At 41.3% G+C, this 72,089-nt stretch overlaps 1 protein-coding gene across 1 annotated transcript; it reads left to right on the top strand.

Moving 5' to 3' along the window:
* Positions 1-32,481: 32,481 nt before the first annotated feature.
* OPN5 (opsin 5) lies at positions 32,482-53,085 on the top strand. Its single transcript, XM_059835692.1, is given in 7 exon segments — positions 32,482-32,624; positions 32,626-32,792; positions 41,451-41,570; positions 45,316-45,486; positions 48,086-48,420; positions 51,482-51,726; positions 53,022-53,085. Coding segments are annotated over 7 exon segments (1,245 nt in total).
* Positions 53,086-72,089: the final 19,004 nt, after the last annotated feature.

Below are 72,089 nucleotides of genomic sequence, written 5' to 3'. Positions count from 1 at the left end.
AGAGTTAAAGAGTAATCTCTTTAGGTTTACAATCTGAAGTCAGAAATAAGCCTTATAGTGTTGTAATAAGTGATTCAGAAATAAATAATATTGCACATCTTGAGCACGTGTATTTGGCATCCTAAAGATTTTAGCCAGAAGACCTTTCCAAGCTTAAACAGACCCTCATTTTACTGGTACTTTAGAGGACTGTAATGTGGTAATGGATCAAAATAAAATTATTATACGAAATCTTCTCCATTGTGCATGTGAAGGCAGATGGACATGTTTCCAGTCATGCATTAGAGGCTACAGCTTTCAGTGCTGCCAGGCGGTGAGTAAAATGGTCTGCCCTGGTAGGGATGGTTTAATGGCTGAACTGTATTTGTGACAGTGCAAAAGTAAATCCGTTTTCTTTTCATGGCATAGAAGGACTGGGGACCTCATCAAAGTACAGATAAGAATAGTTCAGTGAAGTACCTGTAAATATTCATTCTTGTGTGAGTGCCTGCCTCCTAGATAATGAGTTTGTGAAGCAGAAATTCCATTTGTGTGACAAGAGCAAAATATTCCCGTATTTTGAATGGTTTGAATTCCTTGCAAGTTTGTCCAGAAGTCCTCTCTGTAATAGTACCTTATTTATGAACTTTAATGTTCTTGGGAAAAGCCCTCTCCATGGGGTAGCTCTGTGTACTTCCATGCTGAGTTGGGATTGAAGCTCAGTCTGGAGGAATACTGTGTCACCCTTGTCTATGGAGCTTAGGCACTTCTTGTGTACTGCTAGCACACAGAGGAGGTGTCAGATGTCCCTCCCCAGGAGCTGTTGTGTTTGATTGCTCTTGCACAAGGCTGGGCACCACAGTGCCCCAGGGTATTTTGTTGGCTGCCCAAAGTTGGCAGCTCAGGCTGAGGACCAAAGGGATGCGCAGAGGAAATGACAATTTTCTTTACAGTGCAATGGCCATTTCTTCTCTTTTCCAAAACATGGCAGCTAAGTTCCCCAAGAGCTAAAAAACATTAATGCTCCTACTGAATTTGAGATATGGAAGACACTGGGTCTCCCAGAGGACATCTGAATATCTCTGTCCCCTCCCTCTCAGCAGTATGGCATGAACACACGATCCTGCTCTTACATTTTTTGTGGGACACGCATGCTGCTTAGCTTTCTCCTTGGCCACATTGCTTTGCATTCCTCCTCCGAAACACAAAGTTGAGTTAATATTCTCCATCTCCGCTGCTCAGGAGTGAAGGAAAATACTCTGCCTCCTGAATGCTTCACTCAAACCTGTATTTGTACCTCTCTTCCCAGAGGTACTTTCCATAGTAGCTCTATGCTTCACTTTTGCTAGAAGCACTTGGAAAAAAAATCTTGCTGGATAGAAGTGGAAAACATTTCTGTTCTTGTTGCTAGAAGAAATTGCCAACGTGCCACTCCAGTCAGTTTGATCTGCATTTCCCATTTTTGGTGTGTTTGATATAACAGAGGGAATTTACTCATGGTTTCTTTCTTTTTCACTCCAAACATGAATGGCAAAACACTTTTTCCTAGAGAAAAACCGCACCAGCTCCTACCAGCATATTCATGTGCAGACATGCAGTGTATATATAATTTATGTTGATGCCCTTGAAATAATCTAAGCAAGTTCAGCAGTGGCTGGTTAGTGTGTGATTCCCTGTCATGATATGCCTGAGTCTTTCTTTAATCTCTCTACTTCAATATGAAGATGTTCGCCATTTATCGGTCCTCAAGGGATTGCTCTCAAAGCTGTGAAAACTCCAGCTAGCATTCCAGTAATTATCTTTTTTGTTTCTGTGCCTTCCAGAGAACGCTATGGTGAAATGTTGTGCTTACAATTATAAAGAGGTTTTTTGTTAAAGCGTTTTCTGCTTCTTGCATAGACTATATTTTCAAGTTCCAGTTCATGTTATAAGGTCCAGCCCTCTGGCTGGGAGCTCCCAGTACCCCAGCAGAGATTGTAACATTCATGTGTCGCCGTTTAGAGAGAGAGACTGTGAATGGCAAGGGATTTAAAAATAAATAAATAGACCTCTTCTGAACACTTGGAATGATTAAGATGAAGGCTTATCCACCATCATGGGTTTGTATGTTTTCAAATCTTTTATTCCTTTAGGAAGAAAATATTTTTAGAGGATAACACTTCGGGTTACACATTTTTACTGGAACTTTACTCAGTTGCTATGTGGGACATTAGGCTCTCATAGTGTGAAAACTGTAAAATTAAGCCACTGAGTGTAGAGGGCTGTCTTATTTACGCAGAAGTTTTCTCCATCCCTCTGGTAGTATGACTTATACTGCAGTAAGAACCTCATAGAAGAAGGGCTTAGAAAAAAGAAAATTGGGTCTGTTCTTGTTGACTTTTACAAGACTGAACTGGGCTTAGCTGCATACCATGGCTGTGAGTTCTGGGTACGTCTTCACCTCTCCATGCTCAGTCACTCAGTGCTCTACCTCTTCTTTGGTCTATGTCTCTTAGTGAATATAGTCTATTAGGAGTATCCTGAACAGTTGCAATGCCTCCCTTAATTTTATTCACCCTGTAATTCTTACTCTGTTCATTTTACCGTCTCCCAATTAATCTACTTTGGAGTCAGAACTTCAATCATCTTGTTAAATAAGTACAGATTATACTAAAATAATTCAGAAGCATGTTGAACTTTCTTATGCTAAAGATATGCTTAATACCTTAGATATAACATCAGAAAGTAGATTCTCTGCTTCTATGCATGTTGAAGTAATTAAATCCCCACTATGACCCATAGTTTGATTTATATAAAAGCTTTTTGGATTTAATGATAGTTCCCAGTTTGAGGACAGTAACAGCATTATCTTTGCAGTACTTGGCATAGCATGAACAAGAATTAGTCTTTAAAAGGTAATCCTTTTGTTTGTGGTGAAAAGGTACAATTAATACAATGGCTGTTTCAAGAATTGGGCAACTTTGTTGTTGTTATCAGGACATATCTTCTATAGGAGCAAATGTACAATTGTTTTCTATTCAGTTAATGATCAAAAAGTCCTTAAAATCCACTTTGTGCTTATCCGGAACACTTAGACTGCTTTTTTTTCAGACTGCAAAAGTTCTTGGTACTGCTTCCCTTAGTAAGAAGTGGAGGCCTAACTCTTTTATTAGAAATGCATTGATAGCATGATGACTAGTCAAAAAATGGGATTTTATTTATGGGAATTGATTCCTTCTACTACCTTTAAGCGTCTTGTGTAATAATGCTTTGGGATGACACGAAAATGCCTCTCAGGATTATTGGAGGATGTTATTTTAATTGCTATGTTAAAGAAAAAAAAAATTAAAAAAGGAAAAAAGAAAAAAGTAAAATCTCTTACAGTCTTTTGTATTTAAAAAGACAAAGTGCTCATTTTTACTAACACTATATGGTCTCCATTCTGCAAGCTTTATTCTTTCAAAGTTCATTTACATACTGTTTCTGGAATTCTGTGACAGTCTTACAGTTTCTCTGCTGTAGTTATTTGTAGCTAGACGTCACAGGTTGTCATTTTTTTCAGTAGCTTCTCAATGAAAATAAAAACCACTGCTTATCCTCGACAGTGCTGTGCTACAATACTTTGTATTCACTCATCTAGTGTTAAGTTGTATCTCGTAAACCCCATAGACTTGGAAATTAAAATGTCAATATTTTCTCAGAAACTGTCAGACTTCTATAACTGTAGTTCTTTACATCCATACCTAACTGTGACAGAGGCAAAAATCATCCTTAGCCCAAAGGCAGATATACTGCTTTTGACTGATTTAAACCATCAGCAATAAGCCAGGTCTATACTTATCCTCAATGATCTTGCTTAATTGGGAGGAGATTAGAACAGCACACGTTGGGTGCATTGGCGCTGGGAATGTTACCAGGATCCCAGCCAGCTCTTTGGCCCTGATGCCAGCCAGTATTCCAATGCTATGAGACTCCTTTGGCCTCCAAAATGGTGCGGCCACATCCAAGCTACCTTTTGGGAGTGGTTCCTGGCCCATGGTTGGGATTTGTTGGTAGGGTGGTGGTTTGTCTTGGCCAAAAATGTGGCCGAACATTCAGCTTAATAAGTGTAGGTGACTGAGATCCAGTGCAAGGGAATAAGTTCCCAGTAGGAATGTGGCTGATGAAAACAGAGTCACCCTGAAGTCTGAAATAAGTGGAAATGGGGTAGGGTAGGTAAGTACCAAGTACGAGGTATGCCCTTAGGAGATAGCAGCAGGAACTGCTATTACATTGTTTCCTGAGCTCAGCTTATCTTGATGTGAGGGAATGTCCCATCGATGGCTCAACATGGACCCTCATTCCACTGCTGTCAAAAAGCTGAATGGTCTCCTAAATCGTATCAGAAAAGTTTTTAAAAAAATACAGATAGAATGAATCCTCCAGGTATGTGATATATATATAAGACCTCATCAGGGATATAGTGTCTCACATTGAATAAAGATGGATAAACTAACGCAGATCCTGAGAGTGACTAACTGTGATCTGAGAAATGGAGAATCTCTCTTCATGAAGAAACTGAAGGTACTTCATTTATTTGGATGGCAAAATAAAGGTTGAAATAATACTGGTTCCTGTAACGCACCGGGGAAATAAATCCTGGAACAGGGAAAGAGTTAGCAGAGCTGCAGGAGAGTTTCAACATGATAACAAATAGGTGTATGTTCAGGCTGGACATCAGAGAAAGGTTTCTAACCATTACTGAATGAAAGTCAGGAATAGGCCTACAGTAAAACCAAAAGGAACAAATAGGCAACCTTGTCGCATTAAAGGGCAAGGCAATGTGGCAGAAGATAAACCCCCTTGCATTCCAGCTTGTCCTCAGATGTCAGAGGGGCTGTGGGTGGTTGGGCTTAGATTCTGAGTGATGCCCAATTCTCTGTGCTACAAGTCTGGTCGTGTGCAATATATTGAACTGTTACGATTACGGACACACTCATAACACCGTACACTTTCAGTCTAGTCACGTTCCATGAACTAGCACGGCCACACTTACGGAATTTGGTGGTGTTCAATGAGAACTCTCATGGCTAGATTAGTGAATAGTGCAGTTTATTGAAGCAACAGATACACGAGTTCTTTTGGACTGCTGGTGATAAAATTACTGCCTGCAAAGCATGTGCAAATACCAAGAATGTGAGTAATATAGCCTGGCTACAAAAGTGTTAAGTTATAAAGCAACTCTGTAGAGATTTCTGAGTTTCCCAGGGAAGCACTCGGTATAACCAAGTGTTTGAATCTTACCTAAAGGCATCCCCATGGGGGGAAGAGAGGCTCAGCCCGTCGACTGATCCCAGGTGTCAGAGGTGGTCTGTGATGGTATTTTCCTTGGCATCGCTCCTCTCTTTAGCCATTTTTATATTATTTGTCCTTACAGGTGGAGCTTGAGTGACTCTAGTCATACATATCTCTATTGCAATTGGTGTAAAAGTTTCTCGTTCTGCTTTTAAAGGTATAGACTAAGAAAAATCCAGAGCGCAAGCTCAGTGAGGAGTGGTCGCACCTCGGAGGTGGGTAGCTTTGGGATGGAGGTGTGTTTTCTGGTATTATAATGAGATTATAATGAGCAAAGTTCACCCAAAGGATAGTATTTTATCAAAAAATGGCATAGACTGTTGGCTCAGGGTGGTAAATATGCAGTTCAGGGTAGTAAATATGCAGCTTGTCAGTTCCATAGTACCTTCCAGTTCCCGTCTTATCACAGAGCATGGCCGCGGTGTCTCCCCTCCGCTCCACCCTCCGTGCAGTTTTTCTTGGAGTCAGCGCACCAAGCTCCCCTGGTCTTGCCAACATCTAAGGTTGCCTAGGGAGCTTCTGTGGGATGGATATCTTGCATAGTTGCCACACTCCACCCTGAAGATTTCTTCAATGCTGCACCTTTAATATAAATTTATTTTCCAAGTTACCTCCAGCAATTATTCTACAAAGCTGTAAAAAGAAACGAAAAAGGAGTATGATCAGCTTATATATGGGTTGCCTGCAGTGCTGGGTGATGAGATTTCATAGCTCCAAACATTCTTCCTAATGCCGTGTTCCCTCTTCATCTGGATATTTATATAGGTCTGTAAATCACGTATTAGCTACACTGAAATTAATTTCTTAATATGGTCTCTCTATATAAGTTTTTATATCTTATATAGATGTTTACATTATATATATATTTAGAAAGAAGTTACATTGTTTCAGCTGGGACTGGTAAGCACACGATGGGGCAAATTGCCTTTGGGAATTTGTGTGCCCGTAGGCAGAGCGCGATGACAAGCCACTTGAATTCTAGGTGAATAGGGGCTGTTCAGGCAAACTCTTCCATGGACAACTCATTCGTACCAGCCAGAAACAAGTTTATCACAGAGTCCTTTGTAGACAGTGAGTATAGTTTATTCAATAGCAACTTGTTAAACACTTTGAATAATCCATCCACACAGTATGAATGACTTAAAGGAAGAACAAGCATTTAGGATGAAGGGAATTATAAACTTGCAGTAGCAGGGGAAAACAACGAATTTACATTCTTGAGCTGGTTTAGGACAGTAGCACTGTTTTTGTGGTAAACAAAAATATAGGTGGAATAGTAGAAAAACTATCTGAAAAGTCTTTGTCGGTATTTTCTGTTTGGTAGTTTTGCAGTGGTTGACACATGGGTGCAGAAATGCCATTACCAGGCTGGACCTCTGTTTCATGCTTGCTGCTGGTGATGGCATCTCTTGGGTAGTCATCTAGCAAAGATGACAATGTTGTCTTCACCTTTTTCAGTGGCATGCCTAGACATGGCAGATGCTGTTGGAGTTTGGGGCAACGCGCTTGTCTATAGGGCTGACTCCCATTTTGTACACTTTTTGGCACCGCTTTTGTAACTGCAGAACCAGTCAGAAAGTCCTGGCACCCTGGAGACAGTCACCGTGACAGAGGTGTCATCGAAGTGGGATCACCTCAGCGAGCCACTATTGCCATTGCATGTCACACATTTTGAAAAGGTGTAAAACGGCAAGAGAAAAAGTGGGTTTGTTTTTGAGGAAGGTGTTTCCAGCCTGCTGTCTGTGCTGGGCCACGTACATGGAGAGACTTCTAACATCCACCCATATGTATAAACACATGCTGCTTTGGATTTACATTTAACAACCCCCAAGAACATCACAAAATTTGCCAGCGTACAAGAAAACAGGAGAAGCAGGTACTGTAGCCCCATTAAATGAAGGTTTGTGATCGTCTTCCAAAAGCTTGTTACACAGATGCAGAGACAGCTGCCTTTAGGTGTTTGAAATCAAAGAGAGTGAAAAATTAGTTACGTCAAACTCAAATTTTGTTGCCTCGCGCACTCAACTGTTTGCAGGTGTTATTGGTTTGTCCTTTCCCTCTGCTCTTCTCCTGCGGTCTTCGCTTTAGTCATTGTTAAGTCCAGTTTTCCGTATAACTGCTTAATCCTCAAGGTATTTCCAAGGTGTCTTCTCCCAGGTGGGAAGGTTTTTCTGTTCTGTGGTTTTTTGTTTATATCTTGTCTCGGGTGATGCAAAATGGGTGAGTACTGGTGTATTGATAAAAAAATAAAAAGTGGTTAAGGTTTGGGATACCCGATTAAACTATAAAGTGTGACTTGTCCATCTGTATTTGAAGTTTGTGAAAATACCATGAAAGAGTTGATGTTAAACCTGCATCTATCACAAACATTCAAATGGACAAAATGGAACATTGCCTTTGCACTGTTTTCCACAAAAAATTAAGTCGTTCAAGCAAGTCTTCTGCTGTGATAATATTTTTTTGTAGTACACCTTTCATTTTTAATTCATGTACCAGAAATGGATCAATGGCTAAAGCTCAACATGCTAATATTTCACATCTCCAAGCACTAGTTCTGTTGGTTTAGTATCTTCTGGGTTTCTTGAGAAACTTACAATTTTTCTTTGCTGCCACCTCCCGTTCCATTGAAGGTAACGCTGTTTAGGGGTGGGGTTTTTTTGGTAGTATTAAAGTGTTAATTTGATGGTAGAGTCTGCTTACCACTTTGCTGCACGCAGAGACTTTCCTGCTACCACACTTGCTCTTACACAGCTGGTACAATCCGTGTTGGCAGAGCATTATGAGAGTAACCCAGACCAGGTACAACAGTTTCCAAAACACTTCATGGCTACTTGTTTTTCTTTCTCTGGAATTAAATAGAGCAGAGTAAATAGATTTCAGCCTAACACTTGTGGGACTGGGATGATGAGGCGGCTGTGGTCCAAGGACTAAAATGTGTGACATGCACAGGGAAGCAACAATGCCTGGGAAGGGAGTGGGAAGAGAGGGGGGAAAAAGGCAAGTGATAAACAAGGCTGAGCGGGGGGCTAAGGGGGAACTGCACGGGGAAGTGAAAAGGGAGGGTGTCCCTACCCTGAAACATTGAAGAGGATGTTGGAGATTGTTGAACCATAGAAGATGCAGTTTAAATAAATGACAACTTATTTTCAGAAACTCTTCAACTTTCTTTTTTTCCTTTGAGCCTCTTTCATTTTCTGGCCCATTTTAGTTCTCTCTCTTGCTTTTTACTGTTTTATGTTCAACAAGGCCAAATGCCGGGTCCTGCACTTGGGTCACAACAACCCCATGCAACGCTACAGGCTTGGGGACGAGTGGCTGGAAAGCTCCCCCGCAGAAAAGGACCTGGGGGGTGTTGGTCGACAGCCGGCTGAAGATGAGCCAGCAGTGTGCCCAGGTGGCCAAGAAGGCCAACGGCATCCTGGCTTGTATCAGAAAGAGTGTGGCCAGCAGGAGCAGGGAGGGGATCGTGCCCCTGTACTCGGTGCTGGTGAGGCCGCACCTCGAATGCTGTGTTCAGTTTTGGGCCCCTCACTCCAAGAAGGACATTGAGGTGCTGGAGCGTGTCCAGAGAAGGGTGACGAAGCTGGTGAGGGGTCTGGAGCACAAGTCTGATGAGGAGCGGCTGAGGGAACGGGGGTTGTTCAGTCTGGAGAAGAGGAGGCTGAGGGGAGACCTCATCGCTCTCTACAACTACCTGAAAGGGGGTTGCAGAGAGGTGGGTGTTGGTCTCTTCTCCCAAGTGACAAGTGATAGGACAAGAGGAAATGGCCTCAAGTTGCGCCAGGGGAGGTTCAGGCTGGATATTAGGAAAAATTTCTTTATTGAGAGAGTGGTGAGACACTGGAATAAGCTGCTCAGGGAAGTGGTGGAGTCACCCTCACTGGAGGCGTTCAAGGAACGTGTGGACGTGGCACTGTGGGACATGGCTTAATGGGCATGGTGGTGTTGGTTAGTTGATGGTTGGACTTGATGATCTGACAGGTCTTTTCCAACCTTAGTGATTTTGTGATTCTGTGATTCTGATTCTAAATACCTTTCTCTTTTGCCCACCTACTACTGCTGTTTCTGCCCATTCTTTTCTTTTCTTTTTCCTCTCTTTTGCATTCACTTTTTCTGTCCTCTTCAGGAGGTTCTGCTTAACAGGCCAGAGACGGTGTTTTTTCTTGTTTTCTGTGCCCAAAGGGCACCCAAAGAAAGACTTGAAAATAGCATTTACACATACAGTTGCCATTGGACAACTCAGCTGGTGGCCTCAGTTGGGTCATGCTTGCATTAAACTGGCTGATCTGATGGTTACAGTTCCCTGATCACTGCAGCTCAGTGGAGGTTGTGCAAGCTATACAGTCAAAATCCTATTGCTGTGGTGAACAAACCAGCAACTCCAGTGAAGACTCGTGTGAGATCCTGGGAATCAGGTGCATAATAGATACCCCTCTTTCTCTGTGGTTGCAAAGAAATTTTGCTTTTACATGAACTCTTCTGTCAGGATACTGCTCCAGGTACCTTTTTTTGGCAGCAATGCTAAGTTTGATGAATATCTATTCTCGCATGTTCTCTCATCTGTGTCATACAACTGTTCGTAGGGCTGTATGATAGGGGATAAATCAATTGAGGTGGATAAAAAATATTCTCCTGTTTCTTTCCCCTCTTTCACCCAGGAGCATGGACCTAAGGAAAGCCTGGACCCGTGAGCGAAGAGACAACAGCATTGCTTCAAGGATATGGTGCTTCATCAATAACTTCCACTTCTCATCAATCCTTCTCTAGCTATTGACTCTAAAGGAGGTAGTCATATATGTAGGCAAACATATACCAACCAGCAGGCTGCCAGTGTGTTCAAAAACTAAACAAACAGGAGCCAAAATGAGAACCACACAGTTAAGGTATTATTCTCTCTAAAGGATGGTGTTGGAGTGGTGGTAACTGCACAAGCAGAGACTTATTTCTCTGATGTGTTGCATGCAATCTTATCAAAACCACTCACTGAAACCACTGGTGTAACTTAATTAGTTTAACAAAACTTACACAAATAACCAGGAAGTTTGTAGCTGAAGTAATGGCAGGTACAAACCCAAGTACATCTCTCCAGCTAAAGACGCACAGGAAAGTGATTTGCTGTCACAGAAGGGAGCTGCTCCATTCTGGAAATTTGGAGGTTCCCCTTCCTGCAGAGACACTGAGTGTTTTGGAGAGAAGGCAGGGAGAGTATTTTTGTGATGGAAGCTGGTAAAAAGCTTGGGAGCTGAGAATAAGGACTTTATTTTTTTTATCCTGTTGTATTCTGTGTGTGTAGGAAGTGAGACTCATGTTCCTTATGTTCAAAACATTTGTTCAAGACACACCTGACTATCAAGTCCTCTTTGCTATAGAGCACTGCTCTTGGGAAAGGAGGTCAAACAGTTGCTGATGATCATTTTGCAGTGGATTAATTGGGCTGTGTAACTTTTAGAGCACAGTAATTAGCAGCTCTGTGCCCGTTATGAGTCATGCTAAGTCACTCATTCATGAAGGACCTCAGGGCAGGGAAGCATGTGCGCGAGCACACATGCTCACACAAGCAAACAAGACCAGTGGAAGAATCCTTTTGTGCTTAATATGATTGTGAGCTGATCAGGGTTGGATCAGCTGAGCTGTTCCAAAATGGATCAAAAAAAGCCTAGTGAGACACTACATTCACAACAAAATGGTAGCAAAATATAAAAATTCTTCATGGAGAAAAATTGGTTTTGGTCTTTAGCCCTAGTTGGAGCTCTCCATGGAAGAGATTCTGTTTCTTTTCTGCAAATGTCAAACTGATCCATAACTCTGCATAAGTCAAAGCATCCTCATTTCTATTAGCTATTAAGCTATATTATTGCCCTTAGAAAGACTCTGACCATCTCAACCAAATATTAGTTCTTCTAATACTATTCTAAAAATCAGTACCTTAGCTTAAGGTTCATTGTCATAACTAAATAGTGTTACCTCAATATTGCCTGAGTTGTTTTAATAATACAATAAATATGGAGTGTTCTTGAGTTAGTTTTAAACATTATTAAGTTTTTTCCTGTCCTTTAAATGGAGAGAAATGGAGAAGCTGAAGCTTGTCTAATATACTGGAAAATTAAGAGAAACGTGTCCTTTGTCCTTTTTTCATTTGCAATGAAGATAGCGGGAGTCTGTGTGGGGAGATGATGGATCCAGGTGACTTGTGATTTTCCTCTTCCTCAGACTGCCACCAATGTGTTTAATAATTAGATGTAGGCAGAATTAGGTGGTTGGACTCCATTTTTTATATCTAGGGAAATGAAATATAGCAAGAAGTGGCTACACTTTTCTAGCAATGAAAAGACAAAATCATTGCTGAAATTGCTGGAGGGTCTTTGGTTTCAAATTCAGAAGAAATTCTTCCATCAAAGGAAATATTTAAAGGGGCTATTTAATTTTAATTTTTTGCAAGTAGAGAGTCCAAACTCTTTAATACTCTGAACTATTAAAGCAGTCAGGATTCAAACCCAGCTCCTTGTTTCAAACCCAGCAAGAATTGCCTTTGGGTCTAATGTCATTAATGTACAACCCCATGAGCTTTATCTCTGCCAACAAATGTGTTTGATTTCTTTCTTGAACTGATGGTATGAAGTAGAGAATTGTACAATGCAAGTGGACACAGATCAATCAAATAGTGTTTCATACTCTTTTGAACTTTGCTATTTAAAGCATTTCAGTATCTGTTACCTGGTTTTGATACATGAGGTCTTTTTCTGTGCTGGTTACATCAATATTTACTTGATATATGGGCTGTTTTCATAAAAGGGTAGTTACATTATATAGTCTCAAAACAAGAGAAGTAGGGAATCTGAGAAATTATCTAGTCCATCTCTCTTCCCCTAACTCTTCTGAAACCGTTTCTACTAGATGTCAGTCCAAGCTTGTTGTTTTTTTTCCTAATGTCTAGTGACTACCTCTTCCATTGAATTGTTAGCCCCATTCCTTTCTTGTCCTTTCTAACATAGGTAGAAGCAAATTTAATTACTCTTCTAAACAGTTTTACACTGTTCAGAGGTCTCTCTTGAATAATTTCCATTTCAGATTAAACAATATTTTTAAAATGTATCTTTTGTTGTGGTTGGTGGGTTTTTTTCTGTGGTTCTGTTGCCTTTTTTCTAGACTCTTAAGTCAATGCATTTCTCATTTTAAATATGGTGTCTACCCATACTTACCAGCCTACCAACTGAAATAGGTGATACCAACCCCAATGGGGTCTGCCAGGCTACCCACCCAAATAGGTGATATGTACAGCTTGTCCAATTGGTGAGATTTTTACAGTTTCAAATAAATACAAACAAATAACCAGTTTTATCACAAGCAGTGGGATCGATGCAGCTTGATTTTTCTATTATTCTTCATCCATTAATGCATATCTTCCCTTTTCCCTCTGAAATAGTCATGCTACATTCTTTCCATACCTCTTAACCCTAAGAGGTGTTGAAAGAAAAATATTATACCTAAAAATATTGGTGTTTCAGTTGACCAATGAGGCACAAAACAAAGGTTGATACCCTCATTAGCCTCCGTTGATGGCACAGGTCATGGTTCTGCCTCCTTTCTTTCCTGAGGGTTATGGTTCTGCATCTGTATGTTCTTACTGATTTTTCAAAACATTAAAAGAGATATAGAGATTTCTACTCATTTCTGTTTTGGAGGGAATTAATAAGTTCAAAAGTTGTTGGGGAAAACTTGGGCAGTGTAATTATGTAATTATGTAGTCCTCATTTCCTTAAGAAACTGAGAAGCAAGTCAACTGCTTTAATTTTCATTCAGTTTTCAGAATTAATATATATTTTTGGCAATAAAGAAATTAAAAATTAGTATTTAGGAAGTATTTCACTTCAGAAATGTTAATTTCAAATTTTTAAGAAAACTACATTTTTCCATTTTTCTTTATTTAACCTACTTCCTCTTTTGAATGATTCCATGATGAAGGTGGTGTTTTCTGTTTGTTTTTCTTGTGCTTAAAGATAAAAGGCATATAGATATTTAAATTTTGATGTTTAATATGTCATCAACTAATGTTAGGTGAGATGAATCTTAACCTGCATATGTAATTCTCTTCGTATATCATAGAATTAAGTCCAGAAGTCTGCTCACCTGTACATGACGGGCTGTTGCACTTTATTTAGCTGTCTCTTTGCTTTGTACCTTTCATATTGCTCCTCTTGGGAGACTGAGGATCCCTGGCTGAAACTAGAAGATCCCAAGGTATTGTCATTGCCTGAGACAGGACTTGTTTAAAGTGAGACATACCCAGATGGCCTGAATGAACTGTCAGCAGGTGGCCTAGTTTAAGGTTGTCTTTGGCAAGTTCTGCAGACCCAGAGGACAGAATTAGTGGCTTGATTGATCACACAGGTTTTGTATGCCTTAGTAAGGGAAAAATATTCCTACATGCATGCATGCTAAAGGAGACATTGCTTACGTTTGCAGTGGAGGTTGGTACAAGTTGTTTTGGAGGGATGTGTATAGGGCAAGTTAGAATTAGGACTAATTTTAGACCTAGTTCTCTAGTCCTAGAAAACCTGGCATGTTTAGAGAGCAGTTCCCTTGACTGCTCTCAACTATGCATTTTTATAGAGGGGTGAAATGGCCTCTGGCGATAATGAGACCCAAACTATCTGTTTCTCTGCAGTAACTAATAAGAGCTTAATGTAGATGGATCCCATCCCATGACATCTCAAAGTGGCTGAGAGAGTTTTGGACAACACATCTGAGAAATGTTGTTCTAGGTACAAGGAAGAAAGGAAGTGGGAGTCAAGAAATCAGGAAGGGCTTAGAGCAAGAGAAAAGGTTGAAGAAGGTTATCTGTAACAGGATGAGGACTAAAATAGGCAGAAAACAAGAGAAGAGAGAAGCCTTGAGGAATTTTCCATGGCTAGATATGATGGAACATGTGTCCCTGAAGGTCCAGTTGCTGGTGGAGCAGTGGAGACAGCCACTTCGCACAAGGTAAGAGTAACTCATATACCTGACAAGGATTTCTTTTCACATAGAAAAGATTCTATTTCTCTTGAGCATTACATGCTAAGATGAATGAGTTTTTTTTCTTGAGGGGGCAGAAGAAAAGGGAAATATTTTACCTTCCTACCTGACTCAAGCTATCTGTCCAAAAGGAATGGCACTGCAAGCAGCTACATACTATGTGTAGAGGGAGAGAGCTGTGTTTTGATGAACAAAACACACCGGAGTTTTCATGCTTCCAGTTGCCTTGTAACTTCTCAAGAACTTGCAGGTGACTAATTCATAACTTCAAAGTTGGAACATTTATTAGTCAGAAAGGCTAGAATAGGCTGTCTCTTGACAAATAATAGTGGTAATTTGGATACAAATGGTCAAGACTTGAAGAAAAACTTCTGCACCAAGAAAATTACAGCCAAAATACAACGGATGGGTGCAGATAGGTGGATAAATAATTGTGAACTTGCCTTACAGGCCAAAAGATCAAATTCTTATTTTTGTTTATTTGTTTTGGACTGTAACTTGAGCCATAGTATTGACCATCCACTTGAATGCTCATCTGAGAATTGTGCAGCGCAGGGACAACTTGAAGACAGGTATCCAAAATGAAGAAAGAAATTTCAGTGCTATTGTGGCTATTTCAGTGTGAAATCTGTGGATGAAAAGGAGCTGTGAGGTTTTGGTGCAGTAAGGATGCAATACTTCTTCCAAACATTTTTTCTGATCGCTTTTACTTGTGTGTGTGTGGCTTATTTTTTCCTGGTTAGGACTGTTGTTAACTAAAACATACTGTTTTCCCATTTCTCTCTTCATTTAGCCATTCAGATCTTCTCTTCCTCAAAAAAATGACAACAGTATCTCTAAATGCTACCTGTCACCTCCTTCTTTCCTTCCTTTAATTTAACTTTATAGCTTTTTATTTATAAAAGGGTCTTTCCCCACTTTACCTTTTCAAGAGAGGACTTCAGGGTAAGTTTTGTGATCAGCAGTTTTCTGCTCTCTGGAGACAGAAAATTTCTAGAGGTGTCTTAAATTTCTAACTGCACAAAGAACGAACTGCATACGCTTCTGAGCTTCTTGCTATGTCTTCTCAAGCTATAAAAATTCCCCTCCCGCTAAACTGCTGTGCATTGTTTTAAAATGCTATTGCTCCTCCATCCCATAAATCTCTAACTTCTCAAGAACTTTCATTTTGATATCTGTGGACTGATGTACTTGCATCACCATCATTTGCTGTGCAAGGTATCTTTCTCAGTGGATTGGTCACTGTGGAGAAGGTCTCAATGTCAAGGGCACTAGATCTCATCCAGTGTCATGCCAACAGTGAAGGCCTGGGCACGTGCACAATTGCTTCACTTGCCAAATCCTGTCCCAGCATTAATATTTAAAATATCATCCAAAATGGTGCTAGTAGATTTAGCATAGTCAATGAGTCGGTTAATATGTTTTGGCAGCTAGAAGATGAGGCCCCAAGAGAGGATGGCACCCACCAACACTGAGCTCATCTGCGCCTTAAGCTTTGTACTGGCATTGTATTAATTCGTTCTGTCACGTGTCATGAAGTATGACTTGGAGTTTCGCACAGCCTTGCCCTCTAATAAGTCCTGGCATCTACTTCCTAATGAGAGAGTGCAAGTGACATAGGAGTAATTTAGGTGGACACATCCTGACGGATGAGGCTCTTGCACTCAAATTTCCCTCTTTCAAGCCATTGTGTGTAGCCAAGCGGAAACTGCATAAGCAGAGCAGAGAGTTACTTAAGTTTTATCTCAATTGATCAGTGTGACATTAAACATCAAGTCATGATTTTTTTTTATAACCATGTGAATGAACATGCCAAACGTTTAAGACAACCTGGAGTTGGCCCATGACTGCGTTTACTTTGGACTGATGTTTTACCTGCTGCACCAAGAATACTGCATTGTGGTGCAAATGATGCAGGTAACGTGGGGCTTTATGGTGCTTCATGTTTTTTGTTGAAAAGATATGTTACAGTGCTGTGGTGTACCAGTAACTGAATTACAGCCATTCTGATCAACTTTTTTTTTTTTTTTTTTTTTTGCTTTTGTATTAGATCAACAATTTTTTAAAAGGCTGCTTCAGAAATAGAAAAAAAAATCTGTGAATGAAGTGGTAGGCTGAAGGGTTTTTCCTCCCCTGTACTGTTTTTTTTCTTCTGCACCTTTTTTTTTTTTCTTAAAAAAACCCCTAATTAAACATCCATTTTTGTGTTCTTGCAAGCGTGTTCACTATTGGCTTTCATTTCTCTATTTATGACAGTCTTGACATGAAAGGTACATACCACCTGAATTCTTCCAAGCTTGGGAGAAAACCAGCAGCTTCTTGGTTCCTGAAAAAATGTTCCACAACTTGAATCTTTTAAGTCTCACATCTTCATGAAGTCCCACATGCCTGGACTAGTTCGTCTTCACAGCATTTGCATTGGTACCGCATCCTAAGCCTGGCCTGGTGCAGTCAAAATCTTGTTATGGACCTTGTACACACATACAAGAATTGATGGCTAGCCAAATTAAAATACGGCAAAAGCTGCTACTGGTCCAATTAAAATGACATTATGCATCAATAATTCAAATTGTTTAATTAAAATAAAAGATGTGAAATTACTGATCTAATTAAGAGCAATATCCTGGCTACACTATCCTTTTTTTGTTTTTCTTCTCCAAGCTACTTTCCCACCCTTAAAGTTGCCTGTGATTTCCTGTGGGCACTGGCCAAGGGTTGTCATGGCAAGACGTCAGTGCCCCAAGCTGCCAGCGTTGCTGTTGATGGCAATAGTTTCTTCTTCTGATACTCTTCAGTTTTGTGGTTTGCTTGAGGATATTTTTATACTGTCAGTGAGCTTCTTTCCCAGTGATCTATGATACTATACTATGCTAGGATTTTCACTCACACATGGTTCTTTACTGGACCTTTGCCATATGCAATATGACTAAACCTTACTAAATATGAACAAGTCTAAGTTTTAAAGCTACTGAACAAGGACCGCAGTGACAAAAATAACCATCGGACCATTTTCTTTTGCTGTTACGTGTTTAGTCACCTGACCACTTTGCTGTTAGAGCAAGCAAAGCCAGTCGAGTCCAGTTAAGATGAGGGCTAAGAGGAGGACTTGAGGTCAGTGGTCTATTACTAACAACGACAACATCATATCACCAACACCACCTGCAGTGAACTGAGGAATAAACTCAATTTTCTTCCACTGCTGCCTTTCATGAGTTGTTTGCCATGATTTCTGCAACTAGGGAAAGCAAACTCTTTCCTGGAGATAAGTGACATGCCCCAGAAGGACTTCAATATATACTTTACATCTACTGGTGTTTGACTCCATAGCAAATATCAAAATCTTCCTTAAAAAATGATGTTATAGGCTGGAAGTATCAGTGGGAGCCCTGAAAGTCCAGTTCTTTGGTTACTGCTTTGGAGGAGAACCATGCTTCTGCTGTCTCCTAGCACCAAAGGCTCTGGGTGATGCTATAAATTACACCCATCTTTCTCTTTTCCTCCTTTTCACCCATTCTTCTTTGCTCTTTCCAAGTTGCGCCCATCCTGTGTTATACTGCTCTCTCTAACCCTCACCAAGTGCTGCTGTTTCTCACTCTGTGCCATGCTGATGTGAAAAAAGTGAAGATGAAGAGTGGAGGGACACCATGTAGCATCTTTCTTTGGGACTTACTGCCTACAAAGTAGCTGGTTACCTTGGTCTCCTCTCGAGGCTTGCAGGGTAGCAGCACAGGAGTGGTTTTGGAGAGGTTGGAGCTTCATATCCCAAGAGCTTTCCTGACGTCTACAAGTGTTTTGGTACATGCTGACAGTTTGGAAGACTGAAAATCTTGCCTAGAGTGAATTTTCTATTTGGAAACCCGTGTGCTTTTCATCTTTCTCCGTCCTGGTTCTTCACTCTGTAAATAAAACATGGCATTAATAATGAACATTTTCTGCAAATCGGCTGCAAGTCAATTGAGTGTAAAGCACTGTGTTCCTGTTAATTCTGTAGTGAACTGTCCTGAAGTCACTTGCCAGGTGAGGCTTTTGATGGGGTAGCCTGGATTTTGGGTCAGTGTCGTGGTTTAACCCCAGCCGGCAGCTAAGCACCACAAGAGATGCTCGCTCTCTCCCCCCGCAGCGGGATGGGGGGAAGAGAATTGGAAGGGTAAAAGTGAGAAAACTCATGGATTGAGATAAGAACAGTTTAATAATTGAAATAAAATAATATTAATAATAAAAAAAATAACAAAAAATTGTAATGAAAAGGAAAATAACAAAGAGAGAGAGAAGTAAAACCCAAGAAAGACAAGTGATGCAAATGAAAACAATTGCTCACCACCAACCGACTGATGCCCAGCCAGTCCCCGAGCAATGGCCCCCCCGGCCAACCTTCCCCCTGGTTTATATGCTGAGCATGGCATCATATGGTATGGAACATCCCTTTGGTTAGTTGGGGTCAGCTGTCCTGCTGCTGTCCCTGCACTGCTCAGCAATAATTAAAACATCCCTGCTTTATCAACACTGTTTCCAGCACAAATCCAAAACACAGCCCTATATTAGCCACTATGAAGAAAATTAACTCTATCCCGGCCAAACCCAGCACATTCTGTTAGAAAGTTACTCTCTGGAGTTTCATGATTCCTCCCTTTATACGCTGTGCTTACAGGCTGAAGGATTTTTTTTTCAGGTTGGACTCGATGATCTTACAGGTCTTTTCCAACCGTACTGATTCTGTGATTCTGTGATCTGCGTGTGCGCCAAGGAAGGCTGCAGTCTAGGTGAACTAGCTGGGGCCAGCCTGTAACCAAAAACTGGGCTAGTCCCAATTCCTTCATTAGGAACGGAGAAAACATGCTGCTTTTCTTTTTTATGTAACTATCGGAGAGTGATATCCAGCCTTACTCTAAGACTGTGCCCTGGCTCAGAAGAATCTCCATATTTCTGGAAATCATTTGCTTCCTCTTATCTTCTTTTACCATTGTAGGATACGATTCTTTTTTCTCTTTTACTTCACAGAATCACAGAATCATTAAGGTTGGAAAAGACCTGTAAGATCATCCAAGTCCAACTTGTAGAACACAATCCTTTCACCTCTTGGCAAACATAGAAAGACACCAATTAAATTAGTGATGATCTTTTTTAAAATGGAGCAAAAAAAGTGTCATAGTCTGTATTGATCTTTGGTATTAAAATGTCACGTAAATTTGTTATTTATTGAAATCTTTTGGTGATTTCTGCAGCCTCTTAATTCCTAGCCCCTGGCAGAAAGGTGACAGGGTTAAGCTCTGGTTATAAAGCAACAAAAAATGTTCCCTGCAATATTCTTTCCATATTCAGGATCAGATTCACTTTGCTGTGTTACCCAGGAAAGTGCTTCTTGACCAGGCAGCTGATGAAAGCAAACTGATTCTGTGGGGCAGAGCTGTACCGACTCAGAAATCTGCCTTGGTGAGGAAAAATCTGGGACTGATTCCTGTATTTCACCTTTGTAAACTTCTTTTGCAGGCTTTTTAAATCTTATTTTAGTGCAGTGGGGAGTGAAAGTCAGGTCTTCAGTTAGTGTAAGAATTTACTGAGTTCAGGGTGGTGATGATGATTTACACACATCTTCTTACTATCCAGCCCAGTTTTGTAAGTGACTGGTGCTGCTGGTGAACATGAGTGAAATACAATACCCAAAGATGCTTTTACTAACTCTGTGAAAGCACCTTTTAAGACTGCAGATTTTTTTCCTCTGTTACTAGAAAGTACGAATCACTTGGTGAGAAAAAACACGTAAACCTTCAAGTTTAAAAGCACTCTCTGTTTCGTGGCGCGGGCGATAAACAGGATTATGGCTGTGCTGGCAGGAGGGATCCAGCGGCATGTGACATGTGGTTTGACAGAATTTGGCTGGGTCTGGCTTACGCCCCTTCCTCTGCCAGCGGTACGCTCCCAGGGTCTCTCTCCGAGGTGTCACTGCTTCTTTGGAAGGCTGATCGGCACGAACATAGGGGCAGGATGCTCCGGACAGTGGTTTTTGTGGAGTAAAGTGGATGATCGCCAGCGGCACTGCTGGGGAGAGCGAGAGAGGGAGGAACAGCACAGCATCCAGAAGCTGGGAGCACGAGTCGGGAAGGGGGGGAAGGCGAGAGGTTGCCTTTTACTGAGGAATGGCATGATTTTCCCTTCTTCCTGTTGAATTCTAAAACTTGAAACGCCAAGAGTTGTGTGGGTTTATGCTTTTACACATCCCTCCGGTCCAGACATTGAAACAAAAGCAGCTGTGGAGCTCTAGGGTGGATGCTTTATATGGAGTTCATGAATAAGGTATGTCCTGTTTCTCCTCCTGTTCTTGTAAGATGCTGAAAGTATAGGTGTGTACATGCAAAAAATGCAGGTGCAAAATCGCATGCATATGTGCACATCTACGTGCTTACATGTTTTTTCACTGTATTCTTAATTCAGGTAGATCCATCGTCATATTAGCTTCACTAATACTTAGTTTCACATAGAATCTTCTTGATTGCCATTCAACTTTTCTTCTCCCTCCTATGGAATAAAATCTTTTGTTGTAGGAATAAGGATTTTAGGGTATAGCCTTCTGAAAGGTATCTGAGAAAATCAGAAAAATTTTCTGAAAGTTTTGATATTTAATGTTTGCACAGTGTCCTTTATATCTTTCTCTCTTCCACCCCTTCTGATGGCATTGGGGTCCCTAGGCATGTGTGATATAACCAGGGATAACTGTAACATGCCTGGGCATTTTGATAAATATTGTTCTTTTTGGACTGCTGTTTCCTTTAGTCTTTTTGGAGGTCTATACAAATCTGGCATTACCTTTACTACTGAACGAATTTGGAAGAGAACTGATCATTTGTGTCTTTGGGCAGTATCAGGAGCCTAAAATACTGATCGGTTTGATTTGATACTGATTATCTGATTGGCATTGACTCGATACTGATTATTGGCTGATTTCAAAGTAAGAAATTAAAACAAATGTCCCAAAATGCTCCCCTACAACAAGAGAGAAAGTATTTGCAGAAACTGTGTTCATGTCCCTTCCTCACAGCTTTGCTTGTTCATAGAAGGCAATTGCCTGGAGTTGTAAAACTAAGTCAGCACAGTGTTGTGATGGCACTTTACACCGAGGAAACACCAGCTCTTTGTGTTTAGTAGAACTCTAAACTGCATTTAATTGCAAATTAGCACTGAAGTACTCATCTGAGAGTCAGGCATCAGCAAATCCCAGTGTTTGCATGCAGTTGGAGAGTGTTTCTTTGCTGAGAGGGATGCAGGAATCCTCTCTGCGTGCCTGGCTGCACCGAGGTTTGCAGTGCTGAACTGCTGCTTCAGTAGTAAGCAGGCAGCAAAAGGACAATTTTAATAGCGGTCTCAGCCTGCAATAGGAGAGAGATCCAGCAGAGAGAGTGAGGGGAAGGGAGTCAGCATTTCCAAGTTACGTTCCCAGCCTCTGACTGGCTATATGACTGCACGTAAATTACTAAGCCACCCTAATTAGGTTTATGAGCTGGAAAAAAGTTATGCATGTACTTGCTCCAGGCCTTATTGTTTTACACGAGAAAGGAACAGATGAGATTTCATAAGCTGGTCCACCAGGAAGCGACTTGTTTCTCCTTGGGGCAGGGTCAGGCTTTTGCATGTCTCCAGGACACTTGTTTAATGGACAACCGGACCGCGGTGCCAAAGCAGAGGAATAGGATTTCCTCCACAGTAGGAAACCTCCACCTAAAAGTGTTCCAGGAGCCAAAACCAAAATTGCAGGTGCTGTATCTTGTAAGTTGGCGTTGTCTTTCTGTTCTGCTTTAGCTGGTCTTGTTTTTGTAGCTTTTCCTTGTTGCTTGTTCTCCTGTGGTGCTACTATTGGGGTACTGTTTTCTTGGTTAAAATTGCTCTTGCTGGGTTATGTAGCCCCGTTTTTGTCCTCTCTGTACCATGCCTTGACTGTGACTACCTTTCCTGTTCTTCTAGACAGTCTCTGTTGGTTATGTATCTCCCGCATTTGAGTGGCACACACTTTTTTCACAAGTCAACCTCAGGAAAGCAAGAGCGTGAAACCTGCTTTATTGCTGCCGTGCTGTAGGTACCATAGAAATATTCAGTAAAACCTTTGCAGCCTCTTCAGGTCCTGTGAAATGTCTGCTCTGTTTTCTTTTGGTTTGTTTTGGCTCAGGTCTATAGAGACACCCTAATTACCTCCGCAAGATTAGGAGAGGGGTAGAGCCAGATATTTGGCATGTGTTAAGTCAGCATTACTCTGCTGCAGCAGGTTTACACAGCTGAAGATCTGCTCCCCACCACAACTCCCAGGAAAACGATTGCAAGAAAATATAGTCCTGTCTGCAGGACTGACAAGAGCAGGGGTGTGTGCCCTGAAATTTGTAAGCAAGGTGAACTCAAACATGGATACAAGGAAAGTCTGGTGTGCCAGAGGGCTCCCTGGGGACACAGGGGGAATGCAGGTCTTTTCCTCCTAATATGCTGTCTCTTGAAGTTGAGGAGCTTTGCAATGAGGGCTGGAATCTGGAGATGAATTTTTTAATCTAAGCAGGGCCCGTGGTATAACGTGTTCTTCTTCTTGGGTGAGCCGTGAATGCATTTCGGGTGCTGCCTTCCCGTGCCCCTCAGCGAGGGCACTGGAAATGTCCTCTGCTGTGGGCACTGGCTCAGGCGCAAGGTGCTGCGTAGTGTGTTGTTGTGGAGTTGATGTGTACGATGTTTTGCAGTTAGGTTGATTTTATGAACTAAAACCCAAGCAGAAGGAAATCTGTATTGCTTTTATCAATCATTTGCACGGCTTTTCATCTTAACTTTTGTTCCCAAATTGAGTTTCTCTCAGTGGTTCTTAATCTCCCTCTATTCTCCAGATAAAATAATGCTTGACTTTGAATTCAGGTCCTTCTGAATTTCTCTTATTGCTTTCCTCTCACCTTCCTGCACCTAGATCTCTTGCAATTAATTTATATTTTGTGGTATAATATCATGGTGACTTTCTTTTTTTTTTTGGAGTCTCTAAAAAGCATGGTTGATGCCTGAATCTTGCCAAAGCAGTGACGCTAGCCAACGTAGAAGTGCACTTCTCCATATGTGTGTTACCTGTTCAAGGCACTTGAATTGTCCGTCTTTGTGCACAACCCTGCTTATAATCCATTTTGCGTTAACAAGTCTTTTACCAAGGTTGAATTCAGCAGGTTATTGAATCTACACTAATTACACTCCTAAAATACCGAAATTAATCCCTAATATTATTCCTCCCCAGAAGGATCTACCTATAGCAGATATTAAGGATTTGGGGGGAAAATGAGTCTCTCTGAGCTAACTATGTGAGTTGTTTAAGAAGTGAGTGGTCTCAAGTTTCTCTCTTCGAGAATTTTAATCAACCTCAGGAAAAAATTACCTAGGGAGGCTGTGAAATTTCCATTGTTAAGTATAGGCTGGACAATTATCTGTAACCACGTAACCAGAATTTATCCTGCTATGAAATCAGATAAGGAGTCCGTGTTTGCTTGTTGTCCTCTCTGGTCTGTTTTTCAGTCATAAGGATCGTATGCCACAATTTTGTTTCTCGGTGTCTGCTTTCTGCAGGGTGTAAAGCCCCAGTCACCACTCAGTTGCCTCTCTTGGAAATACCACCCACTCTTCCAAAATTATTATTGAGCATCGTTGTTCTGGCCTCTTGGGAACCATGTGCGGGGGGGTTTATTAGCAGCCAGAGTGAACAGTTAAGAGATTTATCTTCCTAATCAGAGGTGACTGTTGTGAAGGCTGCTGCTCTACCCATCTTGCTCAAATATACTGCTGTTTTCAGAAGACGGAAACTTTCCACGATCTGCATGCTCCAGCACCTTCAGATTCTTCTCATGGACACAAACGTATATCTGGCTGCTGTCGGGGATATTAGCAGGCATTACAGCACAGAGAGCATTATTTGTTTTGTTGTTGAGCTATAGGAAAACAAACCTACAAATAAATCGTAAAATTCAGATGACTTCAGGCTTGGGGATGTTGTTACGTGCCCTTTGGGTATTGAGGACTGCTGTATAAATACAGCACTTTGAAAACATAATGCTTGTGATTTTTTACATCAAAAATTGAAAACGTAACAGGCTGCTGAGATGAATCTGAAATTTCAGTTTTGATCTCCTTGTTGTAAATAAATCTGTTGTCTTCCAAAGATGCTCTCCGGGGAGGAAAAGAAAGGGAAACACATGCATCGCTCCCAACTTCAGTCTGTTGTTACTGGAGCTAATAAGTTCATTCTTACTTCATAAAAGCATTGCATGCCTTTACATCTCTTAGGACAGCTTGTGGTTTGTAATAATTTTCCAAAAGAGCAGAACACATTATTCTTGCTTGTATCACTGACTTGAGAGCCATTACACCACCCCACATTAGTCCATCGGCCTACCCCTGCCATAGATACAAATTCACTCTGTTTTCCTTCTGGGGCAAGAGGTTTAGCAATTTGCTGAAAATTGCCCATCAAGTAGAAGGAGGGATGAGACCCAAGTGGCCAAGAAGGCCAACGCCATCCTGGCCTGTATCAGAAACGGTGTGGCCAGCAGGAGCAGGGAGGTGATCGTGCCCCTGTACTTGGCACTGGTGAGACCGCACCTCGAATACTGTGTTCAGTTTTGGGCCCCTCACTCCAAGAAAGACATTGAGGTGCTGGAGCGTGTCCAGAGAAGGGCGACGAAGCTGGTGAGGGGTCTGGAGCACAAGTCTGATGAGGAGCGGCTGAGGGAGCTGGGGTTGTTCAGTCTGGAGAAGAGGAGGCTGAGGGGAGACCTCATCGCTCTCTACAACTACCTGAAAGGGGGTTGTGGTGAGGTGGGTGTTGGTCTCTTCTCCCAAGTGACTAGTGACAGGACAAGAGGAAATGGCCTCAAGTTGCACCAGGGGAGGTTCAGGCTGGATATTAGGAAAAAGTTCTTTACTGAGAGAGTAGTGAAACATTGGCATAGGCTGCCCAGGGAGGTGGTGGAGTCACCCTCCCTGGAGGTATTCAAGGAGCGTGTGGATGTGGCATTGTGGGATGTGGCTTGATGGGCATGGTGCTGTGTGGTGTTGGGCGGTTGGTTTTTTGTGTGGGTGTTTTTTGGTTTTTTTTTGTGTGTGTGTGTGGTTTTTTTTTTTTTTTTTTTTAGGTTGGACTTGATGATCTTACAGGTCTTTTCCAACCTTAGTGATTCTGTGATTCTGTGACTCTGCAGGACCCAGGGGCTTGCTCTGGTTGGTCCTCCAGGCATTCCTGCTCCCTCGGGAGGGTAGGGGACCGTAAGAATCTCCTTCAGAGAAGGGAAAACTGGTGAACTAGGATGGAAAAGACGGACAGTGGCAACGTCATGGTGTGTGATGAAATATAAATGGACAAAATCACAGCCTGGACAGATGGCGTCAGTGGTTTGCAGCTGCTGAAGTAGCAGTTACAATGAAGCTCCTGTCTTCTCCAGATGATGTTGTCGAGCCAAATGTGGCTTTAAGCTCACAGGCTGGAGTTTGCTCGGGGCATGGAAAGTCTCATGCTGTGTCTGCAGTGTGCCAGTCACTGGGGGGTCTGCAAACCCCTGAGACCAAATGCCAATGCCCGATAAACGGCAGGTAATGGTCAGGTCCATTCCGGTTGCTGTCGTTCACCTCCTGCAAAATGTCCTGAAGGTGAAAATTCCCTGGATTTGTCCACACCTTAGGAAAAACATCAAGCGGTCAGTGCTCTGCAGGAACAACCGTGATTTTTCTCCCGATTCCTTTGGTGCCTTCCCTACAGGAGGAAGGGAGCAGGAAGGTTGCTGCTATTCTGCGGTCTGCTTCTTTCCTGCGAGAGGTGGGGATGGCATGTCCTTGCCTTCCTCGGGGTAAGAAGAGCTTGGCCAAGCTGCAAAGGACATGGTGAAGCACCCCAGCGGGAGATGAGGAGAGAGCAGGGAGCAAAACTGATGTAGGGCTGGCAAAATTGTATTGATTAAACCAAACAAAAATCCTCAATTTGGGGTTGTTTTTTTTTTTCAGTCTCAGAAGTTTTGAGGCTTGACATTGCCGTTTTATAGTGTCTGAGTCAGGATTTTGGATCTCCTGAGGTTGCCTATAGTAGAACAGTTCCATTTTAAAGAATATATTATTTAAAAGTGGAATCGTTTGTATTAATTAAATATGAATGTCTGCAGCACAAGAATAAGCACGAGTCCATTTCTAATAGGAAGCAGCAGATTGGTTTCTTTTGTTATGGTTTTAAATCTGTTTTCACAGGCACTGGGAGCCTTTCGGCACAGGATGTGCTGGAAGGATGGTCTGTAGATGAGCTGGATGGCAGGCTGTGGTCTAGTGCTCTCTGTTCCCAGGCTTTGGTCATCGGAGACCTACCGCAAAGTGGAATCCTTTGGTCCTGCAAGGGAGCAAGAAGAAACCAGTCTTTGATAACTGGTTTATTTTCCAGTGCTTGTCCAAGTGTGCTTGCCATGCTAGATGGTGCACTCATGGGCTGCAAGATCATCATTTGAGAGCTCAGTTTTTAATCTATGCTTATTATTCAGAATCAAGGACTCAGTTTAAAAAACAGACTTGTTTTATCATTCTCGTTTTTGTTATTTTCATATTTTTGCACTTTTTTTTTTTTTATTTCCCCTTGAGTACTAGTGCTCAAAAAGTGTACAGACTCGGAAAAATGAAGGTCCTCAACAGCAACTGTTTTGCTCTACAGATCCACTTCTGTAAGTTTGCACTGCTTCTGAATGTAAAAGTAGCTGCAGACACCCATATAACCACTTATGAATTTATTATTGTCCCATTTTTTTATAATTATTGCATTGTTTCAAAACTCGGTAATAAGTCTTACTGCATACTTTTAAGACTGAAAGGAAATAGAAGCACCTAACCAGGGCTTTAATCAAAAATTTAGGTTCCACCTCTCAGCAAGTTGTTTAGCCTGAGAAGGGGGCCACATACATCTGAGTGTAGCTTTTCTTACCCATGCCCTTCCAGTGTTGCTGTGTGATGTTGCATTATGTTGGTTGGGCAGATCTGTGATAGGTAGGTATAAAGTATTTTCCTAGTACCAACATTCAAAAAGTTGATGTTCCAAAAGCTCTCTGATTCTCTCTTATAGGAGAAATATTGGATATTGCAATTTTACTGGTTCCTGACATGATTAGCACAAAAGCAGCAGTCTGATGTGATGAAGCACAGTGCTCATATGAAATGTAGAAAATGTTAAACTTTTAACTTAGTGAATTCAAAGTGATGATTGCTCTTCAGCAGTTGTGAGAGAATCTACCCTAGCAGCCCGGTGGTTCAACAAGTCTACTAAGGACAAAAGAGAGATTCCCTGTCCATAACTTGAGTTTTCAGACTTTAGCACTAAACTGAGATTAAATCAAGACCTTCTTTCTTAAGGAAATCTCTTCTACTACATTAGGAGGTCAAAAAAAAAGAAAGAAAAGGATGGTGCTCTGTCGTTGTTTTGAGATAAATTTTCTGGTCACTGTTATTTACATTCCTAAATACAGCAGCTAGTTGGACTGTTGGGAAATACTTGGCTAGAGATGTGTGTCACAGAAATTAGTTTTGACAGTCATCATCAAACTGGAGAAAAACAAGTACTGAGAAGCGGGTATTTGAAGGGTGAAGCAGTGTTTGTCACTGGGTGTGTTGGACTCGTGGTCTGCATTATCAGCGTGGCAGCCAGGACAGGTGTAGGAGGACAAGGCAATGCACACTGCGGACCTTTGCCTATGCCTTCCTCAGCCCATGCTTATACAGGGGAAGTTTAGAATAACAATGACACGACATTATGAACTGGGATCCAGTAGACACTGAGAGCTGACTAACTTTGCTATGGAGACACTGAGAAGTAGGTCTTATTGGACAAATTAAAAAAAAGATCATTCCCTTTTTTCCTCTTAAAAAGATAACAATGCCCTCTGCCACTAATGTATCCTTTTAGCTTTTGTCTTTTACTGATTCAGATAAAATTATTCATAGCTGTATTGTTTTTAACATATCATGAGATGGCAGAAAGTTATTTTCTTAATTAACACAATTGATAATGTTATCACTTTAGCTGTGTTAATTCTTTTAAAATGAGCTTTACTAATTCTTTCTAAGAGGTGGCACTGGGTCCATGGACATTTTCTGTTTCACTCTACTATTTATCCCTTGGTAAATTAATCTGCTTCTACAAATGACAGCAACATTTCTGTGTGGTCCATGACTTTGAATACAATATTTCATTCCTTGTGCTCTCTTGTCATGCAATCACACTAAAGCCATTGAGCCAGCAATGTGCCCTTGGGGCCAAGAAGGCCAATGGCATCCTGGGGTGCATCAAGAAGAGTGTGGCTAGCAGGGCGAGGGAGGTTATCCTCCACCTCTGCTCTGCCCTGGTGAGGCCGCATATGGAGTGCTGTGTCCGGTTCTGGGCTCCCCGGTTCAAGAAGGACAGGGAGCTGCTGGAGAGGGTACAGCAAAGGGCTACGAAGATGATTAGGGGACTGGAGCATCTTTCTTATGAGGAAAGGCTGAGGGACTTGGGTCTTTTTAGTCTGGAGAAGAGAAGACTGAGGGGGGATTTTATCAATGCTTATAAATACTTCAGGGGTGGGTGCCAGGAGGATGGGGCCAGTCTTTTTTCAGTGGTGCCCAGTGACAGGATGAGAGGTAACGGGCACAAACCTGATCATAGGAAGTTCCACCTAAAAATGAGGAGGAACTTGTTTACTTTGAGGGTGGTAGAGCCCTGGAACAGGCTGCCCAGAGAGGTTGTGGAGTCTCCTTCCCTGGAGATATTCAAAACTCGCCTGGACGCATTCCTGTGCAACCTGCTCTAGGTGACCCTGCTCTGGTGGGGGGGTTGGACTAGATGATCTCCAGAGGTCCCTTCCAACCCCTGTCATTCTGTGATTCTGTGTGATTCTGTAAAGCATTGCTGCCGCAGTAACTTTCACAGAGGAATCTCTGCAGCATCCAGTTGTAGCTCAGTTGCTGCGATTCCTATGGCACATACTACATACCACTCTTCCACGTACTAAGTAACTTTTGGCTCTGAGCTACCACATGCTTTTATTTTTTTTCAGATTTTGTTTTGGAAAATTGTTGGTATTAATATTTCCTTCATTTTCCTGCAAATTTACAAAAATACTTTTCCTCCTTCATACCAGTTTGGCTGTTCTACATAAACCGAATGCATCCATTTTTGTCAGGCTAACATAAGTATAAAGATTGTTTTCTTACTAATTTAGATTAAAGACTTCGGATTTTGCCAATATTTATCTCGGCCACAGGGAAGAAGGCATAAGCTGAATCTGGGTTTGTACACCTCACCTGTTTGTAGTTTCCCAATATGTTTTAGGAGTTCACAGGAACTTGCAAGCAACGAAGATTGGTACAAGCATGGATTGCTGAAATTTATATTAAAATAACATTTTATAGTCCCAGCTCATTAACTTTTAGGGGCTGTGGATCAGAACCTTTATGACTTTTATCAGGCATTTAATACTGTGATGTCTTAAAAAGAACATGTATAAACAAACCCAACAAAGTTAGCAGTTCAAATCTTGGTTCCTGAAATAATTAATCTGGGAAAATGCATATCCCCTACATTTGCTAGACTCTACCTAATAGTTTAAAAGTTATCCCTCTCCTTATTTTTTACCCAACCTTTAGGCATTAGATGCTGATCAGGATTAGGGTTTTTCTTGACTTGGAATTATGAAAGGCCTTGTTATATGAATTATTCTGCCTTGTTAATTACATCCCTTTCTGGTTTTTACACTCTAAAAGTGACATTTGATTCTTGAATAGAGCTTCATTTGGGGGGCACAATTAATTCCTGACTAATCAGGATGATGAAAATCTTTTAAAGCCATAATCTAGCATTAAAATCCTGTATTATATCTCACTGTAACACTTTTTGTGTAAATCAAGCAAAGTTGTTTTTTATCTTCTTATATCTGAAACTTCTCTTACTCTTAATTTGCCAGGCGTGATTTAAATTAATGAGGAAAGTTTGTGTGTCTTTTTGGAAGTTAGACATTAATCCCCCTTTTCTTTTTGTTGAAAATTTATGCTTTCTCTGCTTAAAGCCAAGATAAGGGGCTTCTTTTTCAGCAACCAGATGGGACTAGTCTGTTATAACATTAACATTTGCAAGTGGGTAAACAATTTATATTGAGTGAAGCAGCAAAATCTGGCATGTTGTAGCAGCCCAGTTTGATCAGTGAAGGCTTCCCTCTGCCTCATGGCTGTGATTTGTTTGGGAAACCTGCACCTTTCCTTCTGAGGCTGGTTAAAAATCCCAATGACTGGGCTTCTGGCTGGGCTTAATGTGTACAGAAGTTGAAATTTCCTCTTTAAAGCTACTTTTTTTTCCACGTGCTTGTAAATTGGACAATATTGTCCTTGTGAGCCACCTAATAATGACTTGCGTGTGAGATTTTAGTGTGGCTCAGGAAAGGAACATGCACTTAAACACTTTGATACTTATTTGTATCAAACCCGAATTGTGCTGACAGGTCCTAGATGTGCTTTTCCATTTGCATCACTTCAGCCACCCACATGGTTCAAGCGCTGCAGCAATATAAGAGTTGTGGGACCATGCAAGCTGGGGGACAGAAAAGCATCAGGATCCTTTTAAAGGCCAGGTGGAATTTGGATCAAGACCCGTTGCTATGATTGGATGGAAAGGAAGATCAGTCTGATCATCGTGTTTCACAGATTCATGCCTTAGTCCACCCTATTGTACAAGACAGTCTCTTTAGGCCGTGTCCAGGCTGCCCTACCACGGTAGCTAACCCAAACCCAAATGGTTGCTCTACTGTCTGGAGCGGTGAACAATTTGGTGTGCTTATTCTCTGTGGCTGTGGAAGGAGAAAAGTGCTCATGAAATCTCCTAAAGTGTTTTTTTTTTTTTTTAATTAATCAGCTTTGCTTATTTTTTTCTTTATATCAGGAAAAAAAAAGAAAAGCAATGAAGCTGCTGAACTTTAAAGAGTTAGTGCTACTTGGGGCCATATGCCTGGGACACCTTTTGGTTTCTCCCATGTCTAGAGTGGCAGATTGATCTGATTCCCTTAATTGAGGTCTTTCTTTCAAAGCTAGAGGGACAGCAGGGAGAGGGTTGTGGGTGCTTTAGGTGTAGGTAGGTGTCATCTGCTACGTTTCTGGCCATACAGGGCTGTTATTGAGAAGACTGTCTGCCTTCAAGATGCAGAAGAGATAGCAAATGGGTAAAATAATGAAACATTTTTTTTACCTCTCTTAATCTCCCTGCAAGTTTGGACTTTTGAGGGGCAAACTTTAGAGCTTCACAACTTGTCCCAGGTCCCACAGCAAAAAGTATGGAAGTCAAGTGCTACGTTCTTGCATGCCACTCCTGCCCCACCAAGCACTGGCAAGAAGAATAGGGATGACTGAATGTCCTAAACAGCTCTTGGCTGGGTGGTTTCAAACACTGCAGAAATATTTTTACCTTGTGCTAGAGTTCCTCACTTTACTTCTTCAGTTGTCCTGGAGGGGTAACCTTCATGGATGTCTGCCAGATTCTAGTTTTCCCATATCAGGGCTCACTTTAGTGATCTTAGCACATTTGCCCTCAATAGCCCATTTCCACACAAAAGGAAATGGAAAGTAAACTCAACAAGCTTGCCTAGATGAGTCTATTATTTAATACCTCTGCTGCTTCTTCATAATTGTAATAGCCAATTACTGTTTATAACCATAGCCATGTAAAGTTATTTACATTAGAACTCACCACCTAAATAACCCTAAGGAAACTTTATGGATGTTACTTTTCACTTAACTGTAAAATTTGCAGAGCTACCATCTGTAGATATAGTGCCCCTCAGGATACGAAGAAATTGCTGGGACTGTCTTACTGATAATTCCCAGTTTATTGGGATTACAAGAACAGTGCGTGTAGATAAAGACACCAAGTTCAGTATGCATTAAACACATTAGGCAATGAAGCTATTCAGACACAAACAATTGCCCTGCTTAGTTTTTCCATATTCTCAGTCTTGGGTCACTCTTACAGCCAGCTGGAAACGTGAAGTTCCTTAAGATATTCAGGGAAGGTGCTTCAGAAACCTTGGCTTGAATGCGACAACACACTGGTACCTAGATAGTGCTCACATGGATTGCTGGGATGAGTGCCATATGACATTCTTGGATAAAGTAAGTCACGAAATAAATCATAGCAGGATGCTTTATACAATTTTGAATTGGATCCTGAAATGCCCTGGGAAGTGGCAGAGCAGAAAGTAAGACAGGAGGATGCATCTTGTGTATGAACAAAAATATCTTTGCATTTTCTGGTGGCAGACATGATCTATTGCAAACTCTGTTCTTTTGTTTTTCAGACGCTGAACTGGACATGAATGGGATGGCATCAGATCACAACACTTCCTCCCAGGAAGAATATCTCCCACACTATCTCCAGAAGGAAGACCCCTTTGCATCAAAGCTTTCTAAAGAAGCTGACATCATAGCTGGGTTTTATTTGACAATAATTGGTAATGATTTTTTAATTTGTCTTTGAAATATGACTATGTCACTGTATCCTTGCAGGCACTCACAAAGAAGGCAGAAGCTGCTTTGCATTAGATGTGTAATTACATTTTTCTTCATAGTAGAAAGAAAAATCTAGGAGGGAGAGGAGAGAACGTGTTAGAAATATGGTGTCAACAGTTAGTGTCAACAGACAATGCTGCTCCAGGTAGCCAAAAGTGACTACGCTGCAGACCTTCCAGCAAAAAGTGAAGAAATACTCAATATTTTTCCTATTGATAGGTTACTAGCTTGCAGTTTAGTCGTTCCCAACCGGAACTGACTTTTACCCTTAAGCCATGTGGGTTTTATGGACTGTTTTCAAAGCCACTCTCATGTGCCTATGCAGCAAAGAGAACATCCTCAGACGTGCTCATTTGAATCTTGCTCAGCTCCTGGCATCAGCTGTCCTCCATTACATATTATATTGAACAATATTTTCTGCCTAACACCCTCCCTTCCCTTTTGTTTTGGAGTCTTTTACCGTGTGCAAAGTGACTTTGTAAGCAGCGTAAGTGCAATTATTTATTGGTTTGTGCACGCAGATGACAGCTGGGACTGATTTCTATGTTAAGTATTCATATGCCAAGGAGTTGTCATTCAGCTGGGTAATACTGGTCTCCATTGCTTCTGGGGATAAACTGATCCTTCTTCTTGATGATTTACATTCTTGGGAAGGTGGAGGCAGGGTTATATCTTTCTGTAGCAATACTTGTCTCAACACTTACACTTCTTTCTGCAGTTCGGGTTTCCTTATGTTTTATGGCTTTAGTTCATGTGGTTTCTCACAGCTCAATAGCTATTTTCTCAGTAAAGCTGAGCCAAGGTCATATAACTGTGCTACACCAAACTGGGCTCCGGGTGTCAGACGGCTGAACACCAGGCTGAATACAGGGTATACAGTGTATTCCTTGACGTTTATTTTGGTTTTGATTCATTCTCTTGTTCTATCAGTTCTGTACAAAATACGAAGGTCTTTCAGTCCTACCTTCATGTTTCTCATTCACTGTTTTACAGCCCTCCTTCCTATTGTCTCTTACTGCCTTTCCCCCGACTGATCTAAGTAATCTAATCTTTTCTGCAGTGGAGGTCTCACAAAGGCTTGAATAACGCTCATTTCTCATTTCTCTTCTGCTTATGTCTTTATAGAAAAAGGAATTCACAGCAGCAGAGGCGGCAGGTGAAGCTGTATCTCTGTGCTGTTCTCGGTATTCATGCACTGTTTTGTATGTATTCTAGCTTTTCACATATATATATTTTTCCTGCTGCTATGCAGACAGATGTCTTCGCTGAATTGTCCAAAACAACCCCCCCTTGGATCTTTTTTCACCCAGTTAGGCAAATTTAGCTTTAATCCTAGGAACAGGGATCTGGACAGGCTGGATTGATGGGCTGAGGCCAGTTGTATGACGTTCAACAAGGCCAAGTGCCGGGTCCCGCACTTGGGTCACAACAACCCCATGCAACGCTACAGGCTTGGGGATGAGTGGCTGAAAAGCTGCCCCGCAGAAAAGGACCTGGGGGTGTTGGTCGACAGCCGGCTGAAGATGAGCCAGCAGTGTGCCCAGGTGGCCAAGAAGGCCAACGGCATCCTGGCCTGTATCAGAAAGAGTGTGGCCAGCAGGAGTAGGGAGGGGATCGTGCCCCTGTACTCGGCACTGGTGAGGCCGCACCTCGAATGCTGTGTTCAGTTTTGGGCCCCTCACTCCAAGAAGGACATTGAGGTGCTGGAGCGTGTCCAGAGAAGGGCGACGAAGCTGGTGAGGGGTCTGGAGCACAAGTCTGATGAGGAGCGGCTGAGGGAACTGGGGTTGTTCAGTCTGGAGAAGAGGAGGCTGAGGGGAGACCTCATCGCTCTCTACAACTACCTGAAAGGCGGTTGCGGAGAGGTGGGTGTTGGTCTCTTCTCCCAAGTGACTAGCAACAGGACAAGAGGAAATGGCCTCAAGTTGAGCCAGGGGAGGTTTAGGCTGGATATTAAGAAAAATGTCTTTACTGAGAGAGTGGTGAGACACTGGAATAAGCTGCCCAGGGAGGTGGTGGAGTCACCCTCACTGGTGGTGCTCAAGGAACGTGTGGACGTGGCACTGTGGGACATGGTTTAGTGGGCATGGTGGTGTTGGGTTGATGGTTGGACTTGATGATCTTACAGGTCTTTTCCAACCTTAGTGATTCTGTGGTCCTGTGGAGTAGCTGAAATTAATCCTTCCAGTGTACTCTGTGGTGCCTTGTTATATTGGCTGTATTTAGTGTAGATTTACCCAGTTCCGAAGAAATACCCCTGCCAGGTGTGAAACATCTTGAAAAACACAGATATAATCAAATTAAGGCAAGGAACGGAAATCAAAAATTTCCAGTGAAAAAAGAAAAGCTAACCATGAAGGCACAGACTTACATGACCAGTGTGAGAAGACTGAAATCATGGTTTAAAAAGGGCTGATAATAATTTTGATACTGGAGTTATCAGTAAGATTCCCACCTTCCCGGTGTTGTGGACTGGACATCAAACAGCCTGTGGTGGACTCATTGCACCCAGTGGCCCAAGCCAAGAAAGTTCAAGCCATAGCTCTGCTATATAGATGTGTAGCTCTAGACATCATATCCCACATTTCACTCCAGGTTTAACTTATTTTTTCATGTGGTTTTTTTGCATTGCATTTTACTTGGTTAGTTACTTTATGCTTATGGTCATTACACACTCCAGTAGCAGCTTTCATTAGAGCCAAGTATGCTTTTCACATATGCATCTTCCTTGGACTTGCATCTATAGCATATGATACCGCTGGTATGCTGCACAGATATTTTTAATTCCTTTTAACAATCATTGCAATGATTTTAAGCAGTCATTGCTTAGCTGCTGGACAGTCATGCCCTCAGCCGTTTCAGCAAAGGCAACTGGTTTCATGTTTTCTAGACCAGCACAGCAGTGTTTTAGACACTGTCTATAATACGGTAATGGATATTAATTTGCCAGAGGCCAAGAGAAGTACAGAAAAACACCCCTCCCTCCCGCCTTTTGTAGGGGTTTGTGTGAAGGAGATGTTATGCTTTTTACTGGTAAAGCAGAATTACACCTCAGATCTCAGCCACTAAGAGAGGGAATTAAACAAAACTGGTGGAAGGAGCAATGTCAGGTCTTCTGTGCTTGTGAATAGATGGGGTAAAGTAGTCATTAAACATATTTTTCTTACAAAAAAAAAAAAAAGAAAAAAAGGCTTTGCTTGGGCTAATGCTTCTCATGTGAGTTGTACCTTACAAGATTGGGTTAGCTTAGCACCTTGGGGATGCCATCATTAGCTCCTGTTGATGTGCAGATCCACATTTTATTACCCATTCATGTTTAGGTGGATAACAACATTTTAATAATCTCTTGTGCCTGTAAAAATATGAAAAGTTAGAAGGAAATTAATCTTTGTTTTTCCCAGGTAAATCTCTTGAGTCGCTTTTTTTACTTTCTGCAAACAAAAATAATCCTAAATTTCCTTTTCTACTAAGCTGATTTCTGACAGTTCAAAGCATCCACATTTCTGTTGGGACAAGAAACACTGCCGTGGAGAGATTTTTGGTGATAGACAGTGGATCTTAAGGTTGTGGAGAAGGAAGCCTAGCTCTGTGAAACTATTCACTGACATCGAATTCCACACAACAGGCTTGCTAAGGCTGTAAATTCGCTTTAATTGGCAGCTTTATGCTTAATCACAGCTCCCAAGCATCCAAAACAGTAAGCATAAACTATGTGCTTAAATAGCTCTTGGGCATAGTTGTGTCTTGTGGTAACTCTGCAGTATTGCAGATTTACTTTGTAAACTGTGTGATCTGCAGAAGATGGAAAACTGAGCTGGAGCATTCAGCTCCTCTACCCAGTGAGGGTATGTTGATACGTTTTTCTACTGTAACTTGTGGTTTGGGCCGAACCTGTCCATTGTCATGTTCTGTCACTGAACTGTGTCCCCTCTTCCTTTGCAGATCCCTTCCAAGAAATGGTGGCCCCTCTGGAGGATATCCTGTGTGGACATCCTGATAGCAGAGAGAGGGGCTAGCTGCGGAAAGGTGGGAAGCCAGGAGGTGGGGATTGCTATTGTGCTTGAGGCATGTAAGGTGCAAGTGAGTTCACAATTTATTTCAAACAGGGGAAGAAGTTGCACAGTGAGTGAACAAGGCTGAGATCCTATCAGGAAACTGGGCAGAGCTTTTACGGTCAGGCTGGCTGTACAACTGAAGTACTGCAGTTTGAAAATACAAAAATACGTTTTTTTGTCTTTAAAGAAAATCAGGGGTCTTGACCAATCTGGGATAAATTCTCTGTGAACGTGTGATCTTTTGTCCTAACTAGTTCATTTCCATGTGTATTTTCTAAATTGTTTGGGAAAAAAAAATCAAACAGTACACATGGTTATAAGAATCCAATTCTTTTCACTTGTTACTTCCCCCGCTAGCTTTTTCATCACTGACTTGATTGATTTACTGTATGGCCGGGTCGGGTCTCTCTCTCTACTGAGCAGAGACCTGCTGGCTGTCAGCTCCTTTGAAAGCCCATGGCAAGTAACTATTGATTTGCAAACTGTTGTTGCACGCTTCCTCAGTGTGTTATGAAACAGCTTAATTGAAAACAAAATCCTGAACGATCTTTTTTTTTTTTTCCCCCCCGTGATGGTTTAGCACTGCTGTCAGATTGGAGAAAAGGAATCTTATTTGTTCAAATTTCTTCTTTTACACACTTTCACCTTTTGCTGCAGGTTGGCTTTTTCTCTGTAGGTGGTACTTTTTTAGTTATCGCATCCTTGGCTCTATGTGTGTATTTATGTCATAGTATTACAGTGTCATGGACAATTGTACCTTGAACTGTTTGCTCCTGGAAAAGAGCCTTTAGTTTATACCTGAAGAGTCTTTTTTCCCCTGTTTCCAACCCCAGGATCTGCCCAGGCTCACAGCCTGCCAGCACCCACCAGAGCTGGGAGCCTGCGCCAGCAAGGACTTCAGCTAGCTGTTAGGAAGTTCTTTTTAATAGTAGGAAAAATGAAGCATGGGATGGCTCATCTAGGGAGATTGTAAAGTCTATATCACCAAGGAGTTAAAAAAGAACTCAGATAAGCAATTGTCAGATGCGGGTATAGACAAAATCACAGAATCACTAAGGTTGGAAAAGACCTGTAAGATCATCAACCCAACACCATCAACCCAACAGGCTGGACCCTTTCCAGCTGTAGGATTAGGAGGTCATTGGGCTGGGGCTCTCTGAAACATTGCTATTAATAATGAGCAGTTGCTTCAGAGACTTGTCTGATGAAGACATCTCTCTGGACTACCAGTCAGTTGAAAAAGATTCAGGAAAATGTCAGGTGTTTTGAAAGGTATTTCAAAGTAGATGCTAACACACTAGATACAGAATCATAGAGTCATAGAATCGTTTAGGTTGGAAAAGACCTTTAAGATCATCAAGTCCAACTGTTAACCTAACAGTGCTAAGTCTACTGCTAAACCATGTCCCTAAGTGTCACATCCACACATCTTTTAAATACCTCCAGGGATGATCTCAACCACCTCCCTGGGCAGCCTGTTCCAATGTCTGACAACCCTTTCAGTGAAGAGATTTTTCCTAATATCGAGTCTAAACCTCCCCTGGCGCAACTTGAGGCCATTTCCTCTTGTCTTATCACTTGTCACTTGGGAGAAGAGACCAGCACCCACCTCTCTGCAACCCCCTTTCAGGTAACTGTAGAGAGCGATGAGGTCTCCCCTCAGCCTCCTCTTCTCCAGACTGAACAACCCCAGCTCCCTCAGCCGCTCCTCATCAGACTTGTGCTCCAGACCCCTCACCAGCTTCATTGCCCTTCTCTGGACATGCTCCAGCACCTCAATGTCCTTCTTGTAGAGAGGGGCCCAAAACTGAACACAGCATTTGAGGTGCGGTCTCAGCAGCGCCGAGTACAGGGGCACGATCCCCTCCCTACTCCTGCTGGCCGCACTCTTTCTGATACAGGCCAGGATGGCGTTGGCCTTCTTGGCCACCTGGGCACACTGCTGGCTCATCTTCAGCCGGCTGTCGACCAACACCCCCAGGTCCTTTTCTGCAGGGCAGCTTTCCAGCCACTCATCCCCAAGCCTGTAGTGTTGCATGGGGTTGTTGTGACCCAAGTGCAGGACCCGGCACTTGGCCTTGTTGAACGTCATACAATTGGCCTCGGCCCATCGATCCAGCCTGTCCAGATCCCTCTGCAGAGCCTTCCGACCCTCGAGCAGATCAACACTCCTGCCCAACTTGGTGTCATCTGCAAACTTACTGAGGGTGCACTCAATCCCCCGTGTCTAGTAAAGGATGAAGATTCTCTTTAGCCCTCCTTTTGTCGCTAATGTATTTATAGAAATATATTTTGTTGTCTTCTATGGCAGTCACCAGGTTAAGTTCTAGTTGGGCTTTGGCCCTTCTAATTTTCTCTCCGCAAAACCTCACAACATCCTTGTAATCCTCCTACATAGTCACAAACTCTCCTTTTTTTCCTGAGTTCCATCCAAACCTGTCTGCTCAGGCAGGCTGGTCGTCTTCCCTGCCAGCTCATCTTCTGGCACATAGGGATGGCCTGGTCCCGAGCCTTTAAGACTTCCTTCTTGAAGAGTGTCCAGCCTTCCTGGACCCCTTTGCCCTTCAGGACTGCCTCCCAAGGGACTCTGTCCACCGGGCTCCTAAACAGGCCAAAGTCAGCTCGCCAGAAGTCCAAGGTAGCACTTCTGCTGACCCCCCCTCCTTACTCCTCTGAGAATCGAGAAGTCTATCATTTCATGATCACTATGTCCAAGACGGCCTCCCACCATCGCATCCCCCACGAGGCCTTCTCTGTTCACAGACAAGAGGTCCAGCGGGGCACATTCCCTACTTGGCTCACTCACCAGCTGTGTCAGGAAGTTCTCTTCCACACACTCCAGGAACCTCCTGGACTGTTTCCTGTGATATCCTAAATATCACTAAAGCGAAAATGGCATTAAGAGAGAAAAGGATTAAGATATATGAAAAATGCTCAGCAACACTGAGCTGCAAGGAAGAAAATAATTCAAATGAATACCTGTATCTACTTATAATTTGGATTACATTTTCAGAGCTGTAAGAATTCACCAAGGATAAATCAAATTTACTGAGAAAACCTAGTATTAAATGATAGGACAGCTTCTGTCCTGTTTATTTTTTAAAATAATATAGAAAACAATACTGTCAGTATAAAAATAAGAAATGTTTCCAATTAGACAGGTGTTGCATTTATTACTGAAAAATTTAAAATCAAAGTATTTTTCTCCTGAGTTTGGTAAACTTTCAGTTTCACAGTTACTCATATTTCTTGAGGAATAGTCTGGTTTTAGCCTCATGGATGTTCCCAGGTTGGGTTTCTTGGTTCTGTGAGGAGATGGCACCCTTGCAAGGGGATCATTCCATTGATGGGCCAGAGGAAATACCCATTTAATTCCTGAGGTTTAATTCCTGAGGTCTGGCCTCCCATCAGACTCTGATGAAAATTATGTGGGGTTCAAAGCTACAATCTTTGGAGAGGGTGGCGTTGCTGGGCGGATTGGGGGCTGCTGGGGTCTTTTTGAAGAATGGAATACAGCTGAGTTTGCATCACCAGAGCTATGTGTAGGAAGGCACCATGAAGAGTGACTCTTCTACCTCATCAACAGAGGAAAGTTGGGTCATTTGCGATGTTTTTTATAGTGGTGTGGAGGGTTGGCCTCGGTCAGCAGCCAAGCACCCAGGGCATTGCTCCAGTGTGAGGCCTCCATGGGCCATGGTCCCTTCGGGGTGTTCACCTTCGGGGGTGACTCTTGTTTCCTGAAGGGATGTTGTGTGTTCTCCTGTGTTTCCACTGCAAAACACTCACTCCAGCCTCAAACTCTTTCAAACATGGGTTAGTGAAGAAACAGTTTTCTTTAAGGGAACTGGAAACCCTGCAGTTTTTGGTACCAGTGTGATTAGCTCCATGGCTGATTAAGCCCTTGCAGCATTGGTCCCTGCGGGTCCTTGGGTGGCGATGTGGCAAAAAAGATGTCAGCCAACATGAATAGGATCCCTCCTCATGCACTGGATTCCAGCTGGAAGTTAAAATCGGATATATTTTGTGATTTTTCTTTCTTATGCTAGAAATAAATTTTTATTGTAAAATTTAAGATGTGATATTGATAACTTACATTATTTTAGAAATTTATCCCTCAACCTCTGATTATAGTATTTAATAAAATTAAGGTGGTCAGAGACTGGGGTCCTTGTGATTACAGGCAGCTGAATTTCATTCTTGTGGCTGTATACATGTTTGTGGGAAAAATGGAATTGATCAGAATAGAGGAATTACGGGATTTCTATTATGTGCATTCAGTCGATAGTTGAGCAGGCTCAGGTGGCGAAGGCAATGCCCTGCTGCAGAGGGGAAAATAGCATTTGTTGTGGGAGGGAGATGTCTGCAGTAGATGTCTCTATGAGCTGCACAGTGAGGATGAGATGATCATGTTTCAGAGTAAAATGCCTAGCCTTGGGACCACAGGTTCCAGCTGAAAATATCAGAGAATTTCACATGGAAGATGGGATATTGCTGTTTTTGAGGAGAATTGTAATTTGATTGTTTTACTTTTTTTCATTATTATAGGGATTCTTTCAACTCTGGGAAATGGGTATGTTATTTTTATGTCCTCAAAACGAAAAAAGAAGTTGAGACCTGCTGAGATAATGACTGTTAATTTAGCAGTGTGTGACCTAGGCATTTCAGGTAATTTCATGTCTTATTTTCACTAATTTGTACTATCGCATCATTCTTTCTGGCAGCAGCAAGAAAGAGTCCTCTGGAAATCATGGGGAGCCCAAAATGCCTTTTGCTTTATTATTTGCATGTAAAGAAGAGAGAAGGATAGAAAACATTCCTGAACAACTTGATGGAAAAAAATGAAAAGCAGAGAGGAAAAAATAGGGTTGGATTTATCAATCAGGCAAAACTCCTGTTCACCCCAGCACTGGGCAGGCCTTCAAAGACAGCTCCCATGTGTATCCTGGCACAATAACAACAAAAAAGCTCAGTATTATGGTTGAAGAAAACTATATTTTCCTGCTCTAGGGTGCAACAGGAGGGATCCAGGTGCCTCAAAAATACATATTTAGCCAAATATGACTGGGGAGGGGCATGAGGGGAAAGAATTGGAAAATGCCAGTGTCCATCAGCCTATCAAAGCTAATAATTTTGTCTCTAGTGACCATCCTCTTTCATCTCTGGGTCAGGAAAACAAGCATATGTGCCAATCTATAGAGTAAGAGAAACATCAGCCAACTGGAGGGATTTTTGTTTCAGCCCTACAGCCTGGATGTCCTGGCATGAGAGGAGGGAACTTTGGAAAGGTTCACGCAAAGTTGCGGAGTCAAAAGCCTGTGGAGATCATTCCTCTGGCTCTTGACACGAGTCTCATTCAGCTGCTTATGGCTACATGCAAATGCAAGGGGAGGAGTGGATGTCCTTTAGAAAAGGATATTTTGGATGGCAGACAATCCAATGGGTATAAAGGCCTGATGTGGCTGACCAGGGGATCTCCCCAGTGCAATATAAATGACAGTATGTTCCCATGCTCCCAAAGTCATCAGTCCCCTATGTGTTGCATACACCAGGACCCCTGCCCCCAGCTCCAGTACACCCTTTTCCTGTCCTTGTCTCTGCCAAATGCTTTTGCCTTCATCCAAATGCCTAAAATAGCACTGAACAACATAAAAAGATGGTTCCCAGCCTCCCAAAACTGACACTCATTGTGCTCTCACTGTACACGGCCGAGGAGCTGCTCACCCCCTCAACTTCCAGTAATTTTGATGCCTCTTGGTGATCAGTAAACATGGTTTTCTGAAGGAGATACTTATGAATTCAGCAGAAGAAAGGTGTCAGTGTAAATATCTCTGCTCTGCTACCACACAAAGAAATCCCAATGATTTCTTTGGCATATCTGCCGTGGAGACACTATTATCATCTTGCAGCACTTAGAAGTGAAGAAAAAAAAGCAGTTTTTGCCTCTTCTGTGATGCTCCCATCTCCTTTGTTCCTAAGAGTGTGTCTTATTTTATAAGGCTCATATCTTACTTCAATGAGATGGAGTATTTCAGGAGAATTTGTGTAGCTGTATATTTAGAATGTAAACGGATATCTCCTAACCATATAATCTGTGCATCCCAACCATACAAACTAGAGCTTGTTTGGGAGCCCTCTTAGCATGAGGGCTGCTAGTTTCTCTGTTAAGGTCTGTTACCAACGTGTCACTTTGTTTTCCGTGGGGATCTCAATCTATCTGTGTGTTTAAATTTTACAATTAAAAATAATTGTGACTGGCACAGCCAGGCGTGCTTTTTCTCCCTTCTCTTTCCTTTTTTTTTTTTTTTTTTTTTTTGTTAATGGAAGATGTTGATTCGAGAAATGTGATGTGTTCTATCTGATGGACTGATTGGAGTGAAGATGGGACTTTTTCCAAAATCTTCATATATCACGCACTCGTCTTGGCACCTTGTTCAAGAAATGGGTTCTGCCATGGCCCTGCTTCCTGCAGATTTCCACAGGGTGGCACCAGCCACTTGTTCAAACCTGCATCAGGCTCATTTTGCACTGATACCATGCTCCGAGCCCTGTGCCGCTGAAGAGAAATTCGATTTTGTGCAAATAAATGTATTGGCCTTTAGAGCTGGCAATGATTTACATGAGTAAAGTTGCTGACTCTTAGCATATATCCTAGACCTTGCTATATTTCATGTTTTTCTTGAAACCTTAATCACTCGGGACAGCTTTTGCTTCAAAAATTCAAGTACGTTTATTCTGCTCAGAGAAAAGCACATCATATATTGACCTGAGCACAACCTTCAGGCTCAGGCAAAATTTTCCTTACAGTCCTAAGCCAAAGGAATAGAATCCCAAAGTACCTTGTTTAAAAATAAGTCTCATTTTGAAGGGTTTTTAATCATGATGCTTTTGGCATAGAAAATGGAGCAAAGGCCATTTTCTGCAAGATTTTGTTTTGGTAGAAATGTTTTAATTTTCTGTTAAGAATGAAAACAGAATGTTTAGTTTTGCAGCAGTTTGATGTGAAGTGGAATATTTTAGGGAACAATCCAAAATATTTTTCTACGGATCACTTCAACATATTACAGACTTTTGTCTTGAAGTCTATGAATAGTTTACCTTGTGGGAATTACAGTTTGCAAGACTATTTTTGCCTTCTTTATAAGCCAATTCACTGAGCTGCCATGACGTTACAGACAGTATGGTTCAGCCAGGGAAACTAGCCCAGGGCAGCTGAGATGCTTTCAACTCCTTGAGGTGCTCTGTGAGCTCCCATGCAGGAAGGAATACAGTCACAGGAAGGTGGAGTTCAATATTTAATGTTGTTTGAATGTTGCAGTTGAACTGTTCAGGCCTTGGAACATTTCAGTCTGGTAAGTAGAAATGCAGGATTTGGAAAACATGCTGATGTTCCCAGATTGTAAATTTTTGAGTTTTCTGTTCCATTAAAGTTGGTTTTTTTGTTTGTCCCATTTGAGACACACATACAAAAAAAAAAAAAAAATCAAGAAGTGGAGATTTCCAAGTAGAAAACTACAATTTCCAAACTTTCCCATTTTTGTTACATTTACAAAGAATATGAATAATGTTAATCTGTTTTAAGGTGAGAATGGAACAATATATGACCTAATTTCACTTCTTTAATGTATCACCCACCTTTACAAATGGAGAAATGAGCTAAGGTGCCACTGGGACACAGTCTCCAAAATAGTTAGGTATTTCCCTTCTGTTTGGGGATGCTTAAAACTTACTTATTAATATCTTTGGTCAGGTGACTTGCTGAGAGTCACCAAGGAAGAGTGTGGTATGGACAGGAGCTGAAACCACTTCTGCAGCTCAAATCCATGCAGCGACAACAGCACCATCTTCCCTTTCTAACCTAACACTTTACCACGGTAGGCGTCCTACTGTTGGGCCTTGGTGGGTTTGCAGAAGTCCTCTTCGAAGGCAAATTTCTTTATCCTGTGTTTGAAGACACTTGATTATTGGGATGTAGCCTAACTAGATCTGTGCCTATTTCAAACCCAGACTCACCCATCACCTGTACTGTTTACATACTGGCATGTGTTTGCATGTGGACTTAACACATACTCTAAAGTATTCATAACAGGAAGAGCTTGCACATGCCCAGTACCAGAATATGCATTTACTTCTGGTTCATGTGGTCTGCAGTATAGCACTTATTTCCAGCCATTCTGCAGGTTTGGCTCATCCTACCCCAGCAACAGTGCTATGGCATCTAGCTACATCTGTCCTAGGCTTAGTCCTGTGGATGGAGGGCACTCAAGTTATCACATCTGTTGTGCCTAAAGCCCTCTGTCCATGTTGCAGAGCATTTTTCTGGTATTACCTTTGGGTTTGCTTTTCTGAAAAAGGGTGGTTTTATCAGTGATGGATTTTATCAGTCAACTGACATTCTTTTCTCCTTTTGAAGTTGTAGGAAAACCCTTTAGTATCATTTCCTTCTTTTCTCACCGCTGGGTGTTTGGATGGATAGGCTGCCGCTGGTATGGATGGGCTGGTTTCTTCTTTGGCTGTGGGAGCCTTATTACCATGACAGCTGTCAGCCTGGATAGATACCTAAAAATCTGCCACTTGTCTTATGGTAAGAAAGAAAACTATATTAAGTGACTACAGAAAAACCATATTAAGTGATATAGTTTTCTAGACTGAGATCATACTTAAGCACTTCAGAATGCTTTTGTTAAATACAGGGGGAATAGACAGATAAGGGAATACACAGATAAGAGAAACATATTTACATGACCCAAATAATTCCAGCTAAATTTATATTGCTGGACATACCACCTTCACTCTTGTCTCTCTGCTGTCTGCTGAAGCCATGAGTTTTAGTAATCACTCGTAGATAAATCACTTTGTGTCTATAAAGGCCTATTAACATTAACAGATGCAAGTATTGCACAGATTGCAAGGTCTTATGGAAAAACACACAAAAGTATTCCTTATTAGATGCCTAAATTCCTTGAAGATACGTGGCAAGCTACTTAAAACGTCTAAAAGATTTGGATGTGCAATAGGTCGTAATGTGATATCGTCTCTCTAATACAGAGATGGAACCTGAGAAGATGAAATGAATTTAGCAATGAAAGCTGTTACCACCATATCCATCAATATCTTATATCTCTTGAATATGATGTATTATATGCTTCATTCTTTCCAGTTAAAAGATGTCACAGTTTTGAAAAGATGATTTTCTTGCATTGGAAGGGACTAACTCCCCAGCAAAATACTGGGAATACTCCAGGTGACTTTACATTTAAGAAACACCTTGCCCATGTGACTTGAGGGACATACAACAGATTTCACTATAATGACATATAATATTAATCATGTAATGTGAAGTTATAAGAAATGTTTGCAGCTAGGAAGTCTAAGTAAACCAGTTTGTCCAATAGCTGAGCGTGCGATCAACTAAAAGCTGTGGTACTGTGCTAAGGTCTGCTGTCATAGATCCTGGCATGTCCATACTTTTTCCTTAAATGTGAGTGCAGGGAAGGTTTCCTTAGCTAAATTTTAAATACACCATTCACATTAAGCAGGTTTTCAGTTCTTTCTATAAATCTGTTGTCAAAATAATTCAGTGGCAACCCAAATCATAGCCAATTTTTCACAGACTTGGTGAGCTGAAGTAAATATTTCATGGCCGGCTGCATTCACGCCGTGAGGTCTGGTATTTAGTATGACATCTTAGTTCAAGAGAGACAGAACACTTCAAAACCTTTTTTCTCAAGGGCTATGTGATCATGGTGGTCCATACAAAATGATGGAGAGCGATAAACATATTTAACGTGTTTAGTTTAGGTGATTAACTTAGCCATTTTCTGTATAAGGCCTAAATCAATCATCGGGAACCTGGAGCACCTGACTATATACCTACATCTTCATTTTGCTCTAAAGCAGCAACTGTTTTTTTGGTTTTGGGTTTTTTGGGGTCTCTTTTTGGTAATATGTTGCTATGGTTTGACAATAGCTGTGAAAAGAATATCACGCTATTGTTGATTTGTTTTTCCACACCTGAACACAACAAACCACCTTTCTGTCTCTCAGCCATTGTGCTCGAATACACCATTTGTCAGTCAGTGTTCATTTTCCTTCCAGTGATCTGGAAATGCAAAATCAGCTGGGGAAGGGGCACTGGTCACATCCAAATTACAGTTGTTTCTTTGCTTTGGTTCTGTTTTAAGTAATTCTCAAACTCTGAATAAAGCTCCTCAGTGTCAGTGGATGGGGAGTGAAAACAGATTAGAGATTCCAAGGTGGAAGGAGCAGTTATAATACTATAGTCTGAGTTTCTGCATAAATCATAGGTTTTACTTGTTAGTCCTATCTGAATCCAACATGTTCAACATAGGTGATGATGGAAAGCTTGTAAACTGAAGTTTTTTGTAGATGAATTAGAGTTGTATGTAAGATGAGCAGAGAGACAATATTCCACTCCACAACTCCAGGCATGCCATTAAAAAAAAATGGGCAAGGATACATGAAAACACCTATTACGAATACTTCTGACAGGGCGCATATGGTGATTTACTGTACTGGAAAAGAATGACAAGGTAAAAATAAATCTTGGATACGTTATTTCCTTTGTAAAGCCTTGTCTTTCAGTCACTTGGGTTGATAATTTATGTTGAGAAGTGTCCTGAGATCAAACTTTAGCCAGTTGATGTATGACAGGAGGAATAGGAAATAACCTAAGTTACATTATACAGTTGCAGCTAGTGAGCCTTCACACTGAATAATGAAAGGCTGAATTAAACACTTAGTCCTCCATGTGGATTGAACCTCCATCTTATCTGACCACACACTATGGATACGCCTTTACAGACCACAAAGCAATTTTCAAAATTACTAGGCAAGATTCCCACGATTGTTGCTAAGCTAGTTGTTTGGATTGCTTTCATACGGACTCTTCTAGGTTATAAATCATCACAGCCTAAAGTAAAGATCTGAAATAACATTAGGTGGAGCCCTTCATATGAGTGTACATTTCTCTTCATGAGGTACAATGCGAGCTGGGGTGGCTAGCTCAGGGGTCACTATCGATACCTGAAGAAAGGTGAGATGAACTCTACAGAGTTGATGTCAAACAGCCAAGCAAACTCCTACTGCATGTGTAGAACGACATGTTCAGTTGTGCCAAATACATATGGACCTGAAGTTGTAATTCTTGAATTATCTTCCAGGTACCTGGCTTAAGAGACATCATGCATTTATCTGTCTGGCAATAATCTGGGCCTATGCTACGTTCTGGGCTACGGTGCCTTTTGCTGGTGTGGGGAGCTATGCCCCTGAGCCGTTTGGGACCTCCTGCACTCTGGACTGGTGGCTGGCGCAAGCTTCGATGGCTGGGCAGGCTTTTATTCTGAGCATTCTTTTCTTTTGCCTCCTGTTCCCAACTGCGGTGATTGTGTTCTCCTATGTCAAAATAATTTTAAAAGTCAAATCATCCAACAAAGAGGTTGCTCACTATGACACCAGGATTCAGAACAGCCACATACTTGAAATGAAGCTGACCAAGGTAGGTAGGAAGATTTAACTCAGTTTGCATTCTCGGGTCGTAAAAGCAGGCTTGGAGAACTTCAACCACATGCTCTCCTATGCTGACCGATAGTACAATGCTCTGAAGGTGCATTACCCTTTTAGCTTTCCCCTCCGTTTCTGTCAAGATTGGAAAAGACAGGAGTTGAAACATAATTTTGTGATTAGGGCACTCGAGTCCCTGAGATCGTGATTCAGATTGAAGCTCTGCCACAGCCTTGCTGTGTGACCTTACACAAGTCACATCATCTCCCTGTTCCCCATCATAAAACTCCCTTTGCTTTCAGAAACAGTTGTAAAGAATTATTTTAAGGCATTCGAGGTGCACAGGAATTATAACAGAAAAACAGATAAAAAGCAGATTATTGTAGCAGGGAAATGAAACTTTCAGACAGCTTACGTTCCTCTGTTAATGAAGATATAAACCAAAGTCACTCCTGTGACATTGCAATTGTTTTTATGCAAATAATTTATCATTTAGGTTGAGCCATGAGCTGCTGATAAAAATGCAGTCAAGTGATAAAATGAATTTTCCATCTCGGACCATATCCTATTTTCCCTTTCTGATTGAATCTATTTTCTATTTGGCAATGGTGACAGCCATGATCCTTGCTGGTACTGGTTATTGTGCCAGGAAATCTCTCAAAATAAAAACTTGTACTGAACAAAACCAGATTCCCTAGTTGCAGAAGATTCACCAGCCTCTGTAAGCCATGCTAAGAGGGAATCAAGCAACATCTTTTGCTTGGCTGATCAAATTTTATCACATTTTGGGGAAGTTAAACCGAAAGTTATATAATATACAGCAATAAGTGATATTATGTCTAAACATACTGGAGAATCTCAGCTAGATACCTGTATGGTCAGTGCTGCCAATACAGCTGGTAAAACCGTACTTGCCTTTAAAAAGGGATGCTTCAATATGGTACTGTTTTGTGGTTATTTAGCACCATTCCTTTGAAGAACAATGGAAACTTTTGATTTGAGGTTGCAGATTTATTTTTGTCATATTGGAGGGATCATGTGAAACTTCAACGTGATCTGAGTAGAAACTAGTAATTGTCCCTTCTGTCTTGGATCTACAGTGGAGAACGTAATGTTGGGATACATATAAATATGGAAAATGAGTCTCCATCATAACCCATTTAACTCCACAGCACAATTTATAACAAACAGGCTGTGTTTGAGATCCTTGGCTCACATGCACTGTTTCTTCAGTGACAGAAAAGAAAAAAACCCAAAACATAATAGAATGAAGTTTCCCTGAAAATAACATTACCATCACGTTGTGGAACCAAAGGCTCCACAAAAGGTTATGCAATATCCAAAAACCTTGTGCTTCCTGATGATTTTTTGTTGTAATCCTGCTAATTACCTTATTCCAAATGAGTGCACATGTACTACTATCAGTCTGGATGCAGTAATAGTCTGTCAATGGCAGCAGTATAATGGCATATGTTCTTCAGGATGTATTATTGCGTGATGTCATTTGAAGCTGTATCAGGCTGTGACTGAGTGCAGACAGGCTGGTTCAGGTAAAGTATATAACTCACAATTTTTAGCCCCAAACAGTTTTTCTTTAATATTTATACTAAACATTCCTATGGCTACATTTCCTCCTGTTATAAGGAAGTCCTTTTCTCATTTACCAGGAATGCAACCTAAACATTTGGTAGAAATTGGTTTGCTTTTTGAAGCGTCTACAGATTCTAATGAAGTATAAAATCCATGCTGTGGGTTAGGAGAAAGAAAACCAGACATTGTACTAGCATTCTCACTCTCAATTAAATTCCCAGTAGTTTCAATTCCATCTTACCCATTTTTTATCTGCTAGAGTGGGTATACCCAGAGACTTGACAACTCATGACTTATTGAATGACTTTATGCTCACTTTTTCCCTATTTGTCTTGGAAGTGATTCAAATGGTTGGTGTTTTTCCAATGGAAGATAGGCCATAGACCTCCTCCTGGGTGCAGGCAGAAGATAGACCTAGTTTATCAAAACTCTTCTCCTTCCTCCAGTTACCAGTGGCCATCCTCCTGGCAGGTTATTCATCCCACTGGGTTTTGACGCCTTCTCTGTGGGACATCAGCACAGCCTACAAGAGAGGAAGAAGCCTTGTGTTAGATCAGGGTGTTGCAAACGCTTCTCTTTTCTCCTGTTGTTAATTTCCTTTGCTTTTGCATCATTGACTGGTGCTGGGTGAGAGAGAAGAAGGAGCTATAGTAGATATAGACAGGAATACACCCTCCTAAACGAACTCACCTACAGAGACAGTCAGGGTCCCCCACTCCCACACACCATCAGGACCTAATTCAGTCCTGGAAACCTCTTCAAAGACTTTGATTTTATGAACTTCAGAAACTGATTTCAAAGGACCCAGAATCTGGAAGACTTCGACTTCCTAATTTTTTTTTGTTTTGTTTTCCCAGTGCATGGTTGTTTCACTCTGGAATGGAAAAGAGACTGGGTTTCTTTTTGACAATGTGAGGAACATTTGGTTGGAAGAGACTATAGAAGTAAGAGGCTCCTCAAATAAGCAAGAACAAGAAAAAAAAAAACCAAAGAAACCCTGTAGGAAATGTTTTCAGTTTAACCTGCATTCATTTGAAAGCTCTTGCTAAGGTTTTCAAAAACTTTCACCGCTCTATGCTATATATTATCCCAAAAAGGGAGCCTATATGTTTTGAAAGGACTCTCCTCAAATCAAAAATCAAAATTTAATGTTCAAGAATTATTATTTTCTGAGATCTCATTTAGTTTCCTCATGTTTAGCCAGAACTTACAGCATTTTTAAAGGTCTGTGATAACAGACTCATTAACTGCTCTGTCAGGTGAAATTAAAACAGGCACTAGATAAAGAGAAGAGAAATGCTTGCCAGCTTTTGTTCATATTGTAAATTTATCTGAAGCGAGTTACCATTTTTCTTTTCCATTCTGTTGCATGTTCCCTTGCATTCTGCCTAGCTCTGTGCTGTACTGCCAGTGTCTAACTCTGCTAGATTAACTTCTTTCTCTCTTTTCTCTTTTCCTCTCACAAGGTGGCAATGTTGATCTGTGCAGGGTTCCTCATCGCCTGGATCCCTTACGCTGTGGTGTCTGTCTGGTCAGCCTTTGGACAGCCGGATTCAGTTCCCATTCAGTTTTCAGTGGTACCAACTTTGCTTGCAAAGTCAGCAGCCATGTACAACCCGATTATTTACCAGGTCATTGATTGCAAGTTTGCCTGTTGCCGGTCAGGTGGATTGAAGACACTGCAGAAGAAGAGCTCTTTGAAGAAATCAAGGTAATTTCTTTTTTGAGAAGTAGGATATCTTCAAGTACACAATGTTGCAAAAATGTACCAAAATAAGATCTACCAAGAGTCACAGCTCTTCAAATCTTACTTTTTGGTTTTGACCATGACCTATGCAGGGTCTTGCTTGCCATGGAAATTTGTAAAGTGATTCCAGGTGCAAAAAGAGAAGCAAGGAGATGGTTCTTACTTTTAGATGCAGCAGACACTCCATTAATATACTTGGGAAAAAGTCCCATTGTTTTTAGTGGTTTTTGGATCAGTCCTGTCCTCCTGTTCCTTTTCTTTCATGTCATCATATGGGTTACCTCCAGAGGTGTTGATGACTTCCATTGCCAGTGAAGTAAGTGGGAGAGAATTGTGTTAATTCCTTATATGACTAACGTGTTAATACCATGCCTTTCAGCCACAAAATCAGCAGGGAGAGACAATAGTTCCTTAACCACCCTGTTGGTACCACTCACACCAAAAAACCAAAACAGACAAATCAAAGTGTAATAAGGTCTCATAAAAAGGCCTCTTCTCTGTTTAAAACTTTCTGGCAAAATCTGTGCTGACCACCAGTGAAGTTCTTGGAAACACTGTGCATTTGGAGGAAAAATGCTTCTAGTTCTGTCTTATGCCAGACAAATATCTTGCTTCTGTGATTGAACAACAATGAGATAATGTTGGATGTTAATCTGACAGTGTAGACTGATAAAAAGGCCACAAATGCCCTACCAGATATAAGTGACTGTGAATCCATAGGATTCCAGTAGAATGATTTGCTTCAAAAGCCTAGAACAGACATGCCTCAGTCTGTATTTATTAGAGACATGAAGGCCCATTTCATTGTTCATATTATTCCCTTACCAATTCCAGCATTTTCTGATGTATTGTCCAGAGAGTGAGTCAGTATCTCATGCTTTGACAGTTTCTCATAGCAGATTATTCTATAATCCTACAGTCAGATTTCTCTCATCATCAGAACATACACAGTTTATGTACGTTGTATGTGCTTGAGGTGCTAAATTTATAGTTTACCAAAGACCCTTCTGTGGTTTTAGGCAAATGGGAGACAAATCCAAAGTAGCCTTCAGTGAATCTTTGGAGGCTGGATTTGTGTGTAACCTCCATGTTACCATTCCAAAGGTGGTATTATCTAATCCCTCACGCTGAATGCAAGTTGGCTTTCCTAGGCCTGTGCAGTGAACAAAATGTTCTGGAAAAATCACTTCCCAGAATTAGGAACTTAATTGTTAGCTTGTTTTGAGCAACATGATTGTTGTGCTTTCTCCTTCCCATAGGATGTATACCATATCTGCAGACAGAGACTCGATGGCAATGAATGAAACCCAACTGGAAGTATGAAGGCTCATTTCACATACAGCAAATGAAAACCTGATGACAAACAATCATACTGTCTCAAGTTCCTCCTTCTGTAAATAAATTAAAATGTGATGACAGTTTTATTTTACTCCTTAGTCCTATGTACAATGTAGTTCTTCCCATCCTGGCCAAAATAGTGCTATTAGAGCTGGGCAAATATTTTAAGTACTCAGAGGACGAAGAAACAGAGAAGATTCATTTGTATAAAAAAATTTTATTCTCTTCAGAGCTTTTAAAATACTTTTTTTTTTTTTTTTAAAGCACTAACAGAAGTGATAGTTTGGATGATATTTTCCCTCACGGAAAGGGAAGTATTCACAAAAGCCAGTTTTAGTTTGCTGAAGCTAATCTCCCTAGATTCCTACTGCAGTCACCGGAGAACTGGAACATGAGAGACAGGATTCCTTAGAGGACAAATCTGAGTCAGAGCTTCACTTATCAGGGCTCCGAATCACCCAGTGGAGAAACATTAGCCCACTGATTATCCCTTGTGAATATCTCTCTGGCTCATGTGTCTAGAAGCTATCTTAAAACTACTTTGACTTCAGTCCTTCAATATTCTGAAATATTTTGGTTTTAGTCAAGGCAAGATCAGAAGTACCACACTCATACACCACAGATGGTCAGTATTTGTGAATGAGAGGGGAAAGGTCTCTCGCTCAAATTCTAGTTTCATTTAAACAATTTGGAATCATGAATGACTTTGGAATAAAAAAGCAGAACCTAAATGAAGTCAGCCCCATACAAGCCAAACTGAGCAAACCAATAGTTTGCACATCTTTTTACCATTGACTGGCCAAAATTACAATGAAATGTGATGGCAATAAGCAGACAGGTTTGACTTCTTGAATGGTAGCTGACTTTTTTCACCTTGTATTGTACTTTTCACCATTCTTTATGAGATCATTATTTAATATAAAATGACAAATCCGTCCTCAATCCCAAGCACGAAACCAGACTCAAAACTAGTGAATTCATGAGAAAGGTTACAGTATAGGTAACAGAGAAGTCTTTCTCAAGTGCAGTTGTATCCAATTTTTAAACACGAAGCCCTGGAAGGATGAGGATTAGGAATGATTTAGGAAAACGACAGTCCTACTAAAACAAAGCTTGTAAGTTCCTAATACACTCAATAGAAAAACAATGTGCTTTGAAAAGACCTGCGGAGTAAGGCAGCCAAAATAGTTGCTTTGGATCTGAGCCATAATTATTTCCATTCTCTTCTTTTTCTTTTTTGGATTTACCTTATGGGAAAGACATCGCTACAGACCAAAGATTAGCAGTCCAGTATAAGCAGATTTTTAATGCTTAAAATAATGATTTTGATATTTGTATGTCATTTCTTTTGGAAGAATATGATACTATAAAAAATAAGTTAATTACAAATCCAAGAGTCTCCCACACAGATTTGTGTTGACTGTGCATTAAAAAAAAGAAAGTTACGAGGGTTAATGTTTTCTTCTGAATTGTTCCTTTAAGGAAAGAAAGCATTTATGAAAGAGTTTCAATTGCTTTCCTGTTCAACATTTAATGGTACTTTTTATCATACTGATATTTCACAATTGTGTTTAACGTGTATTCCCTGCCCTACTGAACTGAACTTCTTTTGTAGCTGATCTGTAGTGATGTTAATCTTGTTTTATACGATAATATCATAAAGGTTTAAAGTAATCTGATGTTTATTGGCATGTCCCAAAACTCCCTTTCTGCAGTGCAAACAGTTGCTATTTTCTCAAATGATATTCAGGCAATGTAGCAGAAGTTGAATTTTGTTGAATTTCCTAAGCTGAGTAGAAGAAAGTATTGTTTCCTCCTCCGCAGTATTTTAGTGAAGGAAGTTTGAATAAATACTAGGAGGACTCACAGAGATACAGGGAGTTGCCATGTTACCTATTCAATGTTTTGTGCTAATTTTTCCCAGGAAGTTGAGTTCTTTCACTTTTATAGACCTTTCGGTATAAGGCAAGTTTATTTCTTGATTATGGTTGCAAGTTGCACCCAAGAATTGATCCAGAGCAGAAGGCATCCCTTACAATATTTCCAGATTTGGTTATGAAGCCATTAACAATCTTCCCTCCATTTTTCTGAAGCTTTTATTCCTTTCTTCATCCAGGCAAAAGGTGGTTGTTATCTATAGATGTTTATCGTAACTAAGGTCTGATGTAAGGCAGATATAGTGGCCCTATAAATGCAGATTAGTTGGAGCAGAGCTGCTGGTAAGACTGAAGGAGTTACCCACTAGTCTGGCCAGATGGCAGGGAAGATCAATTCACAGTTTGTGCATGAACCCTTCCTGTAGTTTTAATTGGGGAAGCTTTTCTCTTTACTTTTTAAAATTATGTACACTCTTTGAAATTGCTGCTGGGTGATCCCAGAAATGGATGCATACTTGTGGCAGGGCTGAATTTTATATTCTTAAAGACTCAAATATTTTCAGATTTCACTATAGGATATGTTCTAGATACACATGTGCTGTCTAAATAGGTCAGAGGTTTAGTAAACTCTGACTATGAACTTCTGGCATCATGATAAACATGTTTCATATGATTTATTTAAAAATATTTATTTTTATTCAGTGCCATAATTATATTTGCTTGAAGACACATTTTTACTGCTACTGAATAGTATCTAGCTCTGTAAGAAATGCCAGGATTCCAATTTTAGCAGGAGTTAGAGACATGTTTATACTGAGCATGTGTTCAAATGAAAGATGTTTTCCTGAATCAAACAAGACATAAACATTCAAGCATGCAGTACTGTAATTTAAATGCAGAATCTGAACCTAAGAGCTCATGGATCTCATCCGATTCAACGATAAAAGAGAACTGGAGCACCTTCTTTTCCTACCCGTGGAAAGTAGATCATGCAATTAGCTCATGCTCTGTTTGGGATCACAGTGGTAGAGGAGTAAGGGGCTTTATTATGGATTCAAATTTTCAAGGTCAAGTTTGAATTGAATTGAAGGCTGTAGCCTGATGGTTCAAAAGGTAATCAATAATTTGCCTTTGATGCTCAGGACAGAGTTTTGTCCTCTCCATGGGTTGAGTCTGATAATGGACAATTATATAAAAATGAGATATGTAACCTTGGTCTAAGGTCATCAAAAGACAGTGAATCTCTCACTTTCTGTTCAAGAAATCTTTTAAATGTTTTGTAAGATTCAAACTTATGTTGTTTTGTGACCTGAGCTTAATCAAAGCACCAACAATGTAAAACCTACTCAGTGTGATGAATGAGTAAGGAATACAACTCTGAAGGATAATTTCTTCATTGCATTTTCAATATTTCAGCCTCCTTGTTATATTAAGAAAGTTCCACATTTTATGTAGTAACATTAAACTAAATGTTTTTCAATTAAAATAGTGCTATCAAAAATAATAGCTATAAATGAGAATCTTTTGTTATATATCCTATGTGCATATTCAGACTGAGCTGCCAAGAAGCAAAATATTATCTGAATTCACTGTCAGTGGCTTGAAGGAAAAAATTGACACAGGTTAGGACTCCATTTAGATAATGAGCTGACCCAGACCGCAAGATTGTCCCTGTGAGATTAAGCCACTACTCCGTATTTCAAGGCTATAGACAGTGAAATTATGCGAAACATGTGGATATGGAGACTTTTAATTTGGTCGTTTTCAGCCATAGATGAAGAATGCCTATAAACCTTCTTCTACAGACTTTGAAGTCTGATGGCAAAGTAGAACTCTCAAGATTTACAATGCTTGAAGAGACACTGGAAATATGGTATTTAAGCAAACATTTATGATAGAAGTTGAAAAAAGTAAAGCACTGAAATTGAAAGTTATGGTTGTGAGCTTTTGGAAGACAGTAGAGAATGTTTGTTCATGCAGGTGAATGCAGCTGTAGCAAAATTTATTTCTACACCTGTAATAATAATGAAAAGAACCCAACCCAACAAGTGGTTTGTTAAAAATATTTATGGCCTACAGTGCAAGGTCCAAGCCAGCAGAAGATTTTTGGCTTTGTGGCATCCAAAGGGAAAGAGAAAACTGATGTGTCTTCATATGAAGAGAGTATGATTAATGAATTGACAGGCTCAATGCTAGTGAATTGGATTCTTTGGTGGAACTTTTCTCTTGGATGACTGTGTATGGACAATGTCTTTTGGAGGATGTCCCACCTCCAGTGTGCAGGGTGAACTTGGTTATGAGAATAAATCCGAATTGCTCTTAACTGACCAGGCACTTAGTTCTTCTATAATTCTACATCATTCTTTTTATGATTTTGTTTCTACCTCTTCTTCCCACCAGGGAACTTTCAGACATGCCAATCTACATCCCTTAGGAGAGCTGCTTTGACGTCTTTTTAGTTACATTTCCCAGCTCAGGATGTTCCCAGATGAGTCTTGCCCCGGGTAAGAAGCTCTCAACAAATAACGCACACCACAACACATATTTCTCTCCCTCCCCTCTTCCAAGACAGATGGATGATTGCCTGGTTTCCTCCACATCTGCATCTTTCCAAGTTTCACAAGTCTTTGTAGTTCTCCAGCCCCAAGGAAGCACATTTAGCCACCTGAAACTAGAATTTCAGGAGAGCTGTTGCTAGGCTTAGAAGTGTCGCAATGAAGGGAAGAGGCCTTTATTATCATCACCATGTTTACATATGTTCCTGAGCCGTTGTGCACCCCATACTGACCTTTCTCTTATTTACATGCTTTGCTTTTCAGGATGACTTGTATTCCCCTTTACTTGGCACACGGCACACGCAGTGATAGGGCTGTTTTTGTAATTGCCCAGCATGATCCTCACTTCCCCAGTTATGCCTCTGTTTCACTTTGTAGCTGGTGGAACAGGTCTTGGACCTAGAGGTCAGAACAAAATCTTTTGAAGTACAAGCCTTACTTACAGGGTTTCATGCTTTCATTACTTCTGAACTTAAAGGATTTTTCACTAATCATTTATAATGAGCCTTTATCAGTCACTGACTGTAGTTTTGTGTTTCAAGTGGGTAGAGAAGAAAACCCTAGAAGATGATTGCCACCTAGTTTGTTAGAGATCTATTCTGAGAGACATTCAGTATCATATCAGATAACTGTGCAACATCTGGATGAAAGATGCTGATAAATAGCAAAAGTTTAGTAGGTTCCCTGAGCCAGTAAGATAGACAGTTGGTCTGTGTTTTGGACTTAGCACCTAAAGGGAATTTTGGGAATAGATCTCTTAATCATTGTGTAAAATGACAAAGAAATTTGTGAAATATCAAGTAAACATTGCACTGACCAAAACCTGACTGTTGCACAGAACATATTTCAGTCATAGATGGTGGGTACAGCATGTGGTATAGTATACATTTTAAATGATGAATAATGTTTATATTGCATCAAGCATAATCCTACATTAGTGAAAATATTAAACATTTAGAAAATAGATATGAAAATAGAGATGTGAAGGTCTTTTTGGTTTGTAAAAGGGGCTACACAGAGGCTTAGCATCTTAAAATCAGAGGCTGGTGTGAAAGTCTTGCTCTTTCTGCACCAATCTTATGTAACGTATCAAGAAAGGGATCTTACTTTCGGGTTTTGCATTCATGGAGGCAATTTCCAACACCTAAAAGTGTTCCTCTGAAGCATCTGAACATCCTTGATCCTGAATTACAAGCCATTATCTTAGATTCATCAGTGTGTAGAGAACCTGCCTGTCTGCCTGCAGTTCTGGTCCCCAAAGCTAAGGAAAGCTTTAGAGAAAGTGTAACAGGGAAGAAAAAAAATGATCGTGTATAAGTAATGGAAGTTAAGAAGAGACGATGACAGGGTTAAGTTCAGTAGCCTAGAAGAGGAAAGGTCTGAGAGTAAATTATATCAGTCTATAAATAGCTTTAAGGCAATAATAATGTAAATGAAGGAAGGGAATTATTCACAGTCTCAGAAGGTGATAGAATGAGAAATCAAAGCTGGAAGCTAAGGCAGGAAAAGCTGAAATGGGACTTTCTGAATTAGAGGAACAATCAGGCTTTGGAAGAGATCTCAAGGGGAGAAGTTAGGGCATGATTTACCAGATATTCAAGAACAGATTAGCTAATCCACTAGCAGAAACTATTTACAACTGGAAATAGTGCTAAATGCCTATTTTTAGTCCTGATATCTGATTTTCTGAAAAATTTCCTATTTTAAACGTTGTAACAGTAGTACCTCACCTTACGACCCATCTGCTGGGGAAATGAGTGCTGACCTCACTGTGCGGACAGCTAGATTGTATACACTGAAACCAGCTTCAAAAGACCTGTCATATAGAGAAACTCCACTTCTAATGAAGTTGTTTCAAAATCCAAAGTTGGTGCAATGCAGTGGTGTGTACAGATGCCAAGTTAAACTTTGTTATGAAAGAAGTAGCTTTGCTTTCTCAGTTATTAGATGAGCTTTTCAGGGAGGTATCATTTTGCAACACTTGGAGTTCAAGCCAAAATAAAGTTCTGTAATTTCTGCCACAGACAATTTCTTGGAATAAAATATTTTCAGTTATGCTATTGAGCTTTTGAGAATATGATAATAAATCTGGAATCTCAAAGTGATTAAATTAAAATATACCAAATAACCACAGGGAAATTACATGAGAGAATTACCTTTAGAAAAACATTTGCTAGTGGTTTGTGATCTACATTTTCACTCTTAGGAATTATACTTCTAACAGAGTTAAATTTACAAAGATATCAATAGACTTTTAGTGGCACTGACCCAAAATAACTGAAATTCGATTGTCATCACAAAGCTTAGGTGTACTCATTGTACAGAAAGGTATTCCTACTGCTGAAGGTGTGTCCTATTAAGAAATTATTTCAAGCGTAGCTTTTAGCGTATGTGTTGTATTTATTGTTTCAGTTTGTTGGCAGTAGACTTGCATTCATATTTTATGTCCTGATACTGATCTATGCTTAGTATTGTAGAGCAAGAAATCACAGGCACGTATTAGCTATTTTTCTCCTCTCTTTAGGGGATCAGATCCCTTCCTGCTGAAAATAGGTAAACACCTCCTCAGAAGTCCATGGTCTACATCTGTTTCCAGTTTCTAATGTAAAAAAGGGTCTTACATTTTCTGTTTGTCTTGCATGTTTTCTGATACAACAGACTTACCAGCCTCACTGGAGTTGCACCTGGTTTACAATGCCTGCAACAGAGGGTCTGGTCCATAGGGAAAGGGAAAGTAGGCAGGGGCTGGGCTGCTCCCTCTCTTAGAGATGAGACAAACCAGGAGCAACCCCACTGAAATCAGGGGACTGGCCATGCTCTGAAGCTGTGATAGAAATAAAAGGAGAAAGTGTCTTTTCAGCTTTATGGAAGCATGCTGGACCCTAGAAATACCAGATGTACTGACCACTTTCTAGGGGCAGGTTCTCCAGCTCTGCCTTAGATAACCAAACCTTGAGCTAAGGGGATCCCTCCTGCTGAGTGGAAGCACCGACTGCAGTAAGGATTTAACTTGGCCAGTAGCATCAAGGCGAGGAAGGCTGAAGGCCACTTTGTTCCTGTTGCTGAATGATTTCAGCTTCCTCCATGTTCTGCTTCATTATATTCTTTTTAAAATGCACTTAACCTTCCCAGTGGCCTACTGGACTACACAGCTGAAGTGTCAGTAATAGCATGTTGGTGTTGCAAGCAACATTCGAAGCTGTATACTGCTGTAAGAAATTAATACAGAACTTTCTAGAATACTTATTACTGCATTTTTTTGGTATACTGGAGCTCAAAGTGTCATGGAAGATCTGAGTATATGATTATTAATGAACCTCAGAGGTCAGAGTGGTGGGAGAGTTCATAAACTGCTGCAGTCTTATAACTCACAGTACGGAATTCAATTGTTAGTGTCCATAAATGTTTCCAATGCATTGTGTGTCGGTGCAATGTCCTGGAACCACAATCAACAATGTAAGAGAAAATTTATGGAGTGAACCTGTAAATAGCTGTGTAAGTTCTCAAGTGCTGTTACTGAGTTAATATGTTGTTAATATATAACACTGTGTTATGAAGCAGTGAAGAACCTAACGTACTGGCTGCACTTAACACTAGAGGACACTTTGCTGTCACTGTATTGGAACAACCGATCGGTTTTTTTCATTTTTCTCTGCCCTTCTTTATTCCTCTAAACACACAACCAGATGGATGGCATCGCGGTCTGACTTTATTTTCTGCACTTTGTTGTCTGAATGTGCTTTCAAATAAAGCAAGAGAATGGATCAGTGCTGTTATCTTTTGTTTTGTCTCTGGGTTTTGATTACAAGGTTGTATGTTTTCACATCAGGGCTGTTTTTGGTACCATTACGTACAAACCATAGCCTGCACATGTCCGTAGTCAAATGTTTTGCCATGACTTGAGTGGCTGTAGAAAGACAGTGAGGCCCATTTCAGTGTAATAGGAAGCACCCAAAGCCTAAGTTTAAGAAGTTATTTGTCTGCCACCCTGATTAAAAGGATTCTTTAAATAAAGAACAAAACACTATCTTCACTTCTTTTCCTCTCTGCCCCCATGACCCCAAAAGATAGCCAGCAGCCCTGGCCAAGGGATCCTGTGAAGCTTCAGGAGGTACCATGGTTTGGGCATCCTGGCCAAGCGGAGTGCTACCTGACAGGTTTTTAATTTGCTGTTCCCTCAGGGGACATGAAAGTGGCATGTTCTCCTTCTTACTAGTAGCTTTGCCTCATTCTTCTTTGCGACAACCGAGGGGAGTTGAAAACTGGGAAGAGGGGAGGCAGTTTCTGCTCTTACGGGCTGGTAGCTACTGTCCAGGATGGGTTTGTTTATTCAACCGAATAGTAGCATCACATGGAAAAGGCAAAACTGTGGGGGTTTATCAGGTGGGATGAGCAGGGATTGTGTGAGGCCAGGGAGCAGTGGGCAGGCAGGCAGGGCTGCCTGGCTTCCCTGAACCACAGCAGTGCTCCTGCTGCCACCTCCACCCATGCAGCACATCGCTCCCGGGTGCTGCTCAGGGGCTGACGGCTGCAAGGGAGAGCCCAGAAACTCTGCCTGGAGTCGGTCCTCCTGCTCTGTGCTCTGCGGTTGGGCTGCCCTGGCTCAAGTACAATGTCACAACAGCCTGCAGGGTTTTCGGGGGGGGGGCTCAGACGCCGCATGAAAGGACAGTATGAGGAGGGGTAGAGGAGGGTCTGTGCTACAGAAGGTGGACCAAAGGGTGTTATGCTGCTGCTTCATACGCTGCTCTGATTAGCAGTCATGCTGCTGCCTTGGCCAGGGGATGGGAAATGAGCTGGAGCCTCTCTGGAGCAACAGCAGTGCTGAGGTTGGATTCCCATGGCCTGGAGGGGTTGGGGGGCTGCACATGTGGGCAGTCCAGCTGTGGAGAGCAAGGGAAGGAAGTCAGCACTCTTCATCTTCCTTTTTCTGTTCATCTGACAAAAGGTGTACAGTGGAAAACCTTGCCAGGGAGTGCTGGCAGCAGGTAAGGTGATACGGGCAGGCAGAGGCTGCATAGCCCTCGGGAGCTTTTCCTCCTAGACTCATCCTCTCACCTTCAGCTGTAATCTGTCTGTAAATCTGGCCAGCCAAGGCTCAGAAACTGCAGGAGATTGCACTAGTGCAAAGCTGAATGCTGGGTGGTATTCACTGGATATGGCAGTGTTTCCATCTCATTTTGCTCTGCCTCCACAGTGAGCTCAGCTACAGTCAAAAACATGACGGGAGGAACTGTAAGCGAAGGGACTGAGCTGGAAAATAGTGCCAAGCTGGTGCTTGCACTCCTGACATGCCACGTCTGCACTGTACATGCACAGCTCTAAGTGCTCTGTCTCAGAGGAAATAGTGGAAGAGGGAAAGATCTGGTGAAGGGCAGCAAACCTCTTTTGCAAGACATGAAACAACTTCTGTACAACGACAGGTTAAATGGACTCGCCATGGAAGAGGGAGAAGTCTGATGGGATATGGTATGGATCACAGATGGCATGGAAAGGGTGAAAGGAACAGATTTACAATTTTTTCATGGCACAGAAGTTGGAAGGCACCAAATGAAACATCCCAGTGTAAAAGAGCAGGCTTTAGGCAGAGGAAAGGACGTGCATTTTCCTGGCAGCACATCATTAAGTGGCAGGGGGGCACTCATCCTGCAGCAGAATTTGGGTTGTCCGATTGCGCAGAGGCACTCTGTGATCGTACAAAGGCGAAGGTACAAAGTGACTTTTCTGTAGGAGCCACAGGAGCTCTTCCTGGCAGGATCTGGTCCCACAGAGGTGACATAAAGCATGTTACCTGACAAAGCATTCAATAACAGACTTGCTTCAGTGGCCCTGGGGAGGGGTGCTCCTCCCTACATCGCACAGGTCCACCAAAACCGAGAATACTGCACTTTGATTTCATTGATGCAGGTTTAGATCCAACGACAGGTATTTCAAGGCACTGAAGAAGGTGTTTTGTCTTTCTTTGAAGGTCACGCTTATAAATGGCATTAAAAATAGTTCTCTGAGTGAATCAGATGTTATTTCTATTAGCTTTCTTCAAAGCCAGAATAAAAGATTTTTTTTGCCTTTATTTCATAGCTGTTACTCTGATATACTGCAAAAGCAACAACAGGTTTTGTAAAATAAATTAAGAGCAAAAAAATTATTTTTAGATCAGTAGAAAAACTGTAAGATCAGAGGGAGCACCATAACAGATGCACTCTCCATGGAGATTTGGAGATTAGTGAGGAGCTTTCTGCTTATGGTAAGCTTTTTCTGTAGTGGAAGCTGACAATAAAAGAAGAATTTAATCAGGATTTTAAAAAAAGAAGAGGTTCTGGTGCATGTAAAACTTAGGTGTGGATGTTAAAACAACCAGGGTTTGCAGCTAGCAGTCAAAAAGGGGTTTGAATCTCAATATAAAATATTGGTTTCACTGTTGTATTAAAGACTAAGGCTCACTCTTTTTTTTCTGAGTTCGATTTTTCAGGAGTAAAATATTGTGAACGGCAAGTACTTGTATGACATGGTGCGTAGCAACCCTAGATCTCACCGAGTCGGTGTTCTGGGCCAACCCTGAATTTTTAAAACCCTCCCCACATGAAAGCTCTCCCTGCTTGGCAGTAGCTGCAGTCCCTGAGGATGCAGGGCTGCTTTATGTGGGAACCTGGTCAGGCCAGAAATGTGCTCATAAAATTGTTGTGCAACAGGAAAACAAGTTTGTATGACCCATCTTTAGTTTTAGTGATATTTCCCCGAGGGTTCAGTACGTAGAAAGGATGGTGGAATGGTGAAGGCACTTTTAGGGACCTAACATTCAAAAAAGATGGGTATTCACCTTGTTGAAGGCAGTCCCAGGGTGGTCACCACAATTTAAGCTTTGGTTTAGATTTTTTCCCCCAATTCCTTCTCTTTACTTTTAACTGTTAAATAGAACACCAACAAAATCAGAAAGGGAGATGACTCAATTGGACAAAGTTTGAAGTGGGTTGCTCACTGATCTCATTCCTCTGGAGTATTATTTTTTATAATTTGACTCTTTCCTGATTTTGGTTTTGTGCTGATAGATCAAGAGATCTTTTGATTCCAGCTATGTTGGCTATAAATAACTTTTCAGAATTTCTTTATTCTTAAAATATTTGGAAGTATGCTGCTGCATTTCCACTTATCTTGATATTTTGTGGAAAATTGTGTGTATAATTTTTCCGCTTGGAATGGTGCATGCTTGCTCTTAAAAGAATATTTTAAAACCATGTAAAGCAAATGACACATATTTGCCTATCATCTGCTCTGGCATCCCCAGAGCAAGTGCAGCCTGGGGAGCACGAGCAACCAGGAGGGCTGCCAACAGGGCAGGCGAGCAGAGCATGGTGCGGCAGTTTGCGCGGAAGGGCGCGCAGGAAGGGCGTAGTCACCCTAAGAGCTCAAGAGGTGAGTTCAATTGGTGGTCATCACCCTCTCAGAAGGAGCTTAGCTCTGGTGTCTGCCCGGCAGAAAGCCACGTCCTCTGCACTCACCAGAATGGATGTGGCAACCCAGGCAGAGGTCCCACAAAACCATGCAGCCGCCCAGGTCTCGGGCTGGAGGGAGTGCCGGAGCCTTTCACCGGATGGCAGCAGTGGGAACAGCTGTGTGAGGTGTGACCAGGTGGACGATCTGCTCAGCCTGGTGGCAGAGCTATGAGAGGAAGTATCACAGACTCACAGAATCACTAAGGTTGGAAAAGACCTGTAAGATCATCAAGTCCAACCATCAACTAGTAGAAAGGTTAAGGAGCATGAGGGAGCCTGAGAAAGAGATAGATTGGTGGAACCATGCTCTGCCCTCCCTTAGACAGAAACAGGAACAGCCACCAGGAAAAACCCAAGGTCAAGGGGATCCTGTATCCTCTCCCCACCAGGCTGAAGGCAGTAGCTTAAAGGACAGGAGTGAATGGAGGCAAGTCCACATTCGGGGCAGCAGGCGAAGTAGGTTCAGACTAGATATAAAGAAGAAATTTTTTTACGATGAGGGTGGTGAAACACTGGAACAGGTTTCTCAGAGAGGTGGTAGATTCCCCATCCCTGGAAACAAAGCTTTTCTTGAGATCCAGAATAGCAAGCAGTGTAGGGTGCACAGAGAGCAAGTGGACAACGAAGGTTCAAGTGTCTCTTCCCTCCCATTGGGAAAAGGGATTTTAATCAGCATCTGCTGTATTTCAAAGACTCTTGACCACATGCCTGTACAGTAAGTTTCTCTATTTTTCTCTGGCCCAATTACTATTTAATTGTTTAGTCAAAGTGAGTTGTCCTGAAGAGACTGAGAAGTAGAAATTGAGACTCATATCCATATCTTTCCAAGAAATACTCTTACTTTCTCCTCATCAATCTAAAAATGACCTCAATGCGACAAGGATTCTTGTCCAAAGAATTAGACTGTAACCTTGAAAGAACTACCCCAAAACCATGTGCAAACTTTTTTGATATGGATGTGAGTCTCAATTTCTACATCTCTGAATGTCTTCTTCACTGAATTCACTCTCGGTGACCAGTATCTTAAACTATTGAATCAGTCTTTGCTAAAATTATTTCCTAGGACAATGTGGTCATTACCATGGTGAAAGAAAAGTCTTTTAGCAAGGGTTTCATTCATTTAAACAGAGATGAATCTTGCAATACCTTTAGAATTTTTCCTGGAATAATTCTGCGGGTTTTGAAATCCCTTAGTGGAGTGCCTGGAAAGGTGTTTAGGATTTTCCATGGATCAATAGCCACAGGATGTAGTTTTGTGCCTACCTCAGGAACCATCATGAATTCCTGCTATATGAAGAAGAAAATGAGAAGAAAAAAAAAGAAGAACAGAGAGGAAAAAAAGAAGAAAATTATACTCTAGCTGAAAGAAGTTTGCTGCTCTGTACCACACTTGCACTAAGGTAGATCTGGGGATAACGGAAAAAATGAAAGTTTTGTTTTGAAGACTTATTGATGTTTATGCAAAGAAAATGGAATAAAGGATAAAGGCATCATGAATGATGCAGAGATAAAACTGCCAGTGTTAAATAAGATAGGGTTTGAAGTTAAGGCTTTGAAGTTTTCTATTCCTGTTCCATTCTCATCCGATGCGTAATCTTCCAGAAGGTGCAAAATATGCACTGGATTATAATCATATGGAGTTTTGCATAGAAATTGGTTAGCATTAATGCTCTAATGCATCACAGTCATCTTTGAGCAGACAGAGAGCCATGTAGCATTTTGGAAGGAGAGTGAGAAAATTACTATGTCAACTTCTGTGGTGCATTGAACTGGACTTGAGACTTAAAAGAGTGAAATGCAGTTGCTTAGCTGCTGGTCACTCCAAGCTCTCCCTCTTCATGGTCTACCATTGGGGCACTGGTGCCTGTGCAGGACCTGCATACTCACCACCCACCTCCTTTCTACCCAGAGACCACTCCTGTGGCACTACATCAACAGAGAAAGCTCAGACTACAGAACATGTGATTCCAAGCATAATATTGGATATATTTTGACTGAACTCTGCTGAGCAGAAACAGAAGTATACCAAGCTGGCTTTACATCTGTTTTGCGCTTTCCTTGTGCACAGCTTGAAGGGTGGGACAACTTCATGGCCATGCTAACTCTTCCAAGGTCACAATGACTCTCAAAGACAGCCCAGGCAAGCAAAAATACCCGCAGCACACTAATATTCTGGCTGCACTGCAACACTCCTCTTTTTTTGTTGGCTTCCAATGTCTCCATCTCATGAGGGAACCACCTTTATTCCAAAGGTTTCTCTCAGTTTCAGTGTCAGTTTGACTCGTTTACATTGCTAGATGGGGCAACAGTCCGTTGGCTATGCCATTGGGTAACTCTGCAGTTTCTTGTCACTCATTCCTTTTCCATCTGTACAAAGAGGAAATAGTCTTTCAAAATAGTCTTGAAATAGTCTTTCAAAACATTGGAAAAGTTAGACACTCGCAATACCACGTGGTCTAATTTCCTGAACCTGTGAGAAAGGTCATGAATTATTATATAGCTTACTGCTGAACATATCCTTGCTTCCTCATGTATGTAGAAGGCAAGGGTGGAATACGTGCATGAGTCAGGTCCAGCATTTCTCATTCTGTCTCTTACAAGTTCAAAACCAAAGCAGATATTGTGAATGACAAAAAGGCATGCCAAGAAGTGAGCCAGAGCAACTTAGAGTAGTCTAGAGGGGAGGTTTAGGCTAGATATTAAGAAAAATTTCTTTACTGAGAGAGTGGTGAGACACTGGAATAAGCTGCCCAGGAAGGTGGTGGAGTCACTGTCACTGGAGGTGTTCAAGGAATGTGTGGACGTGGCATTGTGGGACATGGTTTATTGGGCATGGTGGTGTTGGGTTGATGGTTGGACTTGATGATCTTACAGGTCTTTTCCAACCATAGTGATTCTGTGATTCTGTGAAAGAGATTGGGTGGAGACAAACAACCCTCCAGGGATGCTGCTGGGATTAATACCAGAAAGGGCCGTATGGCACTAAGGCAAGGTATAGAATAATAAAAGTCATGTTGAGTATCGTAAACCTCATGCACATTTGGTGCCATAGCCTGTTGCTCCCAGAACTTCTGCTACAAGATCTGAAGGAACAGAAGCAAGAAATCAGCCTGCAGTGCTATTTACAGAAAAGCTGTATCTCACTGAGGAACGACAGTAAGAGAAAGGCTTTCACCTGAATGGCTGAACAGAAAGAGACATCGTCAAGTAACAAATTTGTTTCCATATAGATAGGCATATAGGGACTTACATTAAGCACTGTCAAAGCCCTGCTGGGAATATTTCCTCAGCCTGCCGTGTTTATTACTTCTAACATCAGTGACAGGGATGCTTTCAGGGATGCATTAAGCTCTGCTATTTGAAACAGGGATACACCATTCTGTGGAAATACAATGGGCATGTAACTGGGGTTAAGCCTTTGGAAGAAAAAGAGTTTAGTGGACAGCTGACAAATCACTCAGGTTTGGCATGGGGAGTGCCTTCACAGAGGGTCCATTGAGATAAGAAGGGGAGCCATAAATTCCTGTGGTCAAACATGGCCTTTTCAGAAGGGTTTGCTTTGTTTTTCTCTAGCTCCACTTTCATTTTTCCCTTCTCTGGAAAATTCTCCCAGTCCTCATTTGTCACAAGGTTTCATTAATTTTCTTATTCTCTGTGCAGACACAAGCCAGGATAATGCTTTTATTACATTAGAGTCTCATTTTGGAAATGTTACTGTCAACCTGTTTTTTTTAGAATAGCTTATATGTTTTGCTTAAATATTGCAAGCCTGTTTATATCAGTGAGTAGCATTTTTTTGGCTTTGGGTAAACGCTGAAAGATATACCAATGGGAAAAAAAATGCTTCAGACAAATAAAAAGTGACAGCGGATATCTTATGAAGAACTGTTTATTAGGATTTCTGTCTTGAAGGCGTCCAAAAAAAAAAAAAAAGTGTAATTCATCTTGTAATTCATCTTCAGAGGGATCAGTTTATTCTATTTGCTTACCTCCATGTAAAGCTCCTTTGCTTGTTAAAGGATGACAACTGGCTGAGAAGGAAGTACTGGGGAAGCTAGGGAAGGACAGGGTGTTTTTCTGTCTGCATATACCAAACAAGGCTAGTGCTTCTCCAAGGTCAAATTCAGCAGAAGACAGGAGAGTGTGACACCGCCAATAGATTTGTATTAATAAAAGGGGCATACTCTGCAAAGCAGTGTTGCCGGAAGAGAAAAATATAGACTTTCAATCCTATCAAAGTGCTTAAGAATGGAGAGCTTTTGTCCAGAGGAAAATCTCTTTGCTAATCACAAATAGAATTCTTTCTTCCTCTGCTGTTAATAGGGACCATGAGTATGCCAGAAGCAAAGGAAGCATCAATAAACTTAGAGGCATACCACAGTGAAGACTGTGTTCATTCAAACAGATTGATATTCAAGGTATTGCCATCTAGATGGCATCAAAAGGGGAATTGAAATACCCACATTTAATATGCGTGCAATTATTAACATCAGCCCCTTTAGGATGCCTGCCCTACTGTCCCTAGAAATCTGGAGTAAAATCCAAATGAAGGGAAGTCAGTTCCCAGCAGGTATTTTCAAGGTTTCCCTGAACATGCCATTTCTGCTCTCGGAGCTTTTGCTGCAATGCCCACAAAGCCAGAGTAAGTCTCTAACATTTTTTTTTGGGCTGTGCATCAGCTCCTGCCAGAGCTGGATCCACTATTGGTAGAGGAGACTTCTGCCACATGTCCTGGGGACAGCCAACCTTCATCGGCAAATCTGAGCTGCCTCCTCACTGTGGTGGGGGGAGGCATCAAGACACAACAGCAGTTTAAGCAAACGAGCAGCTTTTTCAGCAGCAGCTGAGTGTGAGCACTCCTCTTCCATCCCAGCGCAAAGTCACTGTAATTACTGTGTCCAATTACTGCATCTGGCAGATGTTTCAGAGGAGACTCAGTTTCCAGTGTATAAATACAGAACATAAATAACAAATAAATAAATAAATCAATCAGAGAAACCAAGATAACGTCTTTTAAGCACTGGTCTTGATTAAAAATTGAAACAGATTATGGAGGGAAGGGGTGGATTCCCCATTCCTTGATGTCTTTAGTTCAAACCTGAGTGCCTTTAAGGAAAATGGTTTAGTTTTAGGTAGTCCTGCGAGGAGCAGGGAGTTGGATTCGGTGATCCTTATGGGTCCCTTCCAACTCAAGATAGTCTCTCATTCTATGAAAATACTGTTTAGCCATATATGCAAATTACAGGCTGTTATATAGGAGTGACTGGGTGATGCACAATGGTGGTGATATGGAAGAGACCAAAGGCAGATGGCCTGACTGTGGTCCTCACCTTAACCTAATGAGCTTCAATGTGGTGTTGAAGGATAGATGGAGATAGGTGACGATCTCCTGGAGGGCAACTGACTGCAGTTTACACAAAGGGACATGAATTTGACATTTGAGTTTTATCAAAAAACAGTTTCTCATTTTGAGCTCAGTCTTTCTAAGCCACTCAGTCTTTTTCATTTTATTTTGATCCATTAGTGGTGTCAGAACAACAGAAGGACAAATCAAACAGTCCATTCGGTTCTTTGAGTCTTTTCCTTGCACAGCACTTGGGCAAGAAAAACCCTGGGTTTGTTCTGTAAGCAGTAAGAGCAAGTGAGAATACGGCTCTGTTGTGTAGTAGCTGATGTGATCTGAGAAGGTGACAGAGGGACATACTGCTCCTGTCTGAAAGCATGTCCACATGGTATTGCACCTGGGGGAACAAGATTCCGCATGGCATCAACTCTTCTCTGCTTTCTATTCAGCATTTAAAATTCCAGGGGTAACTTGCAAATGCCCTGTGTGTGAGAATTTTTATACGTGGAAAACCAGTTTTTGCTAGAGGGCATCAAGAAGGGAAGTACAGCTTTTAAATGCTTTTTGCTAGAAGTAGTAATGAGAAAGCCTAAAGGTTTCAGAAACTGGGGATTATGATTAGGAACACAAGAGGTTTGCGGCCTTCTCCTGTAACTCAGTATTTCAGGAAAACAAAACAATCTGGAAATTACTTAGGCAGGAAAAGCCTCTTAAAACCAACAGCAATGAAACTAATGATACAAACAGAGCAAAGTGATTAGCTGGAAAATCCAAATGCATACAGATCAGCCCAGCTGAATGGACTGTAACCTAGCATGCAGCAGGAATTAGATAAAGACATTCCTGAGGCCACGCACATTATTTTAGAGAGACAGGGAGGCAGAGAATTTACCACAAAGCTTAAAAGACGACAAGGGAATAGCATTTTTCAAAGAGTAGGTGTATGATTTCCATGGGGTAACCTCGCTTCTGCCTGTAGCGATGTAACAAACAAAAAGGAAAATAACCAAGATCAAGCACTTGGATCCCATTTTCATGACGTGTAATACCTGGTTCCTCAAACAGAAGTATTGATGGATGGAGACTGTTCAAAACATTTTTTTTTCAATTGTTTTCTGCCATTGAGTTTAATAAATCATCATTGTTCATCACCACTTCTTTTGTGCAAATGACAAGTTCTTGAAATTAAATTCTTAGTGTGACTATCCAACAACTAGCGTCTTCATACAGCCTTCAGCTCCAGTTTTAATGACACAGCAATTGCAAATGTGCAGTTTATCTAGAATGTCAGATCCCTGTAAATATTTATTTTCAGTAATTCCCATTCTCACAAAGGATCTGAACTTTCCATCTAAAGCTACTGGATCCTGAAAAGCAACAACTGATCACAATGTCCAAGCCTACCTGACCTAGGACCTTCTTCCATTTATCTTGGAGGAAACCTGGGTGTGTAAGACATGAGGAAGAGGAATTATCTGTTGGTTTCTTGAATTTATATCCAGTAATAGTCAAGATGACTTCTAGGTGGCAGTTTGTATATGAACACTTTACCTAATAACAATTAAGAATTTTACTGAGATATTTATCCTACCAGTATAACTGTGTGATGTTGCAGCTGGCATGTTTGTTTGACTGCCTTGCATGATAGGATAGACAGGGAATTTGGGGGAAAGAGGTTTGTTAGGTTTGAGATAAAAGTAGGTAATATCTGGAATATGGCAAA

The sequence above is a fragment of the Gavia stellata genome, chromosome 2 (assembly GCF_030936135.1).
Source record: "Gavia stellata isolate bGavSte3 chromosome 2, bGavSte3.hap2, whole genome shotgun sequence".
NCBI classification, from domain to species: domain Eukaryota; kingdom Metazoa; phylum Chordata; class Aves; order Gaviiformes; family Gaviidae; genus Gavia; species Gavia stellata.
The sequence above is the reverse complement of the archived record's forward strand: the minus strand, read 5'-3'. Positions and strand labels throughout refer to the sequence as shown.